The sequence below is a fragment of the Stegodyphus dumicola genome, chromosome 6, assembly GCF_044657685.1.
Source record: "Stegodyphus dumicola isolate Sdum_Otavi_A_Nest chromosome 6, ASM4465768v1".
NCBI lineage: Eukaryota > Metazoa > Arthropoda > Arachnida > Araneae > Eresidae > Stegodyphus > Stegodyphus dumicola.
In genome coordinates this window covers 55566653-55638741 of record NC_140773.1, presented here as the reverse complement: position 1 = coordinate 55638741, position 72089 = coordinate 55566653, and the positions used below count along the sequence as shown (strand labels likewise).

At 33.1% G+C, this 72089-nt stretch overlaps 1 long non-coding RNA gene across 1 annotated transcript; it reads right to left on the bottom strand.

The window, feature by feature from the left end:
• Window positions 1-18009: 18009 nt before the first annotated feature.
• On the bottom strand, window positions 18010-42213 carry LOC146996747 (uncharacterized). The gene is made up of 3 exons (XR_015041463.1): window positions 42026-42213; window positions 41833-41912; window positions 18010-18900 (listed from the first exon to the last, which is right to left on the bottom strand). It is a non-coding gene; the product is annotated as an uncharacterized LOC146996747 (long non-coding RNA).
• Between the last annotated feature and the right edge of the window lie 29876 nt (window positions 42214-72089).

Sequence of the window (72089 nt, the reverse complement as noted above, 5' to 3'; positions counted from 1 at the left end):
TCACTTCCCTTCTTAAATGCCTACGCCATTTCTTTAAAAAACCAATGTGCATAGAAATTTATCATATTTAATCATGACTGAATAAGTATCTGCCAAATTAATTGAATATGTGTGAAAATAAAGTTTGGTAATTTGCCGGTATCCAGTTTCATCACCTTCGTCTCGTTTGGCATAAACCATCAGCCATGTTATATATATACTATGTAATGATTTCAAATGCGTAGATGAAAGCAGTGGACCACCCAACAGCTTACGATACTGCGTAGATGACCGAGAAGACCGTAGTGGCTTGAAGGTGGCAGAGTGCAAAGCATGGTGACGCAATTTAACACAACATATCTTGAAAAATCACAATCTTTATTTTTTTCATGCATATCAAATAATCCTTTTCCAGATAAGATACTTCTTAATAATATTTGAATAGAATAACTCCCATTTTGAAGTACGACGTCATCTTAAGCAAGTAAGCGGCAGCAGCATGGATGAAAAGCGTCTTACCAGCAGGAGAGCTAACGCGGAAAAGGGTAGAGTATCATAGAACTTCAGAGGAAGAACGGTGGGAGTCGGAAAAGTTTCAGTTCAACAGTTCTGTTTTACATTTAATTTGATTAGACGAGAGGCATCTGCATTAAAACGTTATATAAGATAGAAAAGTCTGGAACCTGTGAGAAGAGATGGATTTAGGGGCAGATTACCAAATTTAGAATGTTAATTTTGAGGTCATCAATTATATTTTGAAACAGCTATCATATTTTGTTATATCTTACATATATATATGTAACACAAGTTCTTAAAAATTCCAGTGTCGTCTTCTACGAATTAAAAATATGACATATATATATATATATATATATATATATATATATATATATACATATATCAACTGGAATGCACGGTACTTACTTTTCTTACTTAAACCTGTACCTGGTTCTTCGTGTACTGCCTAGATTACATAGAGATTACTGACACTGACTGCCATACTGATGGGCCTACATTCGTATACCAGAGAAGGTAGGAATATTGGTAAGTGTATAGTGTCTGTTCGGCAAGGGAGCAGCTAAAATATTGGGGCGAAATTTATCAGTTAGCAAGGATAGGAGATACTTAGCTTTGGAAACTTGCAGCTTCAACCAAAACGGTAGTCATTCAGAACGTTTCTGAGTTTGGCAAAGGAAGAATTCCAGCTTATGAAGATAGAAGATTATTTTCCAAGAAATCGCAGTTCGTATTGAATGAAATGTAGACCCGGTGGAGTGAGTATGGAATAGGTGGATAAGGGCAGAAGGAATAAGTCAAAGAGAGCAACTGCACCAGCCTCATCACATCACCGAATAGAAAAAGAGAGATCTATTTTGCAGCTGGCAATGACAGATCATACAGTGGTATCAAAAACCTTAGTATAAGAATCAGTGTTTATTGCACATCAGCCTGTGTCAGCCTGTATCATGCGATACTGCCTGTAGGGAAAGGTAATCCTTGTATGGTGTCCATTACCGTAATTACCGTTGATTCTACAACACAGGCTATGCAGCTGCGAATGTTGCTTTGAAGACAGACATTGTCAAATAAATGGAAAAACTTCTTTTCAGACAAATCTGGATTCTGGTTAGAACACCACGATAGTCTGCCTTAGCCTGCCGTTCTCTAGATATGTTGACTATCGAACACGTCTGGAGATGACTGGCAAATAAATGCCCAGCATACATGCTTTTCGGCTACATCAGATGAAACTTTGGTAATTTGTGGAAAAAGCATGAAATAATATACCCTAAATGCATATCTACAGCATCTTTCTTTCAATGTTGAGGCATTTCGCCCAATTACGTTTAGCCATGACAGCTGCACAAAATGCTTATTTCTTCATGTTCCGCAAATTGAATGAGGTTGTAATTTTAATAAATTCATCTTTGTCTCTATTATAATTTGTCTAGTAAATATGGCTTTAATATCTATTGTTCTTCATTGTAATTCATCTGGATGACCAGTAAAATACATAATGACTAAAATTAAAATCACATTTGGATACCTTATTAGTTTATGTGGATTCTCGATTTCGCAAAATTAAAGTACTGGTCATCTGGTATACAGAACTGTTGTTAAGATCGTCCAATGAAAAGTTTCTTTGAAACTTTTGCTCTTCTGTCCTGCATAGATTTATCTAGCAGGCATCATCCTGCAGTATCATGCGGTTATTCAAGATACGTGTCTTACTCAGTTTTGACATTCTCCGATTGTTCTATTCTTTAACAACGTTTTGGCGTTCTTTTTACGAAACTATACTTTTGATAAAAATGATATCTAATCATTTAGAGAATAGTTACAAGAAGGAAAACAAATTCTGAAGTTTGCTTACTATTTATCATTTATTTTGTATGTGTTTATAGTTGTCCGTAACTTAGGGTAAGTTCTCTTTTTGAGAAACTTTATGTCGAAGCATTCTGCTAGTCCATTCTTAAGTTTACGATTGTACTTAAAAATATTTTTCGTACACCATACTTCGTATGAAACACCAGAAGCACGTAAGACCTGAATAAAAAAATCTCATTCATAAAGGAAAAGGAAAACGTAATTTACTCGTTTAATTTTTTATAATATCCTTTTGTATTTTTGGCCTTCTGATACAATTCACTTTTTAACGACAATTTGAAGTATATTATTTCGAGAAATCTTCGAAAACAAAACTTTAGAATCTTTACAAAATGTCAAAAAAGTATTTTTTTGCTTAAAGGTATAATAAGAAATTTCAAAAATAAATGTTTTGAAGATTTGACTTTAAATTTTTATTTACCAGATTTTACGTTATTGAATTTCAATCTTCAAATAAAATTTGAATTTTGAAATAAGTAACTTCTACCAAATGCAACCTTTTGTATAACGCCTTTGTCATCGTATTTGTGTCAACTCCTTGAATACCTAATTATCAATAGTAATCTCAATAACTGCGAAATTCAAAGTATTTCAATGACATTTTTTAAGCCATTAGCGAGATAATCTCAATTTTCTAGCTGCTAATGTTTAGAGCTATACTTCTTTTATAAATATGATATTGAATTAACAAAACGTATTTCTGAACTATTTTATTTAATTTTGCGGCGCTGATTTATTACATTAAGCAATTTTTTTTACCAGATTTAGTTCCGAAATTTCTTTTGATCTTTTTGAAAGAAACCCCTAATATAGCCTATTTCTGTAAACTAATTCATGACTTCTAGAAATGAAAGTCATTTATATTTTATCCACCGTCGAGGGATACGAATAAAGAAACTTGTTAACGTTTTGAGATTGAACTTTAGATTTAAATTAAGCTTTCGTTTTATATATTCTTAATATATCTGTAGTTAAGTGAATGCACATGAGGACTGAATCTTATATTTATAAAACATCTTCCTAAATCCGTATGAAAAATCTGTTTTGGAAGTTCATAATTAAACATGACAAATAATTTCATTCATATAATGTCAAAACTGTCAAGGGACAAAATTATCTTCAGTGCAAATAATTTTTAAGGGGGAAAAAAGGAAAATCCATGATAAAGTTAATAAGAAGCACTCATTCAGGATTAGAAAACAAACACTTTTTATATCTTAATAACTGTCTGCCCTCTTTTGCAAATTGGCTCTACCTAAAAAATTATGGACTATCCTGCTAATCTGATAATATGAATTAAAGGCTCCAGTTTTCTGCTTTTGTCCGGCAGATGGCGCACTTACATTACGTTATATCAAATGTCAGTAGTCAAGACGAATCGTCATAAAACGAAGAGAATTTACGGCTTTCCTTTTAATAAATTATATATCTATTTAGAAACTTAATTAATATTGATACATTTGAGCATATAAAACGTCATCATGAATGCTAATGATTACACTAAATATTCGTCGAATTTACTAGAAGATGAGAGTCAAGCTTAATTTCAAGTTTAGACCTGATTTCAATTTCAGAAAAAGCAAAATTTGGGGCGAAGTAGAGGTTCGATATCTTTCAAGAAAAATCATCAAAGAGCTTCGTTTCGTAAGAAGGAAAATTTATTCGATGACAATTAAACTCAGCATTATAAAACGAAACAGAATATATATTTCTGTACGACCTGTTGATGGGAAAATAATCAAAAGATTTCATAAAGTATGAGTAAGAATTAAGGAATAAACAAGTCATCGATAAGAAATCCCCATTACATCAAGAGATATGACAGTGAAATGCAGAACAAAAGACTATTAAAATATACAAATATAGAATTATAATTTGGTGTAAATTCAACTTTTAAGGTGCTAAAAGGTTCAGGCTAAGGTTTAAGGTGCGCTTCAGCTAAAATTTTCGTAAAAGACCAGAATGTATATCTAAGATGAAAAATGTTTGTATCTTGAGAAATCTTAAATGGAACATCTCAAAATGGTAAATTGATACGAAGTGAACAGGGCTAGAGTTTATCAGATTATCTTGCTAATTCCTTGGAAATGTTTAGACCAAAGATTCAGATCAAGGTCAGCGCAAAAGAAGTTTTAATGGACATCATGGTTATATTTTTACGCACTTAACAGTATATAGTCTTGTCTGAAGATTCCGAAATCTGACCTTAGGCTTAAAAATAATTTAATCATCAATTATGGGGAAAAAAGTGCCACCTTTTTTCTCAGAAGGAAAATGCAAGTTTGGTTATTCATTGCATTAATTTTGACATTATTGGTCTTTAATCATACATTGCATTTACAAACCAAGAATATCTTAAAAAACTTAAATAAAATACAAATGGTGTTTACACATTTTAAAAAAGATATAGGCCATTTATTAATGTTTAAAATGCAACGTAGACTGTTTTAAAGGTTCGATCTAAAAGCTTTTTTCTGGGACTATAAGCCTGCATCGTAATTTGCATGACAGAATGGCTTATCATAAGACTGCCAGATGCATTGATTTTCTTTCTTCTTCCCCTACTTTCTATACTGATTCAGAAGTCAAACAACAAAAATCAGCGTTAATTCACAAAATTTTCACAGGACTAGTTTCGATGGTTTTACCGAACCATCATCTTCAGCTGCAAAACCGCAAATGAACAAGATAGGAAATAATGTTTAGATAAGATAAGAAAGCCTGGACAAGAATAAGCAAGTGGCGCCATCTGTTGGCGAAACCAGAACTAAAACATAATTTCTCTAAAAGCCGAAGGCAAATTTGGATTGGAATTAGGATCGTTAACTAGAACAGAAAGATTTTTATGAATGTGAAATGCCTCTAGAAAATCCAGTTCTCCAATGGAAGATGTTTTTTGAATAATTTTGGCAGCAGAAAAATTGAAAGTGTGATTTTCGGACCAACAATGTTGAGCAACAGAAGACCTCTGTGTTTCCTTTTTTCTAACATATGCCTCATGTTCTTTGACGCGAAATTTTAAGGCTCTCTTAGTTTGGCCAATGTAAATTAAACCGCACTGGCAAGGAATCCTATAAATACCCCAGGAATTCATATCCGGAATGGGGTCTTTGAGTATAGAAGTTGGAATTTTATTGATGGGAGAGTAAACAACCCGAAAGTTAAATTTCTGCAAAATATGTGCAACTTTATAGCTAATTGATGGAAAGAAGGGAATGACAACAGAATTTTTATAATCTCCTAAAATAAGAGTGTGGCTTTTAGTGTGTTGAGATGAGAATTTTTTAACTGCTTGATTAATAATGTTGGGTGAAAAGTCCCTGTCAATAGCTATTGCTTTTAAATAATTTAGTTCTTCATCAAGGGCTAGTTTGGAGGAACAAACTTGAAGAGTACGGAAAACATAGGAATAAAATGAAGCTAACTTTTGTTTAGTCGGATGACATGATTTAAAGTGTGGTGGAAGGCAAACCGATGAAGGTTTACGGTAAACTGTAGTACTGAAGTTGGATGTGTTACGTGTGACCAAAATGTCGAAAAACGGAAGAGATTTGCAAGTCTCAAGTTCAAAAGTGAACTGAATAGCAGGATCAATAGAATTCATTGTTGAAAGAACTCTATTTAAATCATCTTTATTACCTTCAAACAGGGTAAAAGTATCGTCTACGTAGCGGAACCATGCCGGGAAGTTTAAAGTTTCAAACAATTTTGATTCATAATAATGCATGTAGATATCAGCCAGGATGGGACTGAGGGGGCTTCCCATGGCTAATCCCTCAGTTTGCTTGTAATATTTATTTTGGAAAACAAAATGTGTTTGTTTCAAACAGAGTTGAGTGAGAGAAATTAGCTCATCAATTTCGATGCAAGAGAAATGAAATTCGCGAAGTCTGGTTTCTAGACATCTTAATGCACCTTCCACTGGTACATTGGTGAATAATGATTTTACATCAAAAGAAACCATGAGTAAATTACGAGGAGAAATGTTCTTAACCTTTTTTACAAACTCTATTGAATTTTTTATGGTGTAAATGTTATTGTCTAATAGAGTGGAAAATCTAGAAACTAAATATTTAGCTAATGGATACGAGGCAGTACCTAAATTTGATACAATAGGGCGGAAAGGAATACCACTTTTATGAATTTTGGGAAGAGCATATAATCTGGCACAATTCGCAACAGATGGGATAAGCGAATGTTTTAAGTTGCTTGAAATGATTTGCGAAGATTTGATCGCAGTTTTTATTTTGGATAAGTCCGAAGGTGAAGGATCTTTAGGGATCGGATTATATGGTCCTTCGTTTAAGAGTTTAGTGACACCATCGATGTAAGTGTTCTTATCCATGACGACTATCTGGCCACCTTTGTCGGCCTTTGAAATGACAATATCCGGGTTAGAATGAATCTCGCGCATTGTAGCTCTTTCTCTCGCAGTTAGATTTGGTTTCAAAGGTTTATTATTGAATTTCACATTATGAGCGATAAGATGCCTAATCATTTCTTTCTGTAAATCTGAAACTTTACTGAACTTGAAAGCTTTTTCGATAGGAGCCAAAATCTTTGGAATCGAGGGTTTACAGGTTTGTGAGAAGTTAAAATTATATTTTAGAATTCTCTCTTGTTCTTCTGAAAGACTAACATTAGAAATATTAACTATTGGCTTGATGTTTACAATGGGAAGATTTTTTGAACTACTTGAACTGGAAGACTGTAAAAGAAGTTTTTCGAATTTAACTGCAAGGGTGTTTTTATGACGGTTAACTGCATTCTCCGTTCTAGACCAAGACTTTTGTTCAAGGGCAGTGAATTTTGGATATGTTTTAGCGAGTTCCAGATGAAGCTTATAGAGTTCATGTTCAATTTTGGACAATTGTTGACGTGTATCCTTTATCACGGACCGAAGTAAGGCAAGTTTGCAATTTAACAGAATTCTTGAAACGCGACTCGAAGGTTTTTGATTAGATTTGATTTGAATAAAATTGGGGATCAATTTTTTACATTTACATTTAAGTAAAAAGTCAAGATGATTCAGGAATTTTTGCCGTTTCAGGCGTAATTTAGTGAAACGATTAACGGATGAAGGCATGATAAACAATGCAGAAAATCAAACTAAATTAACTGAGCAATAATAAAGTACACACAAAATAGCAGAAAAATCCCTCACTGAAATGAATAGAAAACAAAATGTTTGTAAGCAAAATGCATGAAATCAGACAAGCAAAGCACAATATCCAAATGTACAAAACATAAACATAACTTGAAAATTGCAAAAATGTACTCACCGAAACTCCTACAATCACAAAATGGCGGCCACACCACGTGCAAAAAAGAAAGCAAAATGTAAGCCTGTTTGGGGCTTCTATAATTAAGACACAATAACACGCCGAATAAATACTGATTCAGAAGTCAAACAACAAAAATCAGCGTTAATTCACAAAATTTTCACAGGACTAGTTTCGATGGTTTTACCGAACCATCATCTTCAGCTGCAAAACCGCAAATGAACAAGATAGGAAATAAAGAAGATAGGAATGAACAAGATAGGAAATAAAGAAGATAGGAACAAGATAGGAATTTATTATTTCCTATCTTGTTCATTTGCGGTTTTGCAGCTGAAGATGATGGTTCGGTAAAACCATCGAAACTAGTCCTGTGAAAATTTTGTGAATTAACGCTGATTTTTGTTGTTTGACTTCTGAATCAGTATTTATTCGGCGTGTTATTGTGTCCTACTTTCTATAGTTCGTCAATCATGGAGGGTTTGCATTCAGAAAGACCTCGCCAGAAGCACAATATGTTAATTATCAGGAGACTTCGCAAGAATACGTTGAAAAGATATGTATGCAATACTTGTATCAGTCTTTATTTCTTCAAAGAATACAAGTGGTACTATCATACTTTTCGAAGTATCATTTGTTGCTTTGTCTTGATGAAGTTTCACTCTTTGAAACTCAGATACGGAAATGGAATTTCTTCTGTAAATACCAGACTTAAAACTTTCTCTTGATAGTATATTGGATTGATTTTAACATTTGTTCCCATTCTTCTACTGTTTAGTTTCCTGTTTTAGGTAAATCTTGCCTCTATCATAAACCCCTTACCGAAACTTCCTGTGTGTCGATTGTTCTGCTTTGTTCTTCTTGAAATTGCTCTCCGTTGAGCCGCATACGTTGGCAAAAGCTGGCGATCATTATGTTTTTTATCTTTTTTAAGATATAATTCTTGGTTCATTATTTTATTTACTGTTGCTACAGATGTATTTAAAGACTTTGCAATTGATTTCTGCGTCAGCGGATTTTCTCTCTTTACCATAGATTTAACTTTAGAAACAGTACGTACTTTTTCGGGTATTCGTTTAAAATTTTCTTTCCTTGTAGAAATAATGACGGTTTTTCCCTTTCCGATTAATAATGTTGCTTGTTTTGCACTTAAAACATTTAATACGAAACATTTTACAATGTTTTTAAATTATGGAATAGGAATATTTCTCTTCAGCAAGCTCAGAAACTTATCTTTCCATCCACAAGTTGGTTTTATGAGATATTTTGAAAGTTTATGAGATATTTTGAAAGTTTATGAGATATTTTGAAAGTTTATGAGATATTTTGCTTGATGAGAAATCCAAAAATTAATCCTTGATTTGGTTGGTGGCTTAATGGGAATTGCTTAAATTACTTCAAATATATTCCTCAAACTGAAGCAATTCTGTTAGTTTCCTTTTAGTGCAAATTCAGTATATAAATTTAAAAATAGGAGATGATGTTTTCCCTTTCAGATAATAAGCTATTGCCAGAAATTTCAAAATTATTCAGAATGCCAGAAATCATTCAAAAGCAATTATTCTGAGCTATTGCCAGAATTTATTCGAAAACATTTACTTTTTTTTAATTCTTTATCAATTTTTTCTAAAAATGTGTAAACACCCTTTGTAAACTTAGTCTAACATTCCTGAATACAAGTCCATCCATGTATAAACCGAGGCATAAGATTTTGCTTAATTTTCGGCTTTATATTTGCTTAATTTTGCTTAATTTTCGGAAATATACGGTAAGTACATATATTTGATAATTTAGAATAAGTAGTTTCTTTAGTTAGAAATTTAGTTAGTAGTTTCCTTAGTTAGTTGTTGTTTACTTTACTCTGATCGAGTCGCTTGTTAACTCCAGTCGATGTGCTTACATTCAAATATGTAAGCTGTTAAATATTCGAGTGAAATGTATCTGAAGTTTAATCTGTAATCACTAAGCATATAAAATTGGTGATCAAAATTTCATGTCCCAGCACATTACTAATACAGAGCTTTGAGGAAGAAAATAAAAAAATATAAAAATTAACAAGTGCATGTAACTTCTCCATGATCCTTAAGAAGTTAATTAAATACCTCAGTTTGATTTTCTATTAGTAAGTCTTATTGTAATTACCGCTAAGTATAACCAAATGTTTAATGTTTAAAATATAAGCTTACATAATTGAATAAACAAACAAAAATTTTCTGGATGAGAAATCCAAAAATTAATCCTTGATTTGGTTGGTGGCTTAATGGAAATTGCTTAAATTATTTCAAATATATTCCTCAAACTGAAGCAATTCTGTTAGTTTCCTTTTTGTACAAATTCAGTACCTAATTATTGCAAGAGAATAATTCCTAAATCTTATGAAAAATAAATTAATTTCAAGACTCTTCGCCATTTACACCTCTTTGCTTCTTAGGTTCTTCTGATCCAAGAGTTCCTTGATGTCGTGATAATGTGACTTTAACAACTCAGAAATGTCCATAGCTGAACATTTCCAAACTCTGAAAATGTTATCTTTTAGTCCACAAGTATGTATTCTTGAAACGTCACCTAACTCACATTATTTAGTTAACGTCACGTAACATTATCGTTTCCTAAGGTCTCATTTTACATTAACTAATTTGAATTTTGTTGCTTCATTCCCGAATTCTCATTATTCTCGTCAAGAGCATGCAATCTATGTGGCACAAATAAACTAGCTACTAGGCAGAGCTTACCTTGCTGATTACTGTTATCTGCCTTTTGCGTGGCTGCCTTAGGTGCTCGATACTAAGAAGATATCACGAGTATTTAACTCCGAAGAAAGAAGATCGAATTGAAAGCAAGTAGGATTTGATGAGAGATAGAATTGTGATTTTATACCTCAAGGCTATCTTGAATCTTAGAAATGTTACTTTAAATACTTATTAACTGCTTCTGAATATGCAAATAAGTTTTATCGTTGTAAATTTTGTAAGCTGCAATAATTTAGTTGATAATTATTTTAGCTCCGAGTAATTGCTCGAAACTGGTTACAAACACTTTCTGTGTGTTTATTAAAGTTAAGATACTAGACAATGGTAACTGGCTCGAAACAATGAAAGTAGCAACTGAAAGAGAAGCATTTGAGACGTAGAATCATGGACCCCCCGTCTTGAAATTTCATCAAAAAATTCTTTTTAGAAAGATTTATTTAAAGAAAGAAATAAGAAAAAACTGAAACTTTTTTTTTCTCAAAAATTAAGAAATGGCTTCTTTCGTACGAACGATATTTAAGTTGTTGTATTCATTAATATTTGAAAACTGAAACTATCAATAATTTTTTTTTATTTTATTTTGTCAGTTTTTATAACCTCCCTTCTTTGCATTAACTATTGTGGCTGTATCCCATGCTCAAATCAAATTCTTAGGTTGAGAGGACTGAATACATTTATCGTTATTCACGGATCTTGAACATTTTGAGTGATCTTGAACATCTGATATGAATACAAATGGATGGATATGGATACTTTAGGGAAAGTATCCATTTGAATTCACATCAGAATGACTTACCAAAGTCATTCTGATATGGATACAGATATCCTAGGAGTATTATATCTGAAAGCCTGCATCTTTTCTCCTACCCGACTCTCAATAGGACTTTTAGACTGATGTGTGATCCTACACCGCGTCTATGCGAAGTTCGCAAACTTCATGGGAGCTGCTTTCTCTAATCATCGTACTAACAGGATAGCTTCTGTGTCTTATTAAATGCATTTCAACTTTAATTTATGGACACCAGATACTGTGGTATTCTCGATTTAGCAATTCATTTTGGTCCATCTAAAAGGTAAATAAACTATATCAAGTTACTTTAAATTTTGCAATGAATTTCCTCTATTTAACGATAGAATTTTATAAAATTAGTATCTTCTAAAGCTGTATGGAACTGAAAAATGAGCTAGGAAACTTGATTGAGAAATAATTTGTTTTCAACCTTTTCTTTTCAAAGCTTCTACAGACGAAAAGAACTATCTCAAATTTGTCAGTTTGTAAAATGTGATCTGTCCGTAAAGGTTAAGAGTGACATTCAGACAGAGGACTCTGACTGAGTGGTCTAAATAATAATAGCACTTTAAATATTTAGAAATGAAGTTAATATGTAATTGTAGGATATGTATTTCATATACCCATGGGAAAAATTTCCGGTAATAAGAATGACTTGGGTGGAAACAGTTTAATATGAAAAGTAAAAGCATTTGTATTTGCTAGATGCAATGAAAAGACAACGTAGCTAGAAATATAAGAAAAGAAGAAATCTACTCAGTACAAGGGAATGTATAGCAGCAACTCATGCACCACTTAGGTTAAGTTGGATTATTTGAATATGACAAAGCACATTAGAGCCTTCTGCCTAAGGGGGTGGATGATTTTATGGAAGATTTGGTAAGAGAAATTGATTTGTATTTACCTGAAGCATGGAGAGAATTATGAAACCCAAACCAGTCTACTTAATTATGATGGAACTTAAGTCGAATCCATAGTGCTCTTAAACAGATCCTCCTATGGGTCTTGTTGACATCAAAAAGAAAGGCTACCTCTACTGACATCTTTCTGAAGGAAATTAAATTATAGCATTTCTAAAAGAATTCATTCTTATACAAATACTATGATCGCTTCGATAAGTTCTCTCTCTCATTAGGGAGCAGTCTCGAGAGAAAGTTATCAATACCTTACTGTTTTATCCATCACTTTTAGTGGGATTAAAAGTCCTGAACAATGGCTAAAGTAAGTGAACTATATAGCGAAACACATTGTTATTAACTACATATCTCCTGAAATTACTGACTGTATATCTGCAAATCAGTTAATTGGAATAGTGGTTTACATAATGCATTTAGAGATGCATATCATAAGCAATATGATTTCAATCGCATTAATTACAAGAACTGAGACCTTGATATCGGTAATTATTTATTCACAATGGATGCAAGAGAGATATATCTGTGAATCTTTTACAATTCTTGGATGAAGTTCATATACAACTCGTTGAAAATGATATGGAAGTCGTTATGTACATATTGTAGAGTTCTACGGGTTTGTGAATTTGGAATAATTGATGGTAACGCTTGACGAAGAATCAAAGCACAATTTATTCGCCAGTAAGCATCATTACACAGGACAGTTCCAAAGCCACTGTTACACTCGTCGAAAATCTATGACAAGCACGCTGAAAGAATTAGTAACACAGCCTACCGGCTATAACGGTGAAGACCACTTCACGGCAAAGCACTCCAGCTCGGTCGACCGCTGTCAAGCTAATCTCTGAACTCAAGACTCTTGTCACTCCCAGGACAACAGGGTATATATAGCTTTAACCTACCTTCGAGAATATTCCAAAGAAAATTGGTAAAGATGCGTTCTATAATGTTCCCGCTCCGTCTATGACTTAACACTTAAGGCCAATTTTGTCGCCAAATTCGCAACCCTAAGCCCATGATGATTCACGGTGCTCAGCTGGCAGACTTCTTTCTCCGCTCTACTACAGAAGCTTCGTTTTCGATCCGCGTTACGGAGAATCTATGTCATTGCGCAGCCGCTGGCCATTTCGCAACATTATTCTAACCCTTGTTATGTTGATGGTTTGAATTAATCGGTCTATTGTCTACAGAATCTCTCGAACAATTCGGAAACGTTCCCAGGAATTGATTCCTTTATTTTGTAAACAAATTATAGTCACAGGAATTTAAGTTCGAGAAATAAAAATGACAGTGCAATCCTAAGCCCCATTAAGCGAGCGAATCAGTGATAAGTTGCGCCCGAATATTGTCATCAGAAATGTTAGTAAGATCTTGCAGAATTCACTTATTTCAAAACGCTGGTACATAAATTATATTTCGATAATGAGCAATAATACTTTCGCCTTGACCAGATGTCCTAGTGGATGGGTACGGTGTGCGTTTGGTTAACACTTATCACGGTAGCATGAGAATCACCACAGTCTTCCCACTGGCATTCTTACGAACCTTTAATTTTCACTTTGGTATGTACTGAAGCAAACTTTACTATTCCTATTTCGATGATATGTTTGTTATACAACTTTATAAAATCAATTCACACGAGATTATATTCTTCTTATCAGGGCCTTTGAAAGAAAAATTCCATTTATTGTGGATTAGGACGCCTAGCCATTTAATATATGGTATGACCAAGAAGCAGTGGTTCCATTTCATGGCTTATATACAACAGTATTGCTACTATAAGAGATCTAACCATTGTAAAATTCCTTGTATGAGTTTGCTGTCTATTTCTAGTACAAAAGCTAGTTCTAGGAAGTAATACAAAAATATATTAAGTTGAAGCACATCTTTGGTATTGTTCGTACTGCTTCTTAGACAATGAACTGCGCGCAATAATAGAGAATTAACTTATAACTCAACTGAAAAATTAGTTTGATTTTTAAAAGACAAAGTACCAGCAGGTGTTGACTGACTCCAGCGGCTTCAGCTCTTCTCTGTCATCAGACTATTATTTTAAAGTATTTACTAATGTCCTTCAGATTACTAGGGATCAAAATTTATGAATATCGATTTCCTATTTTAAATTTAAAATCGAAATCAAATGTGCACATTTTGTGACTAATATCAAATGGAAATTCTGATATTTTAGTGATTTTCAAAAACTGGAGCGTGCTATATCAATCTCTAAGCACACAAACATTTTTGTAGTTCTTAAATTTTGGCTGAGCCGTGCTATATCATAATCTCTCAATAAGTAAACAAACATTTTTGTAGTTCTTAAATTGATTCAGTTATATTGCTGAGGTATACTGAATGATGATAATTTTGGAGGTAGTATTTATAAACAATGTCTTAGCCGTGGTATCGGAAAGAATGTATATTAGCATAAGGGAGATCTCCATTTTCGGTTTTCGTAAGTATAAAATAATAAATAAGTGCACGCAAGTGTCTTTCCATCAGATATTGTTATACATGGTACGTGTCAGGGGGAGAACCGAATATGTTCGTTTTGCGAAGAGTCGCCAAGACAGAAGCTGCAGATTCTCACGCAAATCATTCTCCCTCCTGCCCGTCAATCGATAAATCCTTTTCCGCTCATCATTCGAATGGTAATGGTGGAATAAAATTCTAGCGAGAATTAATAGAACAAAACATGATTGCAAGAAGGAAAGAAAAGTAAGACAATATAGACTGAAGTATCAGTAAAGAAGAAGAAAAGGAATAAAATAAAGTACCAAATGCCAAACATAACATCACCACTGCATTAGGATGGACTACCATCATAATCCTATCTGTAGGAAACAAGTATGGACTCTGTTCTACTATATTACCAGAGAAAAGATGAGAAAAGAAGCTGATATTCGATTAAATGTTTGATAAGATTAATCTTCTTTCCATCTTTAGATCAAATCTACTTTTTCATCTATTACATTTCTCGTTACAGCCAGGCGAAAGAATTTTATCAAAAGTATTTTATACTACATGGAATCTAAAACGCATTAGCCTGCTCAACAATCATTGATATGAAAATGCTAATATGACAATGGAGTATGAAATGTTTATATTAGAATAAGTATATAGCTTTAGAAAGTGATCTTTAAGCATAGAATTCTTTAAAGCAGCTGATTCGTTCATTATTTTGGAATAGGTCAATTAGATTCGAACTGATTACTAGTTAAAACAGTTTTCAATTTATGGTCATGGGAAATTATCCTTAATAAGCCATGCATTTAATTTAATAAAAGTAAATATTTACAAAAATTATTTACGACATGATTTAAATCAAGAGTAATTTTTATTGTTTTTGTTAAAATGCGGATACAACAAATTTTTCAATGAATAAATGAAGTGAAGCCCTCACATTTATGTAGGAAACATATCCCTTATAAAAAATTCCAATAATGGTATGGAATAAGCAAAGCTGTATATGCCTCCATACTGCAATTAAAAATTTTTGTTTGTTGCAGAGATACAAAATTGCAGAGCAATTTCCGAAAAGCCATAATAGTGACACAATAAGAGTAGTCAAAGAGAAGATGAGACGACTTCACATGGTTAAGTTGCAAAAAACACACAGGAGCTGAAAAAAATTTCATTAATGCCACAAGTAGTACAGCAACGTCGTAACGACGTTTGCAAACTCGTTGCAGATGTCGTTGCAAAAACGTCGCAATATGCCGTCTTTAAGACGCCAGATGTCCGCGAACAACCACTGTTTTGCAATCATTGCAGAAACGACTTTATTACGTCTTTGCAAATGAGGTTTTTGTCGCACAGACGTCGTTATTGCGTCTTACGCAGGTGATATTTTGGTTGTGAAAGCGTCGTATCACGAGGTCTTAAAAACGCCTAAAGTTTCGCAAAATTCCACCTTTCTGCAACAGGTTTTGAAACGTTATTTTGACCTTGTGTTACATATTGATTTATGCAGAAAAATAAGCTTAATAATTCATATATTTTTCTTCTTTTTTAAAATTTTGTATTCCTGGTATTTATCTAAACGTTTAAATATTTTATCATTTCCTGAAAACCAGAACATAATAAATTTTTTTTCTTTAGACTAAATATGCATAATTAATAATAGCATTAATTATTTTCATTACTTTAAACTACAGTTTTCAAATGTCTCTTTAGACTAAATATGCATAATTAATAATAGCATTAATTATTTTCATTACTTTAAACTACAGTTTTCAAATGTCTCTTTAGACTAAATATGCATAATTAATAATAGCTTTTCAGTACTTTAAACTATATTTTTTTAAATAACTTAAATTCTAAGTTACCGTTATTTACGATTTCATCATTTTTCCCTTAAGTGAGAGTAATTATGAAAGTGGTTATTATAAATATATAACATTAATATAGGTTTTAAGTAAATAAAACTCAATTAGACATAAATAAAAGTAAAGATATATATGTGGGTAGAAAAGCAGATTTCTGATAACAGCATTATCACATTTATTTCTATAATGTACAAGTCTGCTTCTCCTGGATGAGTTTTCCGTCATATATACTGGACATCCGTGAATTCGTCCTTACTTAAAAAATAAGAAATAAAATCATATTTCAGTAGTGAAATAATTGCTAACATGTGATTTGCATTGATTTCGGAAATATGATTTCTTAAAGTATATAAAATGCATAACTTAATAACTTACTTTATAGATTAGTTTCATTTTTAAATATTTTGCTATAATATTTATTAAAAATATTTTAAGTATTAATTATTTTAATAAAACTTTAAACAATTATTTAGCACGTATTTTTAGTACTAATTAAATTTAATAAATCAAAAGTATTTATATTAAATTTACATTTCATTAGATGAATCTACCTTAGATTAATATATTTAGATGAAATAAAATAATGAAACATTGCAAAGTAAATCTTATGCGGACTTCAGATTCTTGAAAGGGCAGATTTAGTCTCTTTTCATTCTAAAAGTAATGCTGATGAACTATGAAATAGATGCTAAAACGACCACGTCAAAAAGCGGTCATATCATGACGTTTCAGAGACGTTGACAAATTGCCAAGATGTAATAGCAAATATTTTGCGTCTTCCCAACGTTGTAAAGACGTCGTAAAAGTTACCACGACCACTTTGCAACCTCTCAGACCAGTCCGCAACGTCGTATACTACTTAGAGCACATCCTGTAGTTTCAGTTTTAAAACATACGTGTCGAGCATATGATAGCAAAAGTAATCAAAAATGTACGTTGAAAATAATTAATAAAGTCGAATTAAAATCACAAACTCTTTCTCTAAGCTACAGATGATTCAATGGTTACATATTGACTTCACGCAATCATACGAGCAGCTTACTTATACCTAGAAGATTGGGTTTATTGGAGAGTAGAACTGTCTGTTTAAGGAGAGAGATGCCTTCATGGAAACTTTCCAAGCAAAGCTCGCTTTCATGCATGAAGGAAATCTCGAAAACACCCATGCAGCCAATCAATCGTTCGCCGGGATGTGAATACGAGTTGAGGTACCGGTGTTCGACTGTCTTATCCTCTCAGCCACTGTTGAACGTTTTGAAGAACAGATTCCGAATTTGCCTGAATCACCATTTCCATTTCAATCAGAGTGATTCGAAGATTTAAAACACTGTGTAAATTTATCAAATTCGGCTACGTTTTAAACAAACATTTTTAACTTCGTAAAATTTAAAACTTCAGTACCTTATGTTTTACCAGAATTATAAACCGGTAGGAATGCTTAAATCTGTTAAGTTTCTTAAACTGAAACATCATGCAAAATTTTAATTGTATAAATCAAAAACTAAAACATGAAGCTGTTGCAGTGCAAATCAATATTTTATATAATTTATAGCGTTACAGACATTTACTCATATGTTTTAAAACCCAAATATCTAGATACATTAATGATACTATAGCCTTGACAGAATATAACCATTAATAAACACTATTGTGGCATTTTATACCCTTATTTTATCTTAAAATTCCGTTTCCTCTTTAAAGGATTAGCTTAAAATAAATTTTATTAAATCTGTTTATTCCCATCGGTTTGAGAGAACGCGTTCTTAAAGCATTTTTAATGGTACCTTAGCATACCTTAATTATTTTCGAATATTAAGAAACTGCTGTTGTTTATTAAATCAGATAACTATGCTTACTAAAATCCTGCTCTGATATCAAACGAGAGTTGATTAGGATTAAGGATACCATACCAAAATTTAATACATTAACATGCAAAGACAGGTTTATAGGAATGTAGCTTTCATCACATGTGATGATTAATATTTTTCTAAATGGCATTGATTGTAAGTAAATATCAACTGCCGTCTCCTGCCTTATCAGCTCTTTAACTTAGTAATAGCTGACATCCAGTGGCATATGAAAAATATGTTTCCATGTTGCCTGAGCATTGTAAGCCAAGTATAAGAAGTACTACCAACAGGCTGGCACTGATTAGTATAGTGATTAGAGTTGCTGGTTACGGTATCGATGGGGCCCGGTGTCGAATCCTGGAGAAGGTTTGGATCTTTGTAAGTACATAATTTCTGTGTGGCATAGGGACACTCAAAATACAAGTTTAAATCTTCTCGAGTAGTTTGGTGATAGAGAAAGAGAGGTGGGAATATACTTAGGCCTATTCCCCAGAGGATTGTCCTTCAAAATCGGGATGGAATCGGGTTCTAATTTTGGAATTGTACTCTTACCTATAAGGTGCCTCAAACTTATGCTAACAGCAGACACAATCCTACGCTCCTAGACAGATTTGTTCTGATGTTTCTGTAAAACAAGTCACAATACAATACAATGCAAACAGGAAAAATAATACGAACAAAAAATAAAATATATAATGAAAAAATACAAACAGGAAAAATATTAACACTATATCCAACATCTCAGTTGTTGAATAAAGTTACCAAAGCATGAATACTGAAAAATATAACAACATATCTTTTTATTTATTTGTTTCTAGTTGCTTTATCTGCCTTTATTATGGCACATGTCTTTCAGAAAGTGAAGGTAAATGTATGCAAAATTAAATACGGGCAAATTGAATTAAGCACTTATCAAATTATATAATTGTACGTATTTTAGAATAGTCTTGCGACCCTCTCTTACAGACCTTAACTTTCTCTCTCTCTCTCTATGTCTGACTTTCAGATAATTATAGAAAATGTACAACTATAATTCTAATAATAATAATGGCCTTCGAAAGGTGAAATTCAGAATACTTTGTGACCCATACATTAATACTACCTGTTGCTTAGCTACAGGTAAAATTTCGAGATCATCCATCAACCGGCATTTGCGTGATAGAGAAGAAAACACACAGAAAACGTTCCACTATTATGAATTAGCAGGGATGTTCTAGAACTGTATGCTGTTATATTAATGAGTTATCTCTTCTATTATTGAAATATTCCAAGGGTTATTCATTAATTTTAACTCTTCGCTATTCATCCAATATGCCATTGTAAAAGACCATTTTCGAAACAATAAGCAGTAATAATGCAAAATTATTAATATCTACAGTACTTAACGGCAAATGATTACTTTCGCCTCCTAAAATCGAGCAGTTTGCGAATTGTTGTATATATGAACTAAATTATAAACGTACTTGAATCGAATTCTCGTAACTGTAGGTTTGTTCAAACCTTTGCCTACGAACCAAACTATTCCTCTGTTGATTACTGGCTTGAACTTTGTATTATTTTTAGATTAGTCTATATAGTAAGATTTAAAGATCGTTTCCTAGTTTGAAATAACAGCACTTTTATTTCGGTATTGTTGAAGCATCTTGCTAGAAGAAACCTTCATGGCTGGCATACGAAGAGAATATACCTAAATAAGAAAAACTAGAACTTTTGCAGTATTTTATTTTTCGCATACTGACTTTTCGAATTTCGTGACAGAGCGGTGTCATTTCAAATGAAATTGCTGTTATTAAAACTCCTGCAGAAAATTCTACAAAAATAACACAGATTTAGTAAAGAAATAGATCAAAAGGAGTAACATGAGGCTAAATTTAAAACAAATGTAAAGATATTTGGTTATATTAATGTATAAGAAATAATAAAACTGCTAAATAAATGAAATTTAACCGAATATTTGAAATCAAAAGCAATACAGACTGTCCATAAAATTTTAGATGATTGAAATGAATATTACAAACTTAAAAAAATGAACAGTGATAATGCATTTATTTTGGTACCTTAATAAAGGCTGTTTCAAGTTTTTATGGTTTTTGCATATTTTGTTTCATGAAGTTTCTGAAAATTGTTAAGAAGTAAAAACTAAAACAAATGACTTTAGAAAACAGCCCAAAATATTGAAGGTTAAATATTCAGATATAAAAAATGCAAAACTAAATATAGAAGTAGTCTTCCTATCGGTTCGCAACTAACATAAGTTTTATAAAAATAGGTTGTAAGGTATTCTCCCTCTCCTTTTTGAATGCCTTCGTGGTGTAACGGTAGCAGATTCGGTGCGTATTCAAGAGGTCCAGGTTCGAGTTCCTGCATATAAAAAAACCTAATTATTCTAAAAGTTATTTGAATACCCAAATCACATAACAGCTATCTTCCTAAAAGAAGGAATGTCTTCGTGGAGGACTTTCTAAAGAAAAATGATTCGTATACACGTTACACATGGGAAACACCATTAAAAACAACTATGTAGCAGCCTATTTACCTTGGCTCGAACTGAGGTCGAACTACTAGTATTCAGCGATCTGAAGCATTAGGCCACTAGAGGGAATTTATCAAATTAAAATTGGTGTTATGCAGAGATAAGGGTAAACAGTTAAGAGCAAAATTCAGCAAATAAAAAAGGTTAGGCCTTTTTCAGACGCTGACGTCACTTACTTGCAGAAGTAGTAGAAACAGAGGAATAGGATAGAAATTGTTATTGAGCAGATTGAACGTCATTGACGCCATACAAGCGCAAACCTTGTAGTGTAGTAAGCTTGTAATGAAAATATAGAGGATGTTCATCAGTCATTTAGTCTACATAAGTCCATCTCTACTACTTTCGGACAATTATAAATATCAAGATCATGAAATAGTTCAAGAAGCTATAACTATTTGGACGTAAATTCAGTTATTGGGAGCAGTTAGATCACATAAAACGTTACTTTGTGAAATGAATTGGACTCATGTAAAATTAATTAAATACAGAGGAAAAAATTTTAATCTTTACTTTGTAAAGATTATGTTAATTTTATTAACAGTTAAATTTTGAGTTAAAGTTCCTTTCCTATCATTTCTGAATTTCAACCCACAAGTCCTTCTCTAGAAGACGTAACTGCGGTTCGAGCCCGGTTTTCCAAGAGAGAGATCGGCGTCGTCTCCCACGAATTGTACTGCAGAACAGGGATTCTACTGTGCTTCAACTGACACAGACCGTCACCCAAGGCTCTTTCCACCAGATTTCAGCTCCAACCATGCGCAAAGAATTGAAGATAACAATGCATAGTCGGGAGCCTGTAAGAAAAATCCCTCATTACTGCCCAACATGTAAGAATTCGTTTGCAGTGGGGTCGGGAAAGAAGACACTGGACATCTGCGGATTGGAAACAGGTAATGTGGTCTGATGAATCACGCTACACTTTATTTTGCCCTGATGAAAAACGCTGAATTTGGCGAGAACCCCATGAAGCCATCTTGCCTTACTCGCATTGTGCAAGGGTCTGGTGGGATTATCATGATATGGGGCAAGTTCTGCTGGCATGGAAGTGGTGCCCTGGTGTTTCTCGAGGGTAAACAAACAGCCATGTGATATCTAGATATACTGGCAGATCAAGAGCTCCCTGCAATAGTGCATTTTTAGTCCGATGGCGGCGAATATTTCATGGACGATAATGAAACTATATATCGTCCAGAATTGTTCAAAATTGGTTCTTAGAACATCAGTCTGACTTCCAATAACTTCCTTAGTCTCTGAATAGCACGGATCTTAATACTATATAAAATATGTGGGATATGGTGGAAAGACAGATCCAACAGCAGTCTCCTCCTCCGTCTAATTTACAAAATCTGAAAAGCTGCAAAGCCAATGCAGGGTATTCTCTGGACGTAAATGCACTCCAGAAGCCTGTAGACTCGACACCCAAACGAATCAGAGTAGTTATCGGTCCAAAAGTTGGTCCAATTAAATATTGATCTTAGGTTTCTAATTCATTGGCCAGTGTGTGTAGAGTTAACTCAGAGTCTTACCACATCTTTACAGAGCAAATAAATCCATACTTTTATTTAATTTAAGATTTTTCTTATGTTTCTGCTATCTCATTCCTGTAAAGAAGATCCAAGTTACTGAGTATTAAAAACGACGCTTCAAAGTAACAGTAAAGTTTAGGTATATTAACAAGATAGCACCAAACATTTAATTTCCATGACAGGTTTCTTTTATTTTTTAAAGTAACTTAACACTAATGAGTTCCAGCTTTCTTAGTATATTAAATTTAGAATTCTAATAGTTAAAACTGAATGATTTTGATGAGAGCCTAAGGAGTGATGTCTCTTAGTTTGGATGAGCCTATTACTTCTAATAATGTGAAATTAAATAAGTTTTGATTGGGTTCTGAACGTCTCAATAGACCGCATACTATAATTAGTTTTAATTTATAGCTCTACTTATTATAGATCCAAGTGAAGCATTTTATCGTAACTTTGACTATTGGATTTTATTTCCTAGTTAGTGAAATTCATGATGCAACAAAATTTAGCCAGCAACTAAAAGCGTCTGGACAGAAAGAAAGTATAAAATCTTTGAACATGTAATAGAGGTTAAAATTCTAAAACTTTGTATCTAAGCAAGATTTGGGTAGAATTTATTGAATTAAAATGCAATCTTTCGAAATAGTGAGTCAGAGTTTGTTACATTTTGCATACAGAGATAGTTGCTACTAAACTGTGGTCTCTTACAACAATCTAGAAAACATTTCAGTAGTTATCATTATTCTCTGCATGCAGTGAAACCTGAATTCGCGAGCTTAATTCGGGTTTGAAGGACGTTTATCAACAGGAATGTTGGTAAAATGAAACAACACTTCCCATAGGAATTAATGGATTAATTTGTTCGTGGACCACAAATATGGGCTTATTAAAACTTTAATAGTATACTTTTTACAAAGGTTCATAACCTAAAATCGACGAAAATCATTAAATATAAAAAAAAAGATTGTATATTTTTAATTCTCCTATCATTCAAGCTAAACTCTATGCAGACAATAAACGACTTATCACTAAGTCTAAAATACCACAGAGACTTGAGTAGGGTGTAAAAGACTCTTTAAATTAAAATCTAAAATAAATTATCAGTAGGCACTCCTGGTGAATACATCTCCGCCAGCATTTATGACGAGAAACGTAAAGTAGTAAGTTAAATGTAGACCTTAAATTTAAGTAAATTAATAGCTAAAGGCTACACAAAGAAATTTAATGCAAAGTTGGCTCAGAATTTCACCGGCGTGGATTTCAACTATTGCCAATTATAATCCAAGGCCAAAGACAGAAACTCTTATCTAGAATAGCAAACTTAGTATTAAGTCCACGAGTGGCAAAACACGCTCTATCTTAACAATCTCAAACCTCACTATAAATACACGCCAATTAATTTGACTTCTGGCTGAAAAACGAAAAGAGAGAAGTGACAGTACTGATTCAAAGCATAAAATAACTGGTTATTCAAATTAAAAGAACCTCGCAAGATAAACACAATATTAATAGGTAAAATAGACGAAAAGCAAATTTAGTTTTGCTGTATGTATACAAAGGACGACGTATGAAGCAGACAGCAGAAGTGGGAAATGAGAAGGAAGGTTTTATTGTTTGAATGCAAAATTTCCGTTCAACATCACATAACTATGTTTAGGGAATTAGGAAGCATCTTCTTTCTTATTTTCTGTCTTTAAGTGCCACTTGAGTCAGTTCGAAACTCACTGGGCCTCTCATTCACTAAAAAATTGTCCAATCTGATTTGTTGTTGCCTACGTTTAAAATATTTCTAAAGTGAGACATGCATTATCATTCAAAATAGTTATATTGTAGCTTCCTGCTGATTTATCAAAGTGATATCGTTACATGAAAACTTAGCATCTTCTCCCTTTCGAATAAATTTTGTGAATCAGTGAGCTACAGCCATTTTTTTCCTTTTTCTTCTAAAGACATTTCTTCACCAACAGCCTTTTGTTACTGCTTCTGAAGTTGTTGAAATTCTTACTCGTGGAGCTTATTTACGGACCTTTAGTAAATGCTCCTTGTCTTCATTGTTAACGTCCTAAGACCATGGTTTTGTCTAGAAACACAATATCATAGATAACAAAAAGCTTTCTAAATATTAAAGCCTCTACCTATAATCAGTTTGGCCGTTATTTCTTCCAAGCGGAATTCATGGTCCTGTAAATCGCTTGCTGTCAGACTTTGTTAATGAAAGTTAAACGACGGAAAGCATTAAAGGGACTCATACACCTTAAACCCCTAATGATCTTCGAATATGTGACTGTTGCAAGAATTCGGATATTTTATTTATTTTAAAAGCAATTACTTTCAACGTTTTACAGCTGACTACATAATATAGCTGCTTTGGAAACTAGTAACCAGAAATTTTGTGTTGCCACAAATATTTTTGTAATTTAATCCTCTTTGTGACAAAATATTTTGCCATGTTTCCACCTTGCTCGCATGATATTTTAAAAATGGCTAATGGTACACACTTGAAATTGGATGGAATTCTTTATATGGGCACTATTTTCTAACTGAACCAACAATCTGATGAATATTTTAATATTGAAAAATTTTATGGACGAAAACATTACAAATGTTTTTAATAAAATACATTTACAAACTCAACTCAAAATAAAATAAAAATTTAACATAAAAATTTTTTAGAATTTTAGGTTCACAGTAGTTTCCAAATGTTATAAAAGCTATATATTAAATATGAAATTAAATTATGAAACAGAATGTTTTAAACTGTGCGCGCAAGTTGGAAACATGACGAAAAATGTTGTCACAAAGCGAATTAAATTATAAAAATATTTGTGGCAACACAAACTTTCTGATTGCTATTTCAGAAAACAGCTATATTATGTAGTCAGCTGTAAAAAGTTGGTAGTAATTGCTTTTAAAATAAATAAGTTATCCTAATTCTTGCAACAGTCACCTATTCGAACATCTTATAGGTTTTAAGGTGTATGAGTCCCCTTAAAATGATTTTTATACAAGTTCCTGAATGCTAATTATGTGGCACAGATTGCCACAAAACATCTTTTAAAATCACATGTTGCCAACTTGAGTATTCTTAAATCGGGACCCCGTTGTTCATTCGAGGCATATTTTCTTCAGATAATTTGTTCGTGAACCGAATTGTTCGTGAAGGGAGGCGTTCATGATTCTAGGTTCTATCGCATTTATATATGAGCACTAGTTATACTGTTGCATATTTTGAGATCATTTTTCAACTCTAAGTTTGTTTGTAGTTCTTTGACATCAGAAACTTGCTTAGTACAGTGGATGACTATCCAAACGAGCAAGAAGATTAAACCCATAGAATATAATGTCTAGATTTTACATAGTTTATTTCACTTATCAAAAGCTAAATATTCTGTTTTAAGGGCATAAATTACTGAAATATAATAAAATTAATATTTTTAGTATCATTATCCCAACAAAATCCGTATTTAAAGCATAAGGCATTTTTGTCAAAGATGAGTATTATTTCTCTTTGGTAACCATTTCCTTTCGAAGGCTCTGTGCATCTATTTCTTTTTTTATCGCCTACAGAGAGCCTTATCTCTAGCTGAGAGGAAAGACATCTGTCAAGTTAGCTGTCAGCTAGGATGTGCACGAAAATCTATTGAAAAATTGAATCTTGCTAACACATGAAGCTTGAAAAGATTGCAAACCATAAAAAAGGTCTTGCTTTAAGCAAAGACTAAATTTAAAAGTAAGACTTCATTATAAAGAGAACAGAGAGTTTTTATAATGGAACTCTAAGAAAAAATTGGACTTTTAAACAGCATCAACATTCCTTTGGTTAAAAAAAAAATAGGCGTACTTTTTTTTCTATTTCGCAGTCGTACACATCAATTTTAAATGTAATTTAAAGCCATTTTCTTGCGATAACTGCTTTTAAGTGTTTTTCTACTTTTAACTTGATAAATTTGATATACCACTTGTGACATATGGAGCTAATTTAACAAAATTCCATCAATACGTTTAATAACTACAATATTTAAATCTGCTCATTTTCTTACTTTCTATGTAAACAGATAGTAGAAAATTTAGATCTCATTCTAAGATTGCAAGAAAATTTCACTGTTGATTTTTGACTACTAGCTTTAGAGCAGTATAATTTTGCTATGAATCGATCAACTCAAAATCGTGATCTAATGTTTAACTTGTGCAACAGCAAATTTATTTCACGTAAATAACTCTTACTGTAGAGTTTAGAAACCCCTGAAAATGGTTTTAAATAGCTGCCTTTTCTTGAAGTTATTTATGGTTATGAAAATTGTATAAAAACATGTAAGTCGTAGTTAGTTGGGTATGAATCCGGAAAACAAAAAGAATGAAGTAGAACATCATTACCTAGTTTGCTAAAACTATGCATATGAAATGAACAGTGGCATATACAGTTCATTGCACTGTTCGTTTCTTAAGCGTAACCAAATTATCTGTCCTGCTGCTATTTCTAAGGATTTCCAGTTGCTTGAAAGAGATTATATATAGAGCAATAGTCTATACTCTACTACTTCACTAAAACTAGGCATTCGTCACTGATTGCTTCAACTAATTATCATTGCTACTCAACGACTGTCCACTAATCTAAATGAGATTTCTGAACATAAGATTCGCAAATGAACGATGTAAGAAAATAAAGGGGAATTTTTATTAGACATGGAAATCTGCATCATTTCCTTCAAAGTATCGCCTTCATGAGGTTATACATCGTTGAAGACGAAGCTGCCACCGTTTTTAATAATGTCGGAAGTTCTCAAGTATGATTGCTTTCAATTGATCAGTCATGGCCTTTAATGTTATCTATATTGGGACGGATACGCACAACTAGTGGTGTGGGACTATACCTGTACAACCTATGGAGAACTTTTGGTGTTCTATTCACATATATCTGTACCTATAGTGATGGCCTTTCGAATGGATTATTATTGATTAAATTATTATTTAATTTTAGAGAAAGATTTCTTCATTCTAAATTTGACTGAGGAGGCCTTGGGATGCATAGATTTGCTGCTTTAGTTTTATACGGTGGATGAGTTCTTTGCATCAAGCTCTTATGTTATTTTCTGCACTTCCAGTCATTCACTAAAAATCTCAACAATATTAGCACTCAAATTCAGTTTACAAAATCATTTTAAACGTTAAACATCAATCTGCTAATATAAAAAATCCTAATTTCAATATTTTCCTCTATTTTAAACATTAATTCTTGACCACACTATCCTTATCCCACATAGCTCCGGCCATCGGAAATGGCTCATGTCTTTTTAACATTTGGTTTGTCAGTAAGATATACTCTTTATACGCCTGTGCAACTCTTGATACGCCTAGTCTATTTGTATTTCCTTTTTATTCATATAGTATTTTAAAATATATACAAATATTGTTTATAAACATTATCGAAAATTGTGTTCCAGTTCTGTCCCATTTGAAAACTATCATTAAAACAAAGTACAGGACATTCAGAAGCTGATACGGATTAGTTAAAAGTGATCACATTTGGCAGCTTCAGTGTTACAAAGAATGGATGCTAGGCCAAATGCGGTGGTCATTTTATTGTGTTGGCACATATTAGGCAGCCACCATTGTCCCCCTACGTGCATAGAAAGAATATAGTACTCATATGTACTCAGAAACACGCGGTCTTGGGAATTATTGATACCAAAAATACTTAATTACGAAAATGATATAGCATCTTAAGTAGAATATTTTAATTTCATTTCATCTTTTTTATTTATAAATAAATACGCACGAAGAATTATTGAGATTGATTCAATAGGAGGTTTTTAGAATAATAAACCCTCTCCCGCAAAAAATCGTGAGAGTATAAAAACAAAACTTGTTTGTTTGCGATTTTATTTTGTGATTATAAAACTTTCTCATTTGCCATTATAATATTCAGATTTCAAACGCGTGCTCAATTTTGCTTTAATACAGCCAACTAATAACTTTCCCATTCCAAACACGGAAATACTCATGTTATTCTAGAATTGCCAATGTTTACTTAATTATCAAAGTGAAGTGATAGCAAATTTCATGCAACAATGCCCTGATTTGTTTAAATATTGCTTAATGAACTATAATAATGTGTAAGGGTACAGTATCAACAAGAATTAGTGGCAGCAAATATTACCCATTTTGATGACGTGAATGTTATCTAAACCGAAGCAAGCTTTCATCTCATTATCAATGCACCCTTAATTCAAAAACACTGCAGGCTATAAGCGAAGCAGCCGCGTTTGTAGATAAAATCTGCGACTTCCTCTGAACCTCCACAGAATTAACATCCTGAGACTAGCTAAACGGGAACCAACGGCTCTTTGAAAGCGGCGCCAACCTCATAAACTGCCACTTCTATCGCCAAATGAAAGCGATAATCGTGTGTTTACTAATTAATACACGACATTAATTCGCCGATGTTAACCCTTCGGAAATTTTAACTCTGTATGGTGGGTCTTAAAAGTGCACGGTGAACCATTTAGCGCCATCCGATCGCTGTCCATGAGGGGGCCTTAATATGAGTTTAATTGCAGGCATTAAATCCCCAAAGCTGAGGACAGGGTCTCAGCTGGACGTGGAAAGGCTCTAACGGGAGCCCTAAACCCCAAAATATGTTCTTTTTATGAGTTTCCTGCAGCCCTGTACTAAAAGAGCGGGTATTGCTAGATATTAATTACAACGTGATTTCTTTTGTTGAGACTTTAAACTAAAATAATGGTCAGTAAGTTCTGTCCAAAGAATTCCTTACTGGCGCTATTTTTCTATCGATTTTCTTTGAAACACCTTGCATGAGTTTGATTCTGCGGAGAAAAAAAGCTCTGATAGCCTGCATCAATGAGTTAAAGATTGCATAGTAACCTGATACGACTGGAATCGCCCACTGTTGTATGGTGCTAATTTTAGTGAGCTAAGTGTTTTTTATTCCATATATATTCTATAACAAACATAATGAAAGTATTTAGTTGTAAAGACATTCCTCAGTTTGTGGCTGCATATCAAACGCAACATCAGTTTAAAATATTGTCTACCAAAAGTGCATTTAAAACACGTAATCAACCAAACATAAAAGCTTAGCTTAGCCTAAATTAAATATGCTCAGTTCTGTAACATAATAATAGTTCATGTAAAAAGTATAGACGCTGACATCTTTACAAACTTTCGCAGATATGAACAAACCTGTGTTCGAAAAGAGTTCAAAGCCTCACTCTTTTGAAAAACTCAGACCAAAATTCTAAGAAGTTTTAACCCCTTGACGTACAAATAAGATAGGGGAAAAGAGGGAAGGGAAAAGCATAAAAAATAGGATATTTGTCTGTTCAATGATAATAATAATAATAATTAAAAAAGGAAGGGAGGAAACGTACAAAACAGGATCAAGGCACGACTGCAGCAGTTAAAGAACCTAATATTATACTGCGCGAGTTCTTGCCGTCTCGGAGACGTGAAAGTCTGTAATATAGTACTACCGTACTTCCCCTCTTATTTTATTAATTTTATAGTCCTAAAATCGAATGATGAAAATTATTCGAATAATTGAATTTGGGAAGGGCGCGGTTACAGTAAAAACATAATTGAAAAGTAGTGTTAGATAAACTACAGATAAACAACCCAATATTATTTCTTTAAAAGAACGTACATTTCAACCGGAATACACAGTAATATTATCATTACGAAGATATCGCCATTTTTGCTTCACTATAACTTGAATTTCGCGCGTTCTTATTGTTGTATTAGAGACTCCTTAGGTCTCAGATCATCCACAAATAATTAGAGAACGTGAATGGACAATTGTCTCAGCGAAATCTTAGACTGAATGTCAGTTCGTATTGGCTTCTCAATGATGGTTCAGTTCTTGCATTAGGTTGGCATAACGTTCAACATTTGGATTCGGCGTGACCTCTGCAGGTAGTTTATAACGGTTTGTCTTTGTTAGTAAGACGGTGGTATGTGGTATATTTAATTATGGCAAAGCATATTAGGGCTATCTGCCTAAGGGGATGGATGCCTTCGTGGAGGACTTTCTAAGGGAAACTGGTTCGTATACACGTTACACATGGGGAAAACTACGAAAAAACCCATGCAGCCAGCCCGTTCGCGGGGTTCGAACTTCGGACCGAACTACCAGTGTTCAGACACTTTACCGCTCGGCCGCTGGTGGGCCCTGCTTGTAAGACGAAAACAAGTAGTGGGCGAATCCATTTTAAAATTTAAGGAAGCTCGTTCTCTGAGTAAATTGAAGAAGAGGAAAATTACATGAACAGATGTTTAAATTTTTAAATTACATTTTAAATTACATGAACAGATTAAATCGCGCGAACCGAGCGCTAAAATGCTAGGGAGAAAAATATGCGAAGACATACGGCAATGTCTTTCACAAATATTTCTTGAAGATTATGCAGCTAATATCATCGAGATAATACAGAATAGTTAATTCTAAAACTTCGAAAAGATTCAATAACATTTAAAGAAGAAAAAATGCTAAATCATAATATGCGCAAAACCAAATTTGTTTTCCTATTGTGTTAAGCTGTTGAGAAAAATGGAATAGTTCTACCTACGTAATTTGAATTTTTGCCTCTCAGAATTGTAGCGACCAATCAGTAACTTAATGGTTATCCATTTAAATAACAAATGAAGTTCTCTACCCCTCTTGTGGCTGAGCGATAGCGCGCAAGTATGAGGAAAGAGGTCTTATTGGACATTCAGTCAGCTTCTACATAAAGCTTTGAACCTTTTTTTTTTTTCATATTATTATTTTACATTCTTCATCTTACAGCCGTGGCTTCATTCCGTCTCTTGATTAGACACGACTGCCTCAATGCTCATTTCTTTTATGTTAGACTCAGGAATTCTCCAGTGTGTTTGCTTTGTGACTTTGGACAACCTTTGGGACAAAGAACACTTAAATACGTACTCTGTACTTAATAGTTTTAATTCTGTCACACAGAAGTACCAAGCTGATAACTTAAGTGGCAAAAGAAAAGCATTAGTAATAAATAAATAAACATATTCTGCATCTTTTTTATATTATATTTAGATTTGGAAGCTTTTCATGGTATTTCTTTAAATGTTAGTTAAGTGGAAGGATTTTCATATCTAAAATTCTTGAAATGGAGTCCTTCTTAGAGGCACTGTTTTTGGTTGGGACACTTTTATCCAGATTCTCCTACCATTAGAAAACTAGGGTTTCTATTAGTTTATCAGATAGACTTCTTAATAAATGATTTCCCAGATGTACAGCTTCTTTATACAAGATATAAATACGAATCATATCTAGTATCAAAAAAATTTTTTGGTTACCCACTTAACGTTACTTCACCTGAAACCGCAGAGAATTAATGTCTGATGCAGGAAATTTTAGAAATCAACAATGCTCGAAGTTTAACATCTTTAAAATTTTACAAAATCTTTCTCAGTTAAAAGCATAAATGTTTTAATAAACTGTGTTACAGTTTTAATTGATTTAAACCTTTCACGCAAAGGGATGAAGAGAAAGATGTTGTTGCCTAATTTTGGCAACAAATTATTAATGGACTGAATTATTACTTCAAAATAATAAGTGGTAATGCTAGACTTTTACTTCAGTATAATGAATAATAACAAACTAAATCTTTTGTATTCTATTTTGTCTGCCTTCTGCTTTGCATAAATGCTTTCGTCATTGTGTTTTGGTAAAATGCCCATCTGCATAATATTTCTGCATCACGGATTCCACAGGGTGGAGTAGAATACGGATATTAAAACGCATTTATTTCGAATAAAGCATTCCTTTTAATCTTGGCACAGCTTCAAATGTAAGAACGGCTTTAAAATGTGAGGAATTATTTCCGATGCTTAAAGAAGATTGGTACTTTGCAGACAGACACAGACATTTGGTTTAAAGTACACCCATGGTTCATTAAAAATGGATATCTTGGGCAGAGCCGTTTAAGTTTTCTTCTTAATGTTTTCTAGTTCAACCATAACTGTTCTAGATCCATTAAAATGAAATGTACTAAATAGAGATAGCTGTTGGATGATAGCCTCCTTCTAATTATCTTCAGTTAATAAATTAACAGCATAAAATGCGTCATTTTTTTCAAACTTATTTAATTTTAGCTTTTTAATTCGACTTAAATTGCTAATGTTTATTCCTGCATTGTATAGTATATTACAACCTTTTTTCGGCAAAATTGCTGATTCTTAATTCCAAATACCATTTGCATGCCTTTGAAAAGTAACCTTACTTTTAATTCATAAGCAAGTAAGGTTGCTGAGTCAGATTTTATATGCTTGCGATTATTTTTTCTTCTGTAACTCTGAAATTCAGAAATAAAATTCTAGAAGTATCATGATTTATCTTAGTTTTTAATAACTGCCGTTGATAATGGAGTTTCTGCAGTTGTTAACAATTGCATTCGCTGCTATTGTTAACATATGTTTTGGTTTTTGTTAACGGCTGAGAGTTTTATTTAATAGTCATTAGCATTGTGCCACTACAAGAGCCGGAAGTGACAGCCATTTTATTATGGAAGCACCTAATAGGCGGTCACCGTTGCCTCCTATGAAGGGACGGACTGTTACAACCATGACTTCTCCGGGATTCGAACCCGGGCTCATCGCTACAGCAGTCAGGGTCACTAATCACTATACCGGCTAGGCGGTGCAACTGTTAACAAGTGCTGCGAATCTTGCAGTTCCGTAGCAACATAAATTTTTCCTTTTAATTCTGTTTTATATTTTTTTATTCTTTTTATTATTTAATTACAGGCACTCTGTTTCTAAAATTTTGCTTTAATAATCTTCCGAATTAAATTCGAAAACGGAACTCTGAATATTTTAATTATTGGGAATTTAACTAAGGAATTTAGTTTTTCGCAGTGTCTACAAACGATTTATTAAATGTGAAAAGGAAACTTCTAAAGATATTTATGAGAACGTTAAGCCTTTTTTCCAGGCATCAGTTCGCGTAGTAAGAACATGGTCAATGTCACTTTTGCTCTGGTTTTCGTGCTGCCCACCAATAGCTAGTCAAATACAAGAACTTAAAAAAGATTGATTCGTTTTCAAAAAATCTAAGCATTTCAATGCCAGAGAGATAAGTAATCCATCAAATAAAAGGAAAACTGTTCAAATTTTACTTCGAAATATTCTCTGAACCCTTTTATTATATGCGAGAAGTGCATCAGAATCATAATCAAAATCTGTATTATTTTCCAGCATGTTTTTCGTTGTTTTCTTCATAATAGTATCAATGCAGTTTTTGAGATCGTATAGGTTTATGATCAAGGTAAAGGTTGATATAACAACAAACTCCCACCCCCCAAAAAATCGCAATATGTAAGTTATGGAAGCTTTGAAAGCTACCCGTGTAACATCAGATCATCACCAGTGACTCATTCCGATTGAAAAGCTTCATTAAGAAAGATTGCTATTCTTAACCAATAATTTAATGAAATTCTAAACTCCTATATACATACTCACTTTTGAAACAGCTTGTTTTCTGTGACATTCTTAGCTTTGTGTGTATTTAAGCTGAGGGTTTTGAAGCTTTAGTTGAGAGAGCTTCTGATAATCGAATCTTGCAGTTAGTATTTTTAACAAGCTCATTTAAAAAATTATATTTATCATTCTTGCTAGAACACCTTTACTACCTAGAGATATATCTAGGTAGAAAAGTAGACGTCTGCTTTAAGATGCTGAAAAACATTTTATAGCTCAAAATGCTTTTGAAAATTTATAAAAATTATTTAAATATACGAAATTAAAAAAAAAAAATAAATGGGAATTTTATTTGGATTCAAGCTAAATTTCGAATTCTGAAAGAACATTTGGTTTGGTTTGGTTTGTGTCAAACCTCGAGAAAATGGCAAAACCTCGAGAGCTGTCTGCTTAAGGGAAGGGATAACTTCGTGGAACACTTTCTAAGGAAAACTCTCTCGTATACACGTTACATACCGGGAAAACCAAGAAAAGGCTCATGCAGCCAGCCCGTTAGCAGTATTCCAACTTTGGACTGTCTGAAAGAAGGAATCATGAAAGTTTAAAAAAAAGATATATTAATAAATATTCTGTTTTTTTTATTCCAATGAGTTTCAAAGAGATATGAGTTTCAAAGCAAGACGTCATACTTCAAAAGGTACCACTGCATTCCTTGAAAAAATGAAGACTGATAAGTATTGCTCATATACCTTTTCAGCGTATTCTTGCGAAGTCCTCTGACGTTTCACCAATGGACTCATTTGTTCTCTTAGAAAGATTTCTTTCTGATCGCGAACATACAGCGACTGACGGACTCTAAAAAGTCGTGGAAGAAGTATGGATATCAATAGTCCTGGAAATTTTATGGAAATCGCTTCTATCATGGAAATTACGATGTACACTTATAGTCCAGAAAAAAAGACAACCAAATCGAATATTTAATAAAAGAGTCTTTACATTTTAAATATTAACTAAACGGTTGCGCTCTAAAAATGCGTAATCGCTTTCTGTGGTTCACTTGAATTTGAATCTGGTACTCAAACTTCATTGGCAACCGAAATAATTTAATAAAAATAGTTCATGTAAAATTAACAATTGGTTTTATAATTTCATTTCTCCCCCATATCACATTTGCTACACGAATTTAAAGAGTAATGACTAACACATGCAATATATATTGTATATATGATTTGAGCATACTCATGTTGTTTTTATATTCACTATTTCCTGCACCTCCCATTTCTTCCACGAGCATTCCTCAGAATGTAAAGTAGATGTATTTTAAATAAGAGTGATTTTGTAGTTTAGAGAGTATACGATATTTGAGACGAGAAGCCGTCCAACTAGCCATGGCTAGAGCAGAATCCATTCACCAAATCCACAGGCTGCATCCTATGGATTTGGTGAAAGAATTCTCAGTCTATTACATTCTCCATTTATCCGACAAAATTAAATGTTGAAAGTTAGATCTTTGTGTTTTACTGCTATAAATAGCTAAATTCCTGAAAAGCTCAAAGTAACTAGGTCTAAGTTTTATTAATTTTTAGCTTTAATTAATTAACGCTTGTCTATGTTATTGAAGTTTAGTTAGACTTTCTTCATAGCAATGGGGTGTTAAACAGATGCAATCAGGTAGCTGATTATATTTGACCTTGCAGTATACTATTTGACCTTATATTATATTACCTAATATTATATTTGTTCTTAGTCTTTCATAATAAGATTTTCCGATCATCCAATGTTCTTCTAGTGCTTTTCGGGAGAGGGAGTTTAAAATTTTCTTTATTTTTCTATACCACTTTATGTTACATATGCAATTCATATTATCCACTACTTTACTTTTAGAGCCTTAGTGTGATAAGGGCGACGAAAATATTTAACGTATGGATTTTTATCTGCATATTTAATGCCTATAATTTCCTATACAGAATCGATTATTTATGAGTTTTCGAAACATCATCCGGAAAGTCGTAAAATAGAGCTGCGTCATCAAATACCGTTATTAGCACCAGAAGTGCTATTAATCTCGATCCTTATGATTTTGCTTTTGAATTTATGTAGCAAAATACTGTACCGGAAATTCTAAACATGTGTTACTTTTAAAAAGCTTTGTGATTGTGTTGTTGAATTTGTAGTCCAAAGGGGCAATTTGCCCAGAAGGACTATTAATTTTGTTTTGGCATTTTGCGTTGGTTCACTATAATCGTCAGTTCACTTTTCAAATTGTTGCTACCAAATATTATCGCCCTGTATTAGTATATTCGATGCGCCCTGTGTGCATCGAATATAACTTTTGTGTTCTTCGAAGCTGTATGAGCCACTGGTGCTTCACAAACACATTGTAGAGACATTAGGATTTTTGGAAGCCAGAGAGATGAAAAATATGCAACCGTCTTCGCCAAGAATCGAACCACGGACCTCTGGAATACCGACCCAGCGTGCTACCGTTACACCACGAAGGCACACTAGGGAAGTGGGAGAAATACCTTATAACATATACAGTCAAAATTACTTCTACGGCTTCCCAGACGGTATAGTGGTTAGGAGAGCCTACTGCGGTATAGAAAGGCCCGGTTTCGAATTCCGGAGAATACATGTATGCTTGTAAATGTACAGTGTCTTTGCGGCATGGGGAACTCTAAATATATGGCGACCCGAAAGTCTTCTTCTGTGGTTTGGTGGTAGAGGAGAGGGATAAGAGACCCTTGGACCACCAATCCAGGAGTGCTCTCCCTCAAAATTATGGTGGAAGTAGACGTCCAACCTTCTTGAGGCTCTAGCAACCGTTCTTTCATGAAATACATGGACAAGAGAACAACAACAACATTGTTCTAACATTATTTTCTATTTTCTAAATTGCTCTTATTTTTGGTTTCCTCGATTTTGGAAGCTTTTTTCCATAAATTATTATATGATTTTAACATATAATAATGAATGTCCGTTGCACTTTTCTAACTAGTGCCACCAAATATTATCGCCCTGTATATTTAAAGAAATTAAAAAATTAAATAATGAAGAATCTGCATAAATGTATGTATTTTTCTCGCATTGTGATAAAACAACGGTACCTAGAGCCATCCAATTTTGAATGACGTAATCCTGCTGCGAATATAGGCACCTGGAAGCACAAATTAGAAACTGAATTTGTTTTATTATTGAGTATTATTTATTATTTTTTACCTAATTATACTGCAGTAACTTTTAAGTAATTATTATTTATGTGGACGTAAAACTAAATACTGAACTGATTTTTTTAGGATGAATATGGGATAAGAAAACATTCAAATTAAAAAATGGCCAGACAGAGTATTTTATCCGATTTTGCTGTGGCAGTCAACGTGTTAATAATAAAGTTAAAAGGGCCGAAAGATTTGCGTAAGTCATTTTATTAAGACAAATTTAAAAAACAAGACACAGAGAAAAGGCTGAAAATATTTAGAAAAAAATGAAAGAATTCAGAGTTTAACAGTCACCCTAACGGGCTCTTTAAAGTTTAATACGGTTTATGAGAGATTATCAGTAGAGATGGCGATGCGGAACAGCGAAACATTTTATAGGATGCTAGGTGAACATACATTTAGAATATACATGAATATACATGCTACGTGAACATACATGTGAAAGTTACATACATATCTTCTGTATATTTAAAATGTAAAAAAATATGTAACGTAATTCTAGAAAAATATTTAATATTTTTAATTAGATACATCAGGAATTAATGCATTTTTATTTAAATCAATCAGAACAAAACGTAAAAAAATACTTTTAACACATTCATGTATCGCTTTTAAATAGTTTAGTTTGTTAATTAATAACAAGCAGATTAACTATGCAAAACAATATCTTATTTTTTCCGAATGGAAACAGAGCTTTTGGGCTGAAAATGTATGGCAACACTTAAACTATCCAGAATTCTAAAAATATACTGCTCTTAGAAATTTTTTGATTTTACTGCTGAATTTATGTAAAGTAAGTGCGAAGAAAATAAATGTTTAAAAAAAAAACCTGAAAGGTTACAGATTTTAAATTACGTCCAAAGGGGAGTTTTTTTAACATTTTGTGTGTTACCTTTATTTATTAAATATCACGTTGTTCTCACTTAAAACATAAAATCCAGTTCAAGGCAATATCTCAAAATAATTTTAAACTGAACATATCTTTAGAATTTCCGATACACAGTCTCGCGCGCTGGATATAAAAATGATTTGTGTACAACGTTGCCATTGATCGCTTTTAAATCCTTGAGATTGTTAATTAAAAATTCGTTAAAGTTTTAGAAAATATGAAATCAATAATAAAACAAATTCAATTTCTAATTTGTGCTTCCAGGTACTTATATTCGCAGTAGGATTACGTCATTCAAAATTGGATGGCTCTAGGTACCGTTGTTTTATCACAATGCGAGAAACATACATACATTTATGCAGATTCTTCATTTAATTTTTAAATTTCTTTAAATATACAGGGCGATAATATTTGGTGGCAATAGTTATAAAAGTGCACCGGACATTCAGAGTGATTCGACACAAAATCGCAAAGCGAAAACAATAGTCCTTCAGGTACAAAGCCCGTTTGGACTTAGAGAAAAGTTTTGTCAGCAGGAGCAAGTCCAAGAGTAGCTGATGAGCTCAGCGAGAGTATAGAAAACTTACTCTGATGTGACAATTTTCATAATTTTTCATAATGATCCATACAGAAATATGACACACATATGAATATGACAAATATGACACATATCTCGACACGTAATTTCTTAACATCAGAAACAATTTTCTGAAAGCTATTTCATTTCTAGTTGCATACATTTCGCCTTTCAAATCGTGTACAGCTCTTGGATATGGGATTGGGATATACAATTATGGCAAAGCACACGAGGGCTATCTGCCTAAAGGGGGAGGGATAACTTTGTGGACGGCTTTCTAAGGGAAACTGGCTCGTATACACGTTACACATGGGAAAAACCACGAAAACGCCCGTGCAGCCAGCCCGTTCGCGGGATTCGAACCTCGGACCGAACTACCAGTGTTCAGCGACTTTACCGCTCGGCCGCTGGTGGGCCCAATAAAATATGAATTCTTTCACATTTTCTTTAAAAAAATTAATTACTTGCCTACAGCAATTCAACAACTTATATTTTTATCATTATGTTCACTTGTTTAATAGAATACGCAAAGCACTCAAAGGCTCTTAGCTTATGGGAAAGGATGTATTGATAGTGTACTTTCTAACGGCCATTAGCTATTATATACGATACACAGGAGAAAAAACGACGGAAACATCCACAGAACCAGCTAATGTACTGGGTTGCGCACTAATGTCCAGTTACCAGCATTATTTAGTGCTGTTACCCATTTGATTCCTGGGCATATTTTATCTTTATGTATTTTCTAAATGAGCGAAACAGTAGTATTAAATATTCATGGGTAAAAATATTTGCTTATTAAAAGGACATTCTGTACTTCCTTCCCCCATGATTTTAAAATTAAATTCTGTCGCGATTTAGACATCTTTTGGATGAATTACAATTTTTAATGAAACTAATCAGGGAATTCAATACAAATGATCAGTTAAGTCGGTGATAGTTTGGAAATTTTATGAAAGAAAAAGCTTTCTGATATATTTGATATTCAAACAAAATTGAAGTTTTGAATTGATTCGCATATAGATTATTTTAAACATGTAAAATTAATAGCTAATCATACTTTACATGGATATGTAAAATTAATGTTTGAACCTATTTTGATACTAAAATGCAGATATGTGCAAAAAACGATTATTAGCCATTTTACCTCTGTCTAATAGAACTTTTAACAAGGTACATATCTGTTTGAATAAGAGACAATTAAAACGCTATCAGAAATTTTTAATAATAATGGAATATTGACAGCTCGAGAGCAAATGTTTAATGATTAAACAGAGAAAAAATGGCGAAAATTCCATGAAAGTATACTTTATCCTTCTACTGCTTTATCAAATATTCTTATAAATGGGGATCTCATGCAAATTCAGCACAATTTAAATATAATTCGAATTCACCGTCTTAACGTGAATACCTGGAATAATGAGAGAAAATTTATCATCCGAATGAATATCTAGAACTTATCTTCATAGCAGATACTTTATAACACTAAATGTAAAATAATGATGAAAAAAAATCTGTCTTTTAATATTGATTCTGTATACTTTTTCAAAGCGTTACTGTATGAAATCTAACAAGTTTATGGGGATAGGAAGTTAAGGAAAAAAAGTTTTTTTTTCTCCTTTTTGCATATGAGAACACTTTTTAATAACAGTGAGTTTAAAAATATATATATAAAAAAGGTTGCCTTTAGTTAATGACTTTGCTTTTTTCGCCCTTTGTCGTTCTATGAGACAATTAGATGGGCTTCGAAATGATAAATTAAGTAAGATTAATGTGAGTAAGGTGACGGCACTTCGAATTAAGCAGCTCCAGTTTTCTTCAGCGTCAAGAAAGAACAAAGTTGAATTCAAATTTTGGCATGGGATCGCTTTAATAAAACCCACAGCGGAGAGAATCCGTTGCCAGTAGAAAAAGTCATTTTTATTCATGTTGTTATGAAAATACTGAGAGTTAATTTCTTTACGTTAATTTATATCTTTCCGCATTGTCTAGTTTGGAAGTAAATATACAGTAAGTGAATGTCGGATAAAAATAGTTTAAAATAATGAACATTCGGTCGACGCTTTCATGAGTATTTAAAAACGTTGTTTCCAGGTCGTCTGCGTAATTGCATTATGGTAGAAGTTCGTAATTTATTACAAATTCTACTCTGTAAGAGATAGTACTGCAAAAATAAAACTTATAGAAAACTTTTTAAGCTATCCAGTTTTGATAAGATTTCTGAAAAAATAAAAAACTAATTTTGAGTAATAGTGTCTTTAATTGTAAGTGACAAAAATAAATTCTCGGCTTTGGTAATAACGACGAATTATGCTCAAGTCTGAAGAAATCCCATCGCATTTTCTAAAATGCAATTCAGTTTTCTCAGTTATAGTTTCATTAGTCAGTTAATTATGCCCAAAGACAGGAAACTCGGAATATTGTTAATTCGTATGAGGCTGCTGACTGTTACAGAATTTGTAGTTATGTTTTTGAACTGTTGCGGTTTTGAAAATTGTAATTTAGACTGCAGTCAGAGGAAGAACTTATGGCTCCACCAGTGGCTGAGGGATTAAAACTGCTAAATGCTAGGAGTTCAACCTGGGTTCGATCCTAGTCGAAAGGAAAGGCTGCATGTTTGGTTTCAGGGTTTTCCCATATGTAAGCCCTAATGTGTTTTGCTATATTTAGATAATTAAACTAGTAAGATTTTGTTAACATAAAATGCTTAGTTTTTATAATCCAGAACTATTAGACTAGAGCTGATAATAAATTTTAATAATAAATTATAGGTTAGTGTAAAATTAGAAAAGCTGCACTTGAGAATTTTAAAAGCAATTTTAAATTCTCTATAAACATTAACAGGATTGTCATAAACATTTTTAATTTCTGCGATATGTCTTATCTTTTCTGATGATATTGCAAGGCTACGTAGTAATATGCCAGTACATGCAATGTGTTCTAATCTACGAATTCCAAAATGCCGGCGATTCTATTTGATAGAGCTTTCGATTTGGTGATCCAATTCAAACTCAAATCATAACTCAATGACTTTTTATTTACTCACATCTGCTATATTACACTATTTACATGGTTCAAGACTAATAAGACTAATTTTAAATCAAAAGATGGGAATAATTCCCCATTCGAATCATTAAGAGAAACCGAGTAACCGACCACTCTCTTCTCCGTTTTGTTTTCGACTCTCTGTTGCCACCGGCAGAAGCGAAACTTTCGCTCATTTTGCCGTCGAGTTGTATCACAATGTTTTATTATAGCAAATGCACATAATACTTTGTTGTTTATAAGAGATATTTACAGAAATAGGAGCTTTATATTTTTATCAAAAACATTAGTATGATTAGAATAATGCAATTTTTAAATAATTACTCTGAGCTTGGTTTCCTTCGGGGCTTATGGTGCTTGAAGCAAAGATATCATCATGATGTTTTAAGATGAACTTTCATTTTCTGAAAATTTCAAAAATATTTTCATATTAATAGCGTAATATTTTGTATATTTTAATAATATTTTGTATATTTTAAGAATGTATTTTACACTTCCCATATTGATTTCCACTTACCGTTATGATGCATGATGTACGCGAGCAGATGAGTTCTCATAAAACTGCTTTCTTCTGTCTTATAATAAACACTATTTAGTTTTTCTTGTAAATCTAAATAAGCAATTCTTCGTTTCTTTAATACCTGTTCCAACCGCTTTCATCTACAAAAGAAGCATACTCATTGCATACATAATTAGAATGAAAATTTGGGATATTCTATGATCTTTCTTAATATTACAAATTTTAGACCACAGAATTTTATAACGTTCTAACAGTCAGCTGAATTTGAAATTTCATTTCTTAATAATAATTATTAATGAATTTAATTCAGATATTTAGAATAATGTGGCTTAATGGATATCATTCAGATAATTAACGAAATTTGATATTCCATCTCGCGTTCCCGCTTATAAGATATTATTCCTGCACATGAAAGACTGAAACATCAAGTCCTGGTAAATTAAGGACTGACATTAAGAATTTCAGAAAATAACTAATTAGCAGAACATCAGTTGAAGGTGGAAGCAAAAGGATAATAATTGTATTGATAAATTAATAAAGTTCAAGTAGCAATTGCTAAAAAAATTTTCACTTTCAGTCTATTTTTCGTTTAATTAATTTGGTGATAAATCAACAATTTACAATTACCCTTCACTATATTCAAAATATGTGCTCTTATATGTGTTAGTATGCAAAAGCTTGCAAGCCTCAGGAAAAAATTTAGAATCAGTGGCCTTCAAATTTATTTTTACCATCTCATTCCCAAGAGCTCTACTTAAACTGACATTGATTTAATGTTCGTTAGACTTTTCTCTCTCCCTTCCTTAGGGTTCGACCTACCCTTTCTGACAGAAAGAGGGGGATAAAAGCTTCCCCCACTGCTCTGCGACGACCTTTGTTCTCGAAGAACCAAGTCGCGCGAAAAATTGGCGGAAGATCCAGCTTCGCAAGGGAGATGATAAGCTCGAACCGACGGGCCCATTCAGGCGGCGAGCCAAGATCATACCTAGAATGCAAAGTGCGTGCAAACCCCCAACGTCACATCTAATTTGCATATGATGCGGATTTCCGTTCGGTCCCGACATCTGTCCGAATGACTGATGAGGGACCGTCGCCATGGCAACCGTCAAGGGATCACCGCTTCTTCCTCAATGGCTGCTCCCAGCAGTCCTCTTCACAGCTATTCATATAGATGCGAGTGGAGGTGATTGTACCTACACGTGTAATCCATACATCAGTGAAAACTTGAACATTTCTACCACACCTAAATTCCACAGTGCTTGTATCTTTGGATTTATTTCATCGCTTCTCTATGCTTCAGAAATATAATACCATATAAAACTTCAAATACATTTTATGTATATGTGTGTTACTGACTGTAAGAATGATTAGTAAGACAAAACCTACAGTCATCTCCCTATTAACTGGTTACTAGGTATTGTGCAGGAGCGAAGGTAGAGGGAGTGGACGGGCTGCCCGCTTCGGGCGGTGCTCTTTTGGGGATGGCATGTTTCGCGTGAAACATTATTTTATGGTGTTAGTCATGTGGATCGTCGAGGTATGTAAAGAATAATGAGGTTCTGGTTTGCATAGCGATTAAAATTGAGAAAAAATAATAGCTTTTATTCGAGGCAAAGTATTCAAAGAAAGCACTCCGAGATTTGAAAACTTTTAAAGCAAAATCGTCAAGAGAGAACTATTTTAAGAGTTTTATTTCCGTTATTTCTAGAGAAAATGTAACAGGAAAGTAAAAGAACTAGTAACAGAACGTATCCTTTTGAACTAGAGTAATTTATTCTAAAATATAGTCACAAGACAAAGTTCCAAACACTGTAATACTATTTTGAACTTTTCTCACAACTATTTTACACACTGCTAACTGTGAGCAGAGTTTTTTAAATCATCATATAGAAAGTATTTGCATTTTAGAAAGCTTTCTATACTTTCTGTATTTTAACTACTGCTGCAAACAAGTAGACAAAAAATCCGCTGAGTTGGCTTCCGTTCCAGAGTATTACATAATCCATACAGAATTGGTTACCAAATCATCAGTTTAAGGCCCTCGAAGATATTAATTGCACTGTGCTTTTTAGGAAGCCGAAGCTCTTACCCATCGTACATAATACATGCCTAATTCATAATACAAATATAGAATATAAAACCAAAAATTTGATGCAATTACATAATACAAAATCATTCTTGAAAAAGGCTAATACATTCTTGAATAAGTACTAAAACATAGCTGAGTTATTAAAACATACAAAAGTGATTACATTTTATGAAACTAATGTGTGCTCCCGCACTTTATACTTATACACTATACATTTACCAATACTTAATAGACCAGTAACTTGTATCATATTGAAAAATGCATTATACAGCAAGTAAAAGTACAAGTTTTATCAATCTACTTCTTCACGAGCACTTTTACATAGAAATGCATTACAGGTAAAAATACAATGTTTTATTAATCTATTTCTTAACGAGTATTTTTACATTCCTGAGTAAATACTAAAACCTGATTCAAATACTGGTACAATATTGCACAAAAAACAAAAAATCTGATGTTGGAATTACATATGACATCCTTGTACGGCCTTGCTGCACTTTATTTAAACTTATTTCCTCGAATTATTCTAACTTAATTAATCGATTTCTCAGGGCAAATTGTAAGTGACATCAAAAATTACAAAGTTTGAAATTAAATATCACGCTTAATTTTTGTCGCAAGGGAATCAAACTTTTTCTAATTTTATTTCTTCGCAAAGAACACAAACTTTTCCAAATATAAGTTTATGAGCTGAGAGACAGTATTAAAAGTTATTAAAAGTTAGAACTCATTATCTGTCAAAAATTACATTTTTTTAAAGCTAGACATTCCCAAAATATGAATATTTTCATCGTTTAAAACACTTCTACGTCTGTTGCTGATTGCAATAAAAAATAAAATGCACAACCAGATATTATAGCGGTCCCATATGCAAAATTTCAGCTTTCTATGGCTAATCATTTTTGACTTCTGCGATATATACTATATATACATACGTCGTGAAACAAAATCCCTTTTGAATTCATTACATTTTTTTTAAAAAGAGGTCCTTTATTCTGCACGCAAGTACAAATATCACGTAAAAAATCGTTCAAATGGATTCAGGAACCGTTGAAATAAGAAACCCGAAATTTTTCGCTATTACAATACGTCCTTTACTTCGTACAAGAAAATAAAAAAACACTGTAAATAAAGAAAGCTTAATCATCATTCCAAATGAAGAATCTAAGTTAAAGATCGCATTAAAAACAAAATTTTAGAGAAAACTGAATAATGTAATCGAATTCAAACTCAAGTCAAAATTGCCTGACATATTGCATTTTTTGTTTTATAGTATTTAACCTGTACTGTAGATTACGGACAGCTTAAATGATAAATCCAGAATACTGCGATATTGTCTGGTATCACTGCTGTTATGTTACACATTTTTCTTTTCCTTTCTTGTGTTTCCCTTAGACATTTTTGTATTCTGCTTAATTGTGTTCGATTTCTCAAACACTTTTTCTCATTTTCAAATAATATGGCCGCAAAAAACGCTGTGCTACAGCTAAGAGCTCTCTTTGGAACTTGACTTCCAAGAAAATAATCGCTTTTATGTGATATATCGAAAGGATGAGTTATTTCTTAATTGTACAAAGAAATAACTACCGTAAATTATTAAAGTATATGCATATAAAGCATTACGCTCGGTACGCATTATAAAATATCACAACGGAAAGTGTAAATCATTAGGTAATAGATAACAATAGGTGGTAAAAGTAGATATTAATTTCTTGAATCGAAAGTGTCTTCGAATATGACAAATAAAATAAACATCTTATCAATGGTATGTTCCGCGGCTTGCAATTTTGGAAGTTTTTCTGTTATTTTACGGAGAATGCTGGTAAAAGAGAAACGTCTAAATATATCTACTAATTCTTTAACAAATTTAAATATGCCCATAAACGCATTTGTACCTACATCTGCAAATCGCTTTTTAGCATTATCATTATCACTAAGTTCAGACAGTTTATTATCATGAGAGTCAGTTTTGCCCTTTGCTACGCAAGTGAAGCTCACACCTTTAGTTACATTAGCAGATTTGTTAACAATACTTTCACTAAGAGTTAGAATGTGTAGACACATTTGATTTTTCTTGAACATTTTTTTGAGTTCTAATAGATGGAAATTTAGGACAACCACGATAATTTACGGTATGCCTGATTGATTACAATTGCAACGCGTAACGTTTTCTAAGCGTTATGCTTTACAATTTTTACTTTTATGCGGCTCCTCGCACTTAAAGCAGCGGGACTTTTAATTTTCAGTTATCTGTAGGAGTGGTAGAAGTGTTGGTAGTTGTGACACTGCACAACACCTCCACTTGCATTATAGGCAGTAACATTAACAAAGAAACACATAAAGAAAGCGAGTTATAAACTTCATTTACGCCAGGTACGTTTTCTAATTGTACTTGAAATAAAGGCATGGGAGCTTTTGATTTAAATCTTTACATTTGCCACACTTTTCGCACGTTATAACCAAAGTTTTCCAGTTCATCATGTATTTCGTCCCTCGGACACTCAATAGGGAGCCCCATGCTGACTTCCTTGATAGGACGTTCCTGTTTGTTTACAATTAAATAATGATCAATTTTAATATCATTAAGGTATTTTGTAAATTGTCTACGGTCGGTTTCGGCTTTTGGAAAAAGCTTCAAGAACTCGCCCTTAATTTTGGCAGCAAAATCAAGCTTAGTGTCATTTTTAAGTTTTTTTCACAAAGTCAGATCATTTTATGACTGGTTTAACCATAATCAGTTTGATTTTGCGGGGCACAATTTCAACAACATCTGACTCACCCTGTACATTCATAATATTTTCATCACAAATATCATTAAAACCACTAAATTTATTACACACAGGAAACGTCCAAACTACATTTTACTATCTTGGAAGGCCTAGCCGGATTTCGCGGCTGAGTGAAGCCATCCGCATTCGTGATCTCATTAGCAGTACTTTTATTTATTTATTTTTTTGGAAGGCCTTTTAGGCTTAGGAATGTCATTACTAGAAATACTTTTAGCATTAGTTACAGAATTATCATCATTAGTAATGAATTTGGGTTACTTTATTTATGTTACCATGTGTTTCGGTATACATACTGATGGAACAACTATGAATTGTTTCTTCTTATGAATTATGTGAGCAAATAAATATTTAAAATGAAAGTTTTTATAATTCTTTCTATTGACATATATCGAAAATTATGATTAAAGCGAAGCAACTCGAGGGCTATCTAAGTATGTGCAAATATGCCTTCGTGGGGAAACTTTTTGAGAAAAACTAGTTACATACTACCGTAAACGATCATACAGCCAGTCCGTTCGTTGGGATTCGAATCAGGGTCAAGTTACCACTATTTAATGACTTTACCACTCCATTGCTGGGGGCTGGATTACATCGAATTCAACCAAAACGATGGTTTGTGATAGTAAGTTTTCTATCGTTCCGCAATAATAAATTTAACTTTTTTCTAGACAGCTGAACTGCTGATCAATTAATACGACTTCGGGTAATCGGAAATTGAAATTAAATTGTATTTCAGAGTTTCAAAAAGATACAGTTCTGTCAATTGTAAAATTATGTATACACAATGCTCACAAAAGTCCTTATCCGGCGTTTATTTTCTTATTCGTTGGTTTTAAACATATACTTCCAGTTACAAATATGACAAATTCCTATTTTCGTATTTTCAAATTTAAAAAAATATATATAAAATATGAAACGTAACACATTTTTCTGTTCTCTATTTTTATGGCTAGGAACATTTCAGGCTCATTATGGAAAATAAGGCACACAGAACTTTGACTTCCGTCCGACGAAATTGAACCGAAATATTTAATTATCAAAATTTGAGGTAATTCTGAATTTACATTGGGAAATCCTTACTGAAATAGAGTAGAATAATTCAAGGTTGACCCTTTTCCCCATTAAATGCCTTCCACTGATATTGTTTTGTGATTTACTGTATTTATAGTTTTATTATTTTTATTATGCCGACAGAATTTTTAGGTTTTTCAAACTCTAAAAATGCATTATTGATAGTCCCATAAAGTTTCATTACTTTAGAATCATAAGCGGGTGATCAGACAAAAATTCATTAAAATACAAATATTTTTAATTTTTGAATAATACAAATAATATTACGAGATGGCAAATTAATTTTTATTGCGAATTCCATAAGATTCTGAAAATAAGATGTTTATCGAAATATATATATTTATCAGTATTTTTCATAATGATCCATACAGAAATATGACACACATATGAATATGACAAATATGACACATATCTCGACACGTAATTTCTTAACATCAGAAACAATTTTCTGAAAGCTATTTCATTTCTAGTTGCATACATTTCGCCTTTCAAATCGTGTACAGCTCTTGGATATGGGATTGGGATATACAATTATGGCAAAGCACACGAGGGCTATCTGCCTAAAGGGGGAGGGATAACTTTGTGGACGGCTTTCTAAGGGAAACTGGCTCGTATACACGTTACACATGGGGAAAACCACGAAACCACCCATGCAGCCAGCCCGTTCGCGGGATTCGAACCTCTGACAGAACTACCAATGTTCAGCTTTTTTACCGCTCGGCCGCTGGTAGGCCTCTTGGATATGATTCCCAATTTTAGTATAAAATGTCTTAGTTAATTTTTATGATGAGTACAAAATTTTCCTACATATATGTACAGGGACTGAAAGAACGTGCAAAATGTTAGATTTCGTTTGAAACATTTTTGTAACCGGAAGTACTAGTCTTTCACTAACTGCTGCGAATATAAATATTTTAAGAACTATTGTGTACACGGTATATAATAAATAGGTTACATGTATTATAAATGTTTCAAAGTTTAAATACATTTGTCAACATTTTGCGAAGTCCCTTCAAAGAGCAGAAAAGATACGCATGTTTTCAGCCGAGAAACAGGTATTATTTCCTACAATGTACCCCATTGTAGGAAATTGTATATATCTGTAGGGAAATTGTTACTTCATGTTAAACCAAATTTATTTTCAGGATTTCTTTGTGCCCGATTTAAGAACGCGCTTTCACTATACTAGATTATAATCCAGATTAAGCTCAGATAACTCTCACGCACTGAGATACTGAAAATGTGTGCGGATGACTTGTGCTTAAAGATGAGAATAGGAATGTGATGCTTGGTGTGTGACCGATAGATACTTCTACATCTACGCAATCTGATCAGATGCATTCTTTAGACGATATACTATAGCAAAGCAATGAAATCCTAAATTCATATTTTATGCATATGATATGATTTTTAAAGCACCTTTTTTGGGTAAGGTTTTTTGCACTTAAAAACTAAACATTTTTCAAATGGGTACAAGATAATACAAAATTTGCATTTCATTAAACCCAAATTAACCTACCAGGTTCCAAATAACAGCCAAATTATTAGAATTTCATCCGTGTGTCATGATCCCCTAACGAAACAAGCTGGATGCAAAATGACTTTTGCTATTTTCTACATGTAAAATGGAGCCAATGCAGTTTTAAATGTCTTTCATAAGAATATTTATTACAACATAAAGGTATTTTCGCCACAGGCATTGTCACTAAATTACCTACCTATTTATTCAATTGTAGTAACTCTTACATAATGACGGCACCATCAATTACACATTTCACCATCGTTTTATTATATTTTGCGCTCCACTGAGGAGTAAAACTTAACTTTTCCTTTTTTGTTAAATAGAGCTGATGCATGATTGATTGTTTACCAGCGAGGAGCTGAAATAACAAACATGACTTTTCGAAATTGTCCTTATTTTTATTTACTTATTTATTTTCCCTTTCTTTCTTAAATGTTTCAGTGCAAGCTGAATAATTACTCACGTTCTTTAGCAATTTCCTGCATTCGTATGTCCATACAATAATTACAAATAAAGTCCATACAACTGGGACAGTCGTGGAAAAAAGAATTCTTTTTATTAGATGAATACTTTTTATCTGTTCGAAATTAAAGCAATAAAATACTAATATTGCTTGCACTGCGAAATCTTGCATGTTTTCATATAAAGTAATTTTAAGTATATAAACGTAAAGCCAGGTCCATCGGTGGCTGAGCGGTAAAGCCTCTGAACACTGGTAGTTCGGTTGGGTTTCGAATCTCAGCAAACGGGCTATCTGCATGGGCGTTGGCTTTCCCCATGTTCAAAGTGCATACGATCCCGTTTACCTTAGAAAGTCCTCCACGAAGGTTTCCTTCCCTTAGGCAGATAGCCCTTGAGTGCTTTGCCATAGTTGAATAAAACCAACCAAACTATCTCTTCCTCCAATTAAAAGGATATGCTGCGTAAGGATTTGGCAGCTCTTTTCATGTATAACTTGAACAGTTTTCCTTATAAAACCCTACGTACTTTTTTTCGAGTCACCGGTGGCCTAATGGGAGAACCTGCTAATCGTTAATTGTGTGGTCTGGGTTCAGTTCCTTGAAAACAAACTGGCTGCTAGGTATTTTACCTATGTATGTCGTGAAGATGAGTCAATTTCCAGTTAAAAGCATTTTATTGAAGGCATCACTCCTGCTAAGCTTTCTTATATTCTGAAATTAATCAAATACACAATCTTTTTCGTAGATAAAGAGATCAACCAGAGGTATAATCCCTTAATCAAAACTCAGCTGTAAATTAAGCTTCAATCAGATCCTCATTCGTCTTCTCAATCATTATCGTACAATTAATAAGTCGGTGCTCGACAATTTACATCTCGGTGCAATATGAACCAATTTACAACCTCGGTACAATTTACAAGCCTGATGCTGCTTGACTTGTAAATTATGCCACCCAATACATGTCTAAATTCTAAAAACATCGCCCGCCCTAAATCCCGCCGCCCAGTGCAGCCGCAAAGGTTGCTCCATCTCTAGCACTGGCCCTGTATAGTTATTTCTTCATCCCCCCCTGAAATATTCATAATGAAATCTGGTCTCCTGTCTATGTTAAGTAATATCTAGAATATTGATTGCCAAAATTTCGATCGCGAGCTGTCTGTAAGTGACAGGAGCATTCTTGGTACCTCATGCAAGAATATATGCCTTTTAGACTAACATTAAAAGTCAATATGATAACTACATGGTTGTATAATAAAGTTAAAATCATAATTCGCGAGTAACGTGATGAATAACGTAGTAGCAATGAATTTTCTTTGCCTGGTGCATGGGGATTATTTTGGATTTAATCCTAATTTGCTTCACAAAGTTCTAAAAATGCGTTAAACAGGCAGGTAGTTATCAAATAACTTAAAGTTTTCATTTAGTAATAATCATTTGAATATATAATAACACGACATAAAATACTGTTATTTACGCTGTATTATTATATATTTTATGTAAAGAGTTTGCAAGAAAATTTAAACGAAGCACCTTAACCCGTTTCAGGAAAACGTGAGTGATCTGCAGAAAACTAGAGGTAATTAAGGATTACATGATGCATTAAAAGACAAAACACTTACTAATATGTTTTGCGAAATTTCTCCCAAAATTTTTTACACTGTTCTTATCCCCATCTACCCAGCGATTTGTTTTCGCTTAAAACAAACGTCAGAGAATTTCACAAACTTTCCGCTGTGCACCGACCATCTAACAAACAATCTGTACATTGTTCCCTTTACCGATTTTGAGGCAAAATACTGTATCCTGAAGAAATATCAGGAGTTTATTTCGTTGCTGGCAAATTCTACAAACGCATTCTTTAAAATTGTGTTTAAGGCAAAAAATATCACAATTCGTTAATGCAATCTATTTGAGCTTGGAATAAATAAAATAAGGTAAAAAGCTACATTCGAAAATCGTGACGTTGTTTGAATGAAGAGCTGTTATGAGGATGGCTGCCTGAAGAATGGTTATGAGCATGGTTGCTAAAGTTTGTCACATTCTGAAACTTTGGTAACACTTCAGCTAAGGTAGCTGAAATAATATACAAGTAACGAATTGCTGTACCATTTCATATGTAAAATAACTGAAATATTTTTAGATCATTTACTACCATTTATTCATCACTGAATGGCTCCATCAGTGGCCAAGCGATTAAAGCTGCCAAATAGTGATAATTCGAACCCAGGCTAATGGGTTGGCTGCATGGTTGGTTTTCGTGGTTTTCCTAACGTGTAATGTGAATAAGAGAAAATTTCACTTAGAAAATCCTACATGAAGATATCTCTTCCCTTAGGCTGATGACCTCTGCTGCGTGCTTTGCCTTAATCTAATAACCTAACTTATCATCAATACATTTCTCTCAGTAATTTATGACCTCCTGGTATTTCGGAACTCTTCTATTATTAATAAATATTTGTATGGATTTCTGTATTGTTAAGAAATAAATTGTCAACACTTTTTCAGCTCTCGAAAATGATAAATATAGCAAATTTCAGAACAATAGTTTGCTATGTTTTTCCGCATTGTTACATTTTCTGTCGCTTGAGATTCATAATAAATAGGCTGGTAAACAGAAGCAGTTCTGTGCATTGACTCAATTTTCACTGGCATTTTTGTATCTCAAGAGATATTTCACTTTCCCAAACTCGAGGCAATAACGAGGTAATTTCTAGCACTGTTAATCTACAGAATGGTTACTTTTAACAACATGGGTGGAACATGAGAAAAATTTAAATTGGAGGCGGCCATGTTTGTTTATCTTAGTAAAAAAGAGACCCGATTGCTGAAAAGATTGCTTGCCGAGCAAGACCGCTTTGCTCTGTTTTTCGCTCAATGTAAAATTATATTTTCAGGGTATCGAGTGTGTAGGGAGGGTGAAAGAGATGAGAAGGACCTTTCACTGTCGGTGTCGATAAATAAGAAACCCCCATCTCTGAGATTGCGAGTTTCGCGAAAATTCATTTCCACTTCTTCCGCGACGACGAGAATTGGAAAAGAAAACAGAATTAGGACGTTTGCGAAGCGCCCGCGGGGCACCCTGGCGTTAATTCAGTCCAAACAATGAAAATACACTTAAAGGATTAATGGTGTAAGTCAACCAACCTGAAGGCCTATCTGTTAATTCTAGCGGTATTCGTTAGTTTACAGAATATTCTTAACGAATCTTATTTATACATTTTTTTTTAAAAATGAAAACTTATACTGGAAAAATTTATCTTAGAAACGCGCCGACAAAATCACGGATATGAACAATTGTGTTTAGACCTTTAACATTTACAATGGCTGAAAGAGCATTACTCATGAATAATTCTGTCTCGTAGTACATTTAATGCTTGTAAACAGTTTTGAATAGATTTATTCTTAATTATCAGTTCATGTCATATATAGATATATAACCATATATTTATATATGCGTATAATGTATCTATTAAAATATTATATATGTATATATAACAAGGAATGTATGAAATGTCTGTTTTCTATAGAATACCTAGGCATTTTAAGAATGCCCAGCGGTTTTAGGCAAAGTATGGAATATGACAATTTTTATTTACTTTCCCTAAGCATTTTTATATAATAGCCAGACATACCGCAGAATGACAAATGGCATTTAGGGCAAGTTTGAAAAAGGTTGTAATAAAGCTGTTATTTAAAAGAGGTGCATTTCTCAAAAATACAAAGGTTATTTCGAATTGTGAAAGTTGTCATTAAAATACTATCATTATTCTAAATACGCAAAGAAAAATTAAAGTTGTAAAAAACATTTTACTTGCTTATTAGTGAAAAACAACGTATGAGAAACTTATGAAGTCTATGGAATTATAGAATGAATGCATTAAATGCATAAGTGTTTTACATATGGATTATTTATGAACGTATTAAACGTTTGGATATTCGAAGTGAATCGGCGATGTATTTCAATCTTTGCCAGTTTGTGGTCTGGCATTCTATAATGGTAATAAAGAAAATTTATCCTCCAATTAAATCCTCAGTTTTAAATATTAAAACTTTTACATCTACGATATTCCTGTGCTCACTGTATAGGATTTACTAAAATTTTTCTTGATGTTAAAACTATTACTCCGGCTAGATGGACCATCTTCTTTTCATGAACTTCAGTGCGAGGGTATTTAAATGTTTATGTTATATGTGTGCTGAAAGAAGCACACATCTCTTAAACCAAAGTTTATCCCTCAGTTCAGCGAATTTATAAATGTATTTTATATATTATTGTTTTGTACGGTTAAACGCTATTAGATTACAAATGAACAACTGCAATCGATAGATGCTGGCAGTTCTTTTATTAAAAAAATGTTGAAATTGTGCAGTCTAAGTCAAAAGTTCTGCTTTTCCATTGCAAAAATAATTCTGCTTCTTCAGTAGAAGAAGCAGTTTCTGAAAATTACTGCAATATTTTCCTGTTTTGAATCATAAAACAATTGAAGGAGCAGTAGCATCCGCTTTGAAAACCGAAATAAGCTGACATTTGTCTGTAAAAAATTATTTGATGATGAATTCTTTTACACTTTAAACATAATTAAAAATAAAATCCTAATAAATTTGGAAAGTAAATTTAAAAAATTAAAATCGAAGGTACTTATGTATTACGACAGTGAAATTGTCTTCGAAAAAACGCAGCCACCAGCGGCCGAGCATAATATCGCTAAACACTGGTAGTTCAATCCGAGGTTCGAATTGCACGAAAGGACTGGCTGCATGGGTGTTTTTATGGTTTTCGCCATGTGTAAAGTGTATACGAGGCAGTTTCCTTTTAAAAGACCTCCACTACGGCATCCCTTCCCTTAGGCAGATAGCTCTCGAGGCTTTGCCATAATCACATCAGGCAATCAGCCAACCAAAAAAGGGCGATTTAACGACAATTGTGGCTCAACTTTGGCGAGATCTCTACTAACTTTAATGATCCAATGTCATTTTAACTGTCAATATGGTATTACTTAAGTATCAAATCGAGTATTAATAGTTTTGCCTTAAATATTGTTCTACTTTCTTATGGAAATAACGCTTTTCTTCTTTCCTCTATAATATCTAATGAATTACTCATAAATTTTAGAAGCAATTTTCCTCATGATTATGATACCGAGTGAAAAACTAAAGGTAATTTAGGTTTATCCTAGAGGGATCAATATTTTAAGAGATATAAAAGCGAGGTACTTACGTATTTTTGCAACCATGTATTATATCTTGTCTTCAGGACTCACTTAGGCATTTCTGTCCCTGCATCGCTACATGAAGGAACCAAATGAAGATAGCCGGTATACAGCTTGCACCTTTGCAAGCTAGACGCGGCGACAACGGCAAACGGAACGGAATTATCGCAACCGCCTTAGTTGAAGCGTCACCAAATTTCCAGAATGTGTGGCAACATTGTGCATAACCATTATTCATTCAACAATACCCATAACAACTTTGCAGTCGAGCAACGTCGCCATTTTCGTATGCATTCTTTATTGTTGTATTCCAATGATTTTCATAAACAAATCGTGATACTTTTGCCTTAATTTTAAAGTAGGTGATTGGGGAATTCACTAGCAATGTAAGAAACTGCGGTAACATTTAAGGTTAGGTTAGGTTAACTGATTAAGGCAAAGCAACTCGAAGGCTATCTGCCTATGGGAAGGGATGCTTTCATGGAGGTCGATTTACGGGAAGCTGGCTCGTACCCTCATTTCACATGGAAAACAAAACCATGAAAAACAACAATGTAGACAGCTCGTTCACCGGGACTTGATCCCATGTCGAATTACGAGTGTTCAGCCACTTTACTACTCGGCCGCTGTTGGCCTCATTTCTGCAGGAATAAAGCATTTTGAGCAAAATCGGTAAAGCGAACAGTCATTGGATCGTTTGGCAGATGGTTTGTGGTCCATGGAGAGTCTGTGCAGTTCCCTGATGTGTGTTTTAAGCGAAAACAAATGGCTGCATACATGAGCAGAACAACAGCGAGAAAAATTACAGAAGAATTTTGCAAAAAATGCAAGTTTTTTAATTTTAATGAATCATATAATCTTTATTTAATGATTGAAATTTGTATTTGAAATTTTTAAAGTTTGTTTTATTTTGATATGGAGATGATTTTGTTTGCTTATGACTACTATTGATAGTTTGGGAATCTTTTACATAAAGTCGTAGAAGTTGCCAACTAGCACTCGATACCTAATTTTTACCTCTTAATTTTTCAATCAAAAAATGCACAAAGTGCTTTAAGGTAGTTGCGGTAATCGTTAACTATAAAAAAACGGATATTAAAATGATGGCGCTGCTTGATCGAAGAACTTTGTGAGCATATTTATTTTTATAAATATGGTTGCCTGAAGAATGATTATTGGGGTTCTGAAACCTTGACTTTTATTAAGGTGGTTACGATAACACATAAGTACCCTTTCTTTTTTACGTATCCCAATCTCCAACAGTTCTTATAGAAAAATCGGGGTATGTTCTACCTAAAACTCAGTTTTAAGATACGCGCTTGTGGAATTTATCAACGAAGAAACTGCAGTAAAATTTCAGCAGGAACGCAGTAGTTTGCCGCAAAACCGGTAAAAGGAACAATCTCTGTGCAGTGAAGAATTTATATAATTCTGTGATTTTTTTTCAATCGAAACAGATCGCGGTGTACATAGAGAGAAGAAAAGCGGAAGAAATTTACAGAAGGATTTCGCGAACAATTTGTTTTGCTTTTTAATGTATCATACAATCTTTATTTTCTAATGGTTAATCTTTGGATTATGGTAACATGGCGAAAATTTGGCGACCAGCCCTGCTACAGCAACCTGTTAGTTTTTGTTTGAACACCATTTTATTTTCACGAAGTAAAGGCTTTTTTTTTTTTTTTTTTACTGAACATTTTTTTTGCAACAATCTGCTAGCCGAATTACGCTTATGCTAGAACTTTTATGGAACAAAAGTGCTTAATCATGACGAAGATTAGGTGCGAAATTGGGACAAAGTGCAGAATCGCAAACTGCTTGCCGCGCTTTTAAGAATTGCACATACACGGTATCTATGTACACGTCGACCTATTTTCACTTAAAAAAAATCCCAGAATTGCACAAAAATGGCATTGCGCACACTCTTTATCCATGTACACTGCTGAAGTTCTAGCTAGTAATCTTTATCGCCTTACCAAAATGTCGCCAAACTACCTGTTACCATATTCCAAAGATTAGCCAAAAGTGGTTGAAACGTATGAAGCTAAAAATTCATGCAAGACATTTTAAAATAATGCAAAATAATTCAAAACGGATATTGGTTTGGTTGGGTTTATTAGATTACGGAAAAGCACTCGAGGGCTACCTGCCTTAAGGGAGGGATGCCTTCGTGGAGGACTTTTTAAGGTAAACTAGCTCATATGCACGTTACACATGGGAAAAACACCCATGCAGCCAGCCTGTTTGCGGGATATTGAAAACTGCATTAGAAAAGCAAGAGGATTGTGTGACTACAAATAAGGAAACACTTCAGCTCTGATTTACAGGTTCCAACATATGCCATTAAAGTGCATCATTGTCACTGTATTTTATTAAATTCATAAATATTATAATATCATAATGTTCAATAACTGCAACATTAAATCATCTTAGTTATCCGATTTCACTTGCTTAACCTATCTTGCTCTTTGGAACTAATCAGAAATTTCAACTAATTTCAGTAAGATATACAAGAATAAAAGCTTCATAACCAGGTTTGTGAAAACAGCGCCTTATAAACAATTTCCAACCACCGATACTAGAAGCACTTCAAGGAACTCAAGCTTTGAAACAGCAAGGCCCAGAATCTAAATTTTAAGTAAAATTTGGGATGTTATTTAAAAAGGAAAAGATGGTTCTTAACCTGTTAACCAACATGAATCTCAAATTACTTACCAATCTGTTGGCCTACTAGTTGGATAGTGTATATTCTCAAACTTGCAAGTTACTGTGTAGATGCTGAAGAACCATTTTAAATTGTAATTACTCTGTATATTTAAACTTGAATTCCAACAGAAAATTTAGAAAATACAAAAATGAATTAAGGATACGCAGCACTTGGTACTTGTGCAAAGTTGCAATGTTTTGCAGACTGAAAGGTAAAAGTTACTTATTGTTACAAAATGGGTATTTAAGGAAAAATCCCGTCCATCACAAGAGACGACGCCAAACGCGCTAAAAAAAAAAAAAAAAAAAAATTACCAAATTCAAGAAAAAAAAGGTTCTATCCTTATTTTTCTTTCAAATTTATTACATTATTATTTATTTATATTTCATTAAAAATTTCCATTATTATTTTTTATTAAGGAGATATAATATAAAAACAATTATTTTCGCTAGGTTTTAATTTTCGAGAGGAAATGGAAGTCTCGTGAAATATTTCTTTTTCGCCTCAAATAATAATAAAAAATCAGAAATTTTTCACTTACCAAATTTCGCTCAAGAATAATATCTAAAGACCTAGACTAGACTAACTTAATTCACTCAAGAATAATAACTAACACGTATAGAAGAATAATAACTAACACAAGGTTACATCAAACCCAGCCTGTTTGAAGATGACTTTTTCATTTTTGGCGAAAAATCGCATAGTTTGGCGTCTTTACTTTAATAGGCAAAATTGGTCGACGGTATTTTCCGTAAGTACCACAAAATGCAGTTTTCGCAAATTCTTTTTTAAAGATTCCCAAACTATTGATATGTAGCTTAAATCCCCAAACATTCCCAACATATTAAAAAAATAATCTTCAGCGATACAAATATAAATTTTAATTATTAGCTAGAGGTATATCATACATTAAAATAAAACTTACATATTTCATATAATATTCTGTAATGTATTTTACTGTTTTACTCCACGTGTACACAACCATCTGCTTTCGCTTAAAAAATCAGAGAATTGCATAAACTCGGCATTACATACAAACTCGGCACTTCGCATCTCATTATTATTCTCTTTGGAAGTTTTCCTGCAAAATACTACATTCCTGCTGAAATTTTACCAAAATTTCTTCTACTGCTGGCAAATTCTCCTAGCGCGAATTGTGAAATAATGTTTAAGCCAATCATGCGAATTGTGAAATAATATCCCCATCTGGCTATAAAAATCGTTAGAATTTGGAATACAAACAAAAAGAGTGTATATGTAAAACAGCGAAGTTATTTGATTGAGGGCCTGTTATTATAGTATGTTGGCTGAAAAATATTTATGTGAATGGTTTCCAGTGTTTGGAGTATTCTGAAAATTTGACGACATCTATTAAGGTAATTGTGATGAAGCGTTAAGTACTTATATTTAGATTTCCATTTGGGAGAGGGCAATGAAAAACTAATAACTATATTTTTAACTGTTATAATAAATTAATTATATTTTAGCTATAAATTGCAAGCAGAATTTGAGAAAGATATATTATTAACCTGCAGGAAAATAACACTTCGTATAAATAAGTGTTTCAACTTTCTCCCCTATTATCTTAGTGTTTCAAAAACATTTTTTACAGAGTTTTAACTTTACATTACGTTGTGCTGGTCTGGAAATTATCATTCATACGGTCTCTAAAAATTCTTCTATTACAATACACATATAATTCTTAATTTGCCCTGTACGTGACTTCGCGGATAGCTAATTTCCAGAGTGTTGTTTTTTGTACGTATGTAAATTCTTTATTAAAATTGAAACAGGCGAAAACTGAAAGGCTTAAAAACAATAAATGCATTTCTCAATTATTTAAATGATTTTTATTTCCGCTTTCTTAGTGTACCTAAATACACTTAATTTATAAGATATTCAACTTATAATTTAATACGAACATTAGAAGTATTATTGTAAATTATAAAGATGCTTCTAGCTCAGTAAAGAATCGTTTGTTTTTTGTGTTAAATTATCTAAATAAAAAGTATTTAGAATATTTCTGACATAACTTCCATTTTTACATTTTTACGGTTTTTGACCGACGGCTGAAAACATCAGAACTGTTTAGATGTGGCTGAAAGTTATCAATGACTGACGTGACATTTGAAAATTTAAAGCAAGAGTTGGTTTTTAGCAATAATGAAATTATCATTAAAGTTATAACTAAGTGCGTTTTTGGAAAATTTACGTTTATGAGTCCCCATATATGCTAAACGATTATGCTCTTTCATAAAAAAGTTGTAGACCACATAAAGAGGCTGTGCACCACATACAATTCAAAGGCTGTAGGATTTTCAACTCTAATCTAAGTAGTCGGAAACGTCTACCTACAATTTATATGTAAGACTTGAATGTGAATGTACCATGTTTATGGGAAAGAATATGTTACTCACGCAAACTTTCTGCTTCTACATCTAACGAACTTAGGAATGGAACGCATATATCTATTCTAACTGCGTTTGACGCTAGTCTCTTCCAAGACAATTTCTGAATTCTAATACAGTATATGATATAAATGTTCCTGAACCATAAGACCTTCCTGGAAATTATCGTTGCATTTGAATTTTAAAAAAAGAAATAAACGACACATATTTTATAAGACACATGAACAAATGACATAGAGAAAATATATGTTTTACGTAATTTTCCGTTTGATGAGTTAGATTAAAGTATTATTAATTATATAAAAATTTTAATGCAATATCTATTGCTAATGATTACTTACTATTCCGAATTTGATTATGAAGTTTGATCACATTAATTAAGCTTAACATAAATTGAATGCATATAAAGAGGAGTAAAACGATTTTATTTTCATCTCAATGCAACTGTCAGTCATAATTTCTCTGGGTGAAATATGATGAGGTATATAAATAAATAATGAGACTGGAAGAATTACGTTTAATTTGGCAACAGTTACTGTTTCCAGGGAAGGATGAGGGAACATTAGATGCACAGACAGTACGTGTTTGAATTGCATAGAGTAGAGAAGTTATCCATTGATTTTATTTTTTCTGAATGTGTTTTTTTTACTGAGTTTTGAAAATGAGTGACTTCAGTTTCGAGCAACATTTTTCTATAAAATTCTACTTCAGACTTCAACACTACGAGAGAAACTTTTGCAAAGCTTTGGACCTATGAAGACAATGTTTTGTTAAGGGCCTAGAATCAACTAGAATCCAAAAACTAGCAAAATGTTGCCAGAATCCGAGATCTTGGGCGTTATTGACAGTCAAACTGATCAGAGAAGAGCTGAATTTAAATGGCATCATCATTCATCAGATTTTGACAAATGAATTGGGATGAGGATTCTCAATGGCCAAAGAATCTTTCATAAAGAGCTTGTGTCTCGAGGCCAAACAGTGAAACAACACTTTTAAAGAAAAAGGGTCATGCATGGGAAACCATGAATCAAGAACCAACTGAGTACTTTATCACGATATTGTGCCTTGTCACACTGCATTTTCGGTCATAAATTTTCAACAAGTAAAAATCCCTGTACTCCCTCAACTCCTTTATATCCCCGACTTGAATCCACGTGACTTTTTCTATTTCCAAGATTGGAAACTCAGCTCAAAGAACATCATTTAGGGAAACTAGGAACCACTAAAACAGCCGTAATAGACTAGCTTAAAGTAATATTAGCATTTGAGTTTCAGAACTTTTATGAAAATTTGAAAAATTAATGTTATTACTTCGAAGGAGAAAATGTGAGCTTGTAATTTTAATTGAATAAAAAATCCTTTTCCTTACTTTATTTACGGACTTTGTATTGCTGTAGATATCTAGTAATATAAAGATTAACAATACGGTATATTAGTCAAATATATGAAATAGTTAGAAACATATCTTACTTCTCAATACTTTAGTGAAATCATTAATTTTTGTTTTCCTTATTATGCTTTCCTGTTTTAAAGAAAATAATAAACTTATATAAGCATAATTAAACATAATTATTACGAAGACTGGATTAGGGATATGATTGTTATTCGTACTGAAAGTAATAAAGATACTATAGTGAAACTTGGGGTCGTGATGTAGTTATGCGATCTAGCGCTTTTAGTGAGTTATTTATTTTTTAGATAGCGCTAATAAAATTGCTTGTTGTTTTAATCCTTTCTTTTACCGGCCATTTAATTGGACTTTCGAATACGAAAGCTGCTTAATTTTTTTAGTTTGTGAAGCTCTTGATATTTAAATTGAATAAATTAAAATTTTGATGAGTTACTTAATAAATTAATGCAATTCTTTTCAGTAACGTGTTTTTATTGACTATTTTTTGGCCATGCTGCGCAACATTCGTAATATATATGGCTAAATGACTCATAAAAACGACCCTTTTAAGGGTCATTCCTGCTTCTGCCTAGTAAAACTGAAAGAATTCCAATTAAATGGAATCAAAAATTTAATGGGTTATTAAATAAATTAATGGAAGCATTTTCATTTACGTGTTCCTAATTATTTGCATTCATTTCCTTATTCAAAAATAGCGTTTCAGTGGTTTTAGGTAGTTAAAATATTGACTTTTTATATATACCGTATTTCCTTGCGTAATTTTACCACTAGCTTTTTACTGCTTAGTTCTGAAAGTTTTAAAAATATTCGTATCATTTTCTCCGTTCTCTATTGTACATAACCTTTCTTTCCTGAAAGCTATTTTTTTTTTGGAAAATTCTATTCTCTTGATTTATTAAGGCTTTTACGCTGAGCTTTCGTAGTCTACTAGTCCGCAGTTGAATTCATTCCTGCTGACACACCTTTCTTTTGTCTTTTTAACTTTATTATTAAGCATCGTTTTCTTCGCGCTTACGTCTTATACCATTCAACAGAAAAATCAAGAAATTTTTAAAACCAGAGTTGCAGCACATGTTTAGAGTTCCCAATATTGTGTTAAGTGTTGCCATCATTTTCCTATTTTTTTCGCTTTTCATTATATCATTGTTCAGTTTTCTTTGTAGTTTGGCTTACAAACCGTTTTTGGTATTCTTCTGTTATCGCGACTGGACTCAGAAATGTCTGTATGTATGCATGTGTATGCATATGCGTATATATGTGTACACATACATACTACGTATGAACATGTATACATAAACGTATACATACATACATTTCTGAAGCCTGTCCTAATAACAGAGTACAGCCCCACTTTTTTCTCCCTTCTTCTTTATTATTAACGTTTCGTGTGTCAAGTTTGTTTATGAAATACCATATTTTTCGCATTTACGTCACATAATCGTTTCAGGTTTCTTGTCCTAAGTTAGGAAAATATTGTACTGCTAACGTGATTTATCCGCAATTAATGCGTACAATGAGACTTCTGTAAATGATAGATGAGGATATAAATATTGTTATTCATATGAAATTTTATTAGAGACCAAATTTGGCAAATGATATATGCAAGAAAACGATTGTTGCTGTGCATATTTACTGTACATATTCAAATCTTGTGCAATTCAGCGCAAGTATTTTATTCAGTGTGAATTATAGATAAAATTAATCCTTCTGTATATGAGTTTCGGTACCAAATAATTTCAGCAAGTTAAATGTTAAACTAGTAGCCATCAATGTAGTGGTAGGAGTAGTTTTCTGGCACAAAATCTAAAAGGTTATATGCTCCAGACATATGGTAATGACAGTAGCCATCAATGAATTCGAATTTAATTGACATTCTTAGATTTCACGGTCGTGATATAATATGTCGCTTTATAAACATAAAGTTTTGAAAACTGCTAAATATTCTCTATATTACAGTAAATAATAATTATGAAATTTTGAACATTAAATAAGCAAATTTAAATATCATTCAACTGTGGAATAATGAGTCAGCACATAAAAATTGTAAAAAACAAACCAGGAATGAGAGCTATTATAAATTCCCAAGATATATCAACACTATGCAAAACTGAAATGCGGTCAATTTTTTATGCGAATGAACTCTACTACATACATAAGATAAATGCAAAAGAGAATGCAAAAATAAAATCAAACAGATTTTACATCCTGCCCATCCCCGTAAATTTTCGTCAGTGGGTGGTGCATCGAGAAACGTAAAAAATAAAACTTGTTTCTGGACTGACTAATACACAAATATAAGCAATTAAATTTTAAATCAGGAAAATAAATAAAATTAATATGTGCATTCATCAGTCCAGCCCCTGTAGGCTGGAATCGAAAATACATACATCGTTGTCCAAATTTAAATAAAACTAAATTTACCCAAATTTAAGTAAAATTAAAAAAGTACAAAAAATAATTTATAATTCAATAAAGTTTTTGAAATGTGTAATGCAGACAAACACTGCAATCTACAACAATGTAGTTTCATCAGTAACATACAATATCTATAGACAAGAAACAGTATAGATAAGTCTCGCTTTGAGTATATAAACATAGTAATTATCAGAAAAAAAGCCAAAATGATAGAAAATTTTAATTTAATTTAATTAAAAAAATCATGATGTTAAACACTAATTAAAAATAAGCAAATAAATTAAGTGAAGTAATGAAACTACTAAACTGCAAATAAATTAATAAAAAATTCGAAATACAGGAATAAATTTCAAAACATTCAAAGAATTTTCCTTTAACACGTGCAAACTGTAAGAGAATGTTTTTTATTTAACTAGTAACGACAAAGAACGCAAAATGCTCTTTGTGGTTACTAGTTAAATAAAAAAAAACTTTAGAATACATCTTGAATGTTAAATATTTAAAAATGAAATGGCATATCTCCTAGCCCATTTTTCACCTTTTTTCAACGATCCTCCGATTTTTTATGATTTCTTAACGTTATCCTCCGATAACGGATAGTGGAATTATTATGCTAGTAATTTAATTTCCGAAGAATGCAGTTACAGTAAGAACATAATAAATGAAAAGTAGTCATGGATTAACTATCATCATATTATTTCTTCAAAGAAACCTACATTCTATTCCAGTAATATATTTAAAAATGAAATGGCATATCTCCTAGCCCATTTTTCACCTTTTTTCAACGATCCTCCGATTTTTTATGATTTCTTAACGTTATCCTCCGATAACGGATAGTGGAATTATTATGCTAGTAATTTAATTTCCGAAGAATGCAGTTACAGTAAGAACATAATAAATGAAAAGTAGTCATGGATTAACTATCATCATATTATTTCTTCAAAGAAACCTACATTCTATTCCAGTAATACATAGCAATATTACCATTACAATATTTGATAAATTATTCAGCCGATATCTGAAGGTAATTGAGCCAGTCATGTGGTGCTCCACTCAGTTACACTGTAAAGCCCAAAGGGCCCCTTACACGAATCTGTCTTGACCGTAGTTTCCAAGAGGGAGACTGGAGAAACGAAGGAGATGGGGTGCGAACAAAAGACCCGAATTCAGAAAGGTCGAACAAGTTAGCAGTAGATAAGGATTCAGTAGACTGGAACATAAATAATAAAAATAAGGTGAAATCACGTGTTTGTGAAATTTCTTAAGTCAGAAAACATCTACCATGTCAGGGTAACTTAACGAAGAATCTGTGCAAAATGCATTTCAAGTAATGAATACAAGAGAAAATAAAATAGATGAAATGTCAATACAAAAGTTCGAATACAAACTGACTAAATGAAGAAAAATAAAATAAAAAACCCAATAAACGAACCCTCAGAGTGAAAAACTATGTAAAACGGGGGAATGAGAAAATTATACGAATGTATTTTAGATTTTCAGAATATAGTCTAGAGGTAAATACGATAATTAGAATTAAAACTCTTGTTGTTAGAAAAGTATAATGAAAAGTAATTTTTACTTTAATACTTGAAGAACAAATTTAGAATACAATTCTAACTATTCTAATGAATTTATGTTGCAAGTAGTTAAAAGTAGTTTTTCACATAAAAGATAAAGGAGTTTGGAAGGCGAATTAATTTGCGGTGTATTGTTACAAGACGATATAATTTAAGTTATATTGTTACAGACCATAGATTTCACTAAAATTTTCACGAAGTAAATAATAGTGAAACGGGCAATCAAGGTAAACCATATCATTATATTCATCTTCTATAACCACAGATAGTACTTGATAATTTTAATTAATCCTCCGAAATCTATACATTTCAATGGGTTATGCTGAAGGATATAAAAAGAATTCACTTATAAATTGAGTATTCATTGTTTCGAAGAAGCCAAGAAAGAATGCTCGCGACGCGCGTACTCATCTCATTGTCGCCCTGTCGTTCTCTGCCTTGCCTTTCATTAAAAGTCAGAGCATCGCCTCTTTGTTGTTGTTCTTGGCAGAAATCCCTCCCTTGACTTTCTTTCGGGCCTCGCGGATGCAAAGTCTCAGATTAATTTCGTCCTTTCCCCGCACAGCCCTACCTATTTTCCCAATAATGGATATATTAACAGAGGCCGAAACAATGCGGTTCCCGATGCCTCTTATCGCGCCTAATTAGAGGCTTAATTTGGTGAAAAGCGTTATCGGCCGAAGTTCTGATTTATGAGTGAGGATTGGGGGTTTCCGAATATCACTGCGACCTCGTATCGCTCGATTCAATGCCTCTTGCAAATATGGAAAGATATAATTAGCACATCCTGAATAATGGGCGATATTTGTTACTTTCTCCAGAAATAAATGTAACAGCTAGACTCTAATACAAGAATAGTTTAAATAGTATGTTCTCATTTAAACTAAACATATTCGAATGAGTTCTGAACAAATTTCATGCTGTAATTAGTGGTTAAAGGACCGATATATATTAAAAAAGAAGAAAGAAAGAAAATCTTAAAGGATGCAGATTTTAAAGTCTCAACAGAAGATTTATTAAGGTTTTTTATGCTCTAGCTGACCATCGTAGGTTATAATATATGGGCCTCCCTCCTGCTAATGCAAGATTTTACCTTTTTAGCTGTATTATTAAGCATCGCTTTCTTCGCACTTACACCACCTAATCTGACGCCTTACTAAATAGCAACACGCTGGTGCATGGAGATAATAAGTATTATACTTGAGGTACTGACAACAGATTGCTTACAAATAGCCGAATTTATTGATTAAAAGATAAATATCTTACATTTTTTCGAATGGAGGAGATAAAGTTTGAACAGTGTTGCCACTTATTTCTTTCAAATCGCTGAGTTTGTTAAGCAAAAATCCGTTAAATTTGTACAAAATATGAAATAAATAAAAAAACAAGTTTGAAGTTAAAAAGTTCGGGGGCTGTAGGTGCCGTCATTTTCCCACAATGCGAAGAACATACATATATACATACATACAGATTCTTCATTATTTAATTTTCTTAAATAATATATCTAGATAACATTTAATAGCAACATTTTTTTTAAGTGATTCGAACGCAAAAGTGATACGGACAAAAAGCGAGTGCCGAGATTAACAGCATTTGGGGTGCCAAAAAGGTTTTGAATAATAAACTAGTTTAATGTAGTTTACCTCTTATTAGCGCATTTTGACAAACAATGACATTAACAAATTTTAAGAACCAGTTCGCTGCCTGCATAAGCAATACAATTAGCTGCTAATGAGCACTAAATTGCTCAAATAAATGTTACAATTCTATTTTAACAAACCGCCGCCCAGACTTTATAATGGCCTGGGTTCGAATCCCGGAGAAGACATAGTTGTAATTGTCCGTCCCTTCATAGAAGGCGTTGGCGGCCCACCTATTAGGTGCTTCCATAATAAAGAGACCAACACACCTGGCGTTGTATAGATTAAGGGAATGTGTTAAGCTGTAACTTCATACAATCTGCCATTGAAAAAAGAAATAACAAGCCGTTTCACTGCACTCACTGTATTTCAAAACCCAGAGCACACCGGGTAAATACCATCATTGATAGTGACTCAAAATATTCTGTTGATTAAATATTCTAACGCATTCCCGAAAGAGAAGTGCAGTCATAAAAGGCTTAACGTTTTTATAACAAATATGTATCCGAATATCAATGTGACATATGTCTGTTATGAAACATTAAAGAAACATTATATATGTATTATATATGTTCTTCTCATTTTGCAAAACCAGAAGCACCTAGAGCCACCGAATTTTGAACATACATAGTCATCTGCTTGAATATATATGTATTGAAGCTTCGAATTCTTTTTTTATTTATTTATTTCACATACTATACGAACTGAATAGTTTTTGACTGTCAAATACAACGATATAAAAGCAAAGCGCTGCCACTCAAAGCGTGAGATATTTATGTTTCAAATTTTATCAGAAAAATCAGAGATTTAAAAGCAGTGTGATGCAACTGCCCGAAGTACTTTTATGTTCGCCAGTGTGTTGTTATTCGGCGAAACGTAAGATATTTAAGTTTTTCTTTCAAATTTAATCTGTCTGTTAGTAACAATTTGATTCGTTTTCTCTCTCTTATAATAAATCAAGCCATATAAAAGCAATGAATGTAGATTTTCAGCGCTATTGTTATTAGTTATACACAATGGCAAATGAATTAGAAACCCGAGATCAATATTTTATTGGATCTTCTTTTACATGGATAACTTCTCTGATTCGTTTGGGCATCGAGTCTACATGCTTGAGTGCATTTACGTCCAGAGAATACCATGCATTGGCTTTGCAGTTTTTTAGATCTTGTAAATTTGATGGAAGAGGAGAGTGCTGTCGGATATGTCTTCCCACCATATCCCACAAATTTTTTATGGGGTTAAGAAACGGGCTATACGGTTACTAGGGAAGGTGTTGGAAGTCAGACTGATGTTCAGCGAACCAATTTAAACACTTCTGGTACGATTATAATTGCATTATAGTCCATGAAGTATCTGTCGCCATCAGGGCAAATATGTAGCATTGCTATGTGCTCTTGATCCGCTAGTATATCTAGATATCTCATGACTGTTTGCTTACCCTCGAAGAACACCAGGATACCACTTCCATCCCAGCAGAACATGCTCCATATCATGATACTCCCACCTGACCCTTGCATAGTGCGAGTAAGGCAAGATGTTTTCACGGCTTCATGGGATTCTTGCCAAATTCGACGTCCTCCATCATTCCAAAATTAGGTGTAGCATGGTTCATCAGACCACATTACCCGTTTCCAATCATCAGATGTCTAGCGCCTTCTTTCTCGACACCACTGCAGGCGAATTATTATATATCGGGCAGAAATGAACGGTTTTCTCACAGGCACCCGACTATGCATTACTATCCTCTGCAATTCTCTGCGCATGGTTCGAGCTACAATCCGTTGGTCAGAGCTTTCGTTGACGATCTGTGTCAGTTGAAGGACAGTAGAATCTCTGTTCTGCCGTACAATTCGTCGGAGGTGTCACCGATCACTGTCTTGGAAAACTGTGTTCGACCGCAGTTACGTCTTCTAGAGAAGGACTGTGAGTTCTGATTCCAACTTTTGAAAACCTTTTATATGGCTGCTTTTGAGAGCACAGTGAGATTTTCTGTCTTCGCAATCGAGGCCCTGCTAACCGAGCACCAACAATAAGCCATTTTTCAAATAGTGAAAGATCTGTCGTTTTTCCCATTTTACTTCATTCATCTTGAAAAGCACTCTTACACCTTACTTAAACTAGCATTCTAACCACGTGCAACCCAAATCATAAAAAAATTTACATACTTCATCCCTAGCACGCATTCAAATGAAAATCTCAAAGGTTTCTAATTCATTGGCCAGCGTGTGTACTAACTGGTTTGAACATATTTGAAACCGAGAAGTGACACCAGTGTTCGAAATAAAATATTTTTATCTCCACACTTTTGCCTCTCGACAAAACGAAAATTATTTATCTTTCAATATTAATCTACAAATTCGTCAATTTGAAAGCAATGTATTACCACTGCCTGAAATAGAATATTTATCATCTGTATGCTGCCATTCAGTAAAGCACAGAATATTTAACTTTCAGATTTAATCTTTCTTTTACTGAGTAACAAAGCAAGTCATTGAAATACTACATTAAAATGCATTTCTTGAATTTTTTTCTATTTCTTAATCTTTAATGTGATTAATTTAAATAAAAGTGGATTTAAATCAGGAGATGTGTAATGAGAAACACTAAAGATTTATATGAAACGATACTAGCTGTATTCATTAAAATTACTATATATACATTCTTTTTTATAATAATTATTTTAAGTGGTTGGCAGAACATGTGTCTAATATTCCTAAAGAAAGGAATAATTTACATTCGTCTTTCTTAGATTTAATTTTGACCCACCAGTGGTCGCGTGGTTAAGACGGCTTGAGTTTTAATCCAAGCCTGCATGATTGATTTTCGTGGTTTTTCCCATATGTAAGGTGAAATCCAGCCAAGTTTCCTAAAACATCCTCTACGAAGATCTCCCTTTTAGGAAAACAACCCTCATGGCTTTACCATGTTCAAATAACCTAGCTTAACTATAGAAATAACCTAACTTTACTTAAGATAGATTTTTTAAACGTCTAAACAATAGATATTGATCCTGAATATCAAATTATGGTGGAGTTCCCACATTTGTACTTTGTAAAAGTTTAAAAAGTTCCTTTCACTTATTGTTTTTATATATTAAACTTACCTTCACTTCTAAGGTGTTGCCCTTAGGGCTTAACGATTATGCAATGCTAATTGTTTATTATTTTAATGTTGGCTTATGTTGTAAACTCAAAATGATAATGGAAAATGCAGAAAACAAATGGTTGAGAAACAAAGAAAAATCAAAGCCATAGAGATACCCTAACATACAGCAATCGAAATGAACACACATATTTTCAGAAAGAAAAGAAATATTATGCCATGCTCATTTCTAACTTCATACAGGAAATCTAGATTTCCCAATTTTTCTGGCGCAGGCTTGACGGGCAGTGCAGTGAAGCAGATATCCTCCCCTACTCCATAAAAGTCAGTCAGCTGCTGTTACTTGAGAGACGTTGACTCAAAAGACGATGAAACGCTGACTTCGTACTGATGCGTTCTGCCGCTGAGGATGAAAGGAAAAAACTCGAGAGAGAGAAACATATATTAACGTTTCAGGCGTAATTTACGGGTTAACTGCGCGTGAACTTGTTAGTAGACACAAGGAAGTGATTTATGGACATTCGTTCCCTCGCTAACGGATTGACAGTTATTAGCCGGCTCCATCAGCATTTGGCTTAACGATCGAGTCACACACAACCGAGCAGAAGGGGCCTAAAAATACAATTAATAAGAGCGAATGTTATGTCACGGCAAGGGAATAATATCTGCCCTTTACCATCCATTAGCTGGAAATCCCTAAAGCTAAGATGGATTCGGCTGTAGGACCTTCCTTGTAAAGTATACACAAGTGTCCTAATTATGCTCTTGTTTACAAATTTGTCGGTAAGTACTTTGCAAAAGAGCTCAATTTGTTCTTCTGTAACGAATAGGACTATGTTAAAAGTATCTGGTTTTAAACTGTTTTAAATAATCAGTGATCCCATTTCTCACAGGATTTGCTAACAGTTTGTAAAATAACCTGTAGTGACCATTCTTAATCAGTTAACAAAAAAAAAGGAAAGCAGGTTCTCGTTACTAACAGAGATACGGATGCGGCAAATCACATGAGAGCTATCTGCCTAAGAAGAGGGTTACCTTCGAGGGGGATTTTTTAAAGGAAACTGGTTCATTCAAGGGTATACTTCTTCTGCAAATGGTATTCACTACTTGCCTACTGCTAGAGGTCTTTGTAACTCGGCCAATGGTGAGCTATCCTCGTTTCTGATTTATTTAGAGCTAGGAAATGTAAATTTCAGTGTTATTTTCTACATAAAATTTTTTGTTATTTATTGTCTTAAAAATTAACTTTAAATTAAACATTTTGCTTATCATTGTTAGAACTTTGGTACAGTTTTTCGAATTTTCTGTCTAACTTTTGTAGTATGTGAATTCAGATATTAATAGGTTTGCAAAATTAATAAATGATTATTAGTTCTTTGTCAAGATATAATAATAATTTTATTATGTGTTTAACATCCCAGACATAACGTTTGATAATTCTATTATGCATCACGGTATAATATTAATTGTGTTATATGTTCATGATTTAATGTGCATATTAAATGATGCCCTGCACTGCTCACCCCTTTTGTCTCGACTCCATCCGAGGCGACTGAAATTTACTTGGATCGAATTCCGGTGATGGGTTAGCTGAGTGAATATTTACGGATTTCTTCATATGTAATGTTAATATGAACCAGTTTCCTTAAAAAAAAA